Here is a 72,089-nt window from a genome sequence, read left to right on the forward strand (position 1 = left end):
GTCTTCAAATAAAAAACAATTGTTTTAAATTTGGAAAAAAGATAGATCTGAAGTTTCACAATTTATTTAATATTCATAATGACATTGAACATCACAAACATAAATAGATAAATTATATGTGATATTTTCAGAAAGCATATCTGTTATAAAGTTACATGTGTGAGAGGCCGTGATAGATGACAAGGTATTTCACTTGATCCTTCCATTTAATGGAGAAACTTCGAGTCTTCTGATGCTTCATATGAATTCTGATAAGGGCATCTCTTTAAAGAACGATCGCTGCACAGTTTCCTGAAATGTAACAACAATATATTCCGTGAATCGCAAGAATACATGCAGAGACCGGAAAATAGTAATAACAATTTTCTTTTTATAAAAGTCAAAAGTTATGACAGTTAGAATGCAAAGGACATAAGGATAACATAAACACATACATCCAAACACCATAAAACAACAGAAACTGCTAATTGACTTTTCATTTGATCAAACAAGGAATGAATAACATCAACTAGCCAAGAAGGGTAAACCGATACTTCCATACTCGTGTTATGTCCTCAAAGCATTCATGTTTAACATACTAATGAGTAAACCGTTAATTTCTTCAATTATGTTCTTTATATTAGATATTTATCTATAAAACAATTCACCCAAGATATGTATTTATACCAAAGTTTGACGATATCTGGTTTATATACTTTTTTAAAAGCAGAAGTTTATGAACAACTTATCTTTTTACACAATAATTTGTGTTTACGCCAAAATAAGGCTAAATGAACCACGTGTTCATTGTTGTTTATCTTTGTTAGTACGAATTACTTTTCTGCAGAGTAAGAAGTCGGTAGTTTGTGTGATCTGTTGCACGGTCTAACATGTTGGAAATTTCTAGATACCGTTTTATGCATTTATGCATAATTTAAGCCTCATAATTATAAAATGTCATTATTAACCATAATAAACGGATTCACATATTAAAATTAACAACACTATTCAGAAACTTCTCTTATGTAATTACACGATCTATTTCCAACTGTTTCAGCAATTTAAAGACTTTTATTTTTAAAGCAAATCATTCCAAGTTCGTGCATCGGAATACATTATTATTTTTTTCTCAAAAAAAATGTGCCAACGGCTCTGACATTTTGTTAATTGCACGTAACTGAAACTTTTGAACATTTAAAATTATCTCTAAACAATGAACAGTTTAACCGTTTCAAGATTTGAATTATAATTGTTATTCGATCATCATTCCTCTTGACATAAATCTTAATAAACTATTAATAGTTAAGATCAGTCATTGATGAGTCTTTTGTAGACTAAACGCAAATCAAAAATTTCAAACTTGGTATGTATGATGAGTTAATTTATGATACTGTGGATTCATTATTATTCCTTGGATACCAATTTTAGTGAGTTAAGTGAGTACAAGTGAACTACGAATTCAAATATTCAACGAATAACACATTTTCAATAGGTTGTGTATGCAAAATCTCGAAGATACAAGTTCTCGTCAATCCACGACAATTGATACCGACGAAAATAAATGAATCTACAGTAGTGTATTGATAAAAACGGTTCTAAAATATCCCTCGTTGTCCCTGCAAACCTTGTTATTTGATACTTACTCTGTTACAGTGTCCATTTTGACATTAGCTGCATAAAAGATAAAACAGATTACATTATGTATAGACTCAAGGAAATGGAAGGGAAATTTGTATACTCATACATCAATAAAACGTTAGGGGAAAACAAGTTATGTAAGTTTACAAACATTTAAAAGATTGATAGATTACATAAAGCACATGTTGTATTTTTACAAATCTATGTAACAAGTTCAATAACCCTTTGAAATAATTATTTAAACAAATTACATTTGTCAAAACTCAGAACAGATAAATGACAGAAATATAATTTAAAAAAAGACAAAGTAATGCCGCAATTATAGTAATACAAAATCGTAAAATAGTTTCAAGAAAAACAGTTGATATGTCTAAAACTTTAGTTCAAGGCACTATAACAATACATTCGCATTTTACACTATATCATTGATGTCTTTTGGATTAATTAAAGTTTAATGAAAATGCTGATAGCATCTTTTTTCATATTGTATTGGCAATAAGGGATATCACAGGCACAGTTAGCTTTGCTTCATAGCTTGATTTACATCTTGAAATTGACAGTTTATTATAAGTTTATTTTGGACTTTTATTTTCAAAAATATAATATTTTGTCGACTAAAAGATACACATTTTGTCATCTTACTACCGTGTTGTGTTTTTTCGCATTGTACTAAGAAACGCAGACAGTCTAAAATAACTTACACGAGAATAAACACGCATATTGATACATTGATTGGGGGGAACCTTCAATCTGATCAATACAAACTATTTATTATCTGTATTCATCAGGAATTTCATAATAAGCCATGTTACATGTAAAAAGGGTTAAGGTAAGATAGAGAGGATGCTCTTAGTGTAAATCCTCAATTAATTCATTTATAGTTTATTTGGCGAACCTTTCCCAATATGCATTTAATTCCACATATATGAAAACGATTGGTAAGGTATCAAATGATTAAAATGAAAGAAACAAAATAAAATCACCGATATAACTTAAAAGGGAAATAGTTGATATCTTAGAGAAACGACTATAAATGAAAATACCATCGAAAATTAACTACTATTGATTTCCTTAACAAAAAATATTCACATTACCCAAAAAATATTCGTCCCATATCATACACTTTTTAGATTTGTTGTTCATGCGTATGATGACGCTTGTTGGTGATTATAAAAACTGAAATAATAATAATAACAGGAATAATCTTAATCAAACACATTTTTAAAAAGACTGTCTTTATGCAGATCAGCTGAAAAAAACCATAGGCAATACTAATTGCAAACTGTCACATGTGGGAAAGGTTAATCAACCTAAGTCCTCCGGTAAGTAGTTTCTCGAATATTTTACTTTATATCAGTCAAGTAAACTCTCGCGTCCCTCAGATAACTCTTTTAAAATGCAACGAAAGGCATATGATTAGACACCTAAAATTGCATGAAGATTAAAATATTTCAACCGTTTATGTTCAAATATGTTGAAATATTTTTAAATATTTAAATGATTTATACTGTGTATTTCAATAAATACAGAAAAGTAATCTGTGATGTCATTTGAGCGTCATATAATGTAATTATTGAAGAAAGTTGTTTTTATTACTGAAAACGGCAATTTGTGAATGACTTGTATTTCTCTGTCTTCAACTAAACAATGTAACCTTTTCGTAATTCTGGTTATACGGAAGGAAACAATAAAGATATCAATCACGTGTCGAACAATTATTGTTTACAAGAGAGAAAATATTTTTATTAACAGGATGGCTGTTTTGAACAAACAAGGAAACACATGTTGAGCTAATACAACTTATTTAATGAAACTAAAGCAATCTTTCAGTATTCCGTTATTTATATCAACTATCATTACAGCACCTAATTGGAGCAAGAATCGACTTCATCCTTCATAAGTGTCAGCTAAAGATTGAATGGTAATATTAACCAACTTAAGTTTTCTGGAATTTCATTAAAAAAATGAATTGATTAACCATTAATCATCAATGATATAACAACTTCGAAAGTGTCGTGTAGTAACGTGGCATCAAATACAAAGGATTACCTAACATAGCGCTACATTTTAAAGTCTTTGATTGAATTCAAGACAGAAAAAAACTCGGTTTATATTTGATGACTATTTGCTACTAAGATGTACTTTGATATTTGGAATTCTTTATGCAAAAAGATTAAAACATGGTTTCTAAAATGTTTTTTAAATGATTATTTTGTTCAGTATCTGATGACGAATCAATCAATTTCTTAACACATTAACTTAGAATGCAATTTTATTTCTTTTGATATCCAGTTACCATAGAAAAAATGATTTATCCCAGTTTTGTAAAATTTTCATGCATGTTATGATTTCGAATGTGATTTCGTGGCCACTAAAGAACGAAGAACAAAAGAGGGACGAAAGATACAAGAGGGCGAGTAAAACTCATAGATTGAAAATAAACTGACAACGCCATGGCTAAAAATACAAAGATTTTCGTAAACAAGTTTTATAGTGTTCAAGAATTAGTAAAACACATATCGTATAGTAATCTCTGCAATGCCCAACATGACAAAATGATGACTTATTGAATACGAGTATTTGAGAGGTTGAGAAGAAAACAAAACTGATGAAGAGAGTCAAAACCTGCATTATCTTTCGACCGTTCATTATTCTATCTTGTCGTTGTCTCGATGGTTTACAATGTATTTTTCAATATATGGCGTCAATATAACACTAAAATCTACCTGTTAATGTTCCGTGTCTTCTATGTGTCTTTGCTAAGCCACAAAGTTTACAAGCCACACGAAATTCTTTCTTGAACTTTTCTGAAAAAATATTCGACCTTCATAATACTAAAAAGTGACTGTCATATACTAGTATGTCATAATGTTTTTATTTCAAATTGTCTGTATTTGATCTCAAATCAATAGACTGAGTATACTTCCCAGACCTGTTGATTATTTGTTAAGCATCATATTGTAGTACATTTGATCCCAGTTCTTAATTAGTCAACAGTTAAGACTTCAATCAAATAGTTAAATGCGTGGTAGACCTTGTGAATTTGAAATTCTGGTTGTCAGAAATGAAGAGGTATCGTATCACAATGGAGGCAGTGGTAGACTATCTCTATGATCCAGGGTTGTATGCGTACTAAGGGTGTTTTCCGGTTTGTACGGATTTTTAAACCAAAGAAGACTAACTTTTCTTTGTACCTCTTAACTTACATTTGCATTTGTTTTTGTCAGAGGTGGTATAGGTATTAATCAGTTGAACTATATTACTGCAGAGGATTTCTATCTATAAAATGATAGAACAATAACTAGAAAGGGAAGCAATCTTGTGAAAACTGATGTTATTTAGACTATAACATAATAAACATTAGACTTTCATAACGATAAAGTACTATAATGTTTCAATACCAGTATAACAGAAAATCGTTATGAGATTTCGCTCCAAATACGAAAATAATAGATATTGATGCGACTACAACCACATTAAAAAAGAATATTACTCTACATAATAAGCTATAATACAAGCAAATCTTTATTTATAGATTCTGACATTAACTAACAAAAAGCTGCCTTACTTATATAAATCCGTATAACTTTATGCAAAATCGTAACTACTTATATTACATCATAACTTACCACTCATAAAATTATAAATAACAGGATTGATGGCACTATTGAAATAGCAAAGAAGATGAGACGTTAAAGTTGTTAAAGCAAGGACATCTTGATTGGTTGTATTTGTCAAACCAGCATATCTACAATAAAACATTATAGTGTACGTTATAGTTACTACAAGGATATCTTGATTGGTGGTATTTGTTAGACCCGCATATCTACAATAAAACATTATAGTGTACGTTATAGTTAATATAATGACATTTTGATTTGTTTTATTTATCGAACCCGCATATCTACAATAAAACATTATATGGTACGTTATAGTTACTACTAAACCTTTTGATTGGTTGGATTTGTCGTACCTGAATATATACAATAAAACATTATATGGTACGTTATAGTTACTTTAATGACATCGTGATTGGATGAATTTGTTAAACACGCATATCTACAATAAAACATTATATAAAACATTATATAAAACATTAAATGGTACGTTATAGTCACTACAATGACATCGTGATTGGTTGAATTTGTTAAACCTGAATGTCTTCAAAAATATTAATAAGGTACATTGTCGTTACTACCCGGACATTTTGATTGGGTGTACTAGTTTTACCCGCACATATGTTGTTTAGTAAGATAAAAACAAAATGTCAAACACTTAACATAATAGTATGAAAAACGATGTGTAAACAAAACAAACAGACATAATGTCACAAATAGGGGTACATACCATACTATATTAAATGGTATATACATGTCTAATGCATGCCAATCCACAACATGATCAAATGAAATTATTGTTGTACTCTTATCGTCTTTCTGTTTTTTTCCAGAAAATATAGCCCTATAATTATAGCATCTGTTATTTTTCACCTTATACACTATAGTTCTTTTATTGTTCTATGCATAAATTGTTTTATTTTTGAAGGAAATATGATTATATCAAAAGTATGTATATACATATATTTTAAGCCATTACAAGGATTTTAATTACTAACTATCAAACAAAAGGGTGTCGTTAATTTTCAAATGATGAATCCGGATGACGGTGATTGTATAAAAAATGTTAAGAACATCTTTTTTTATCATCACAAATCAAGGAATTTTTGTGAACTATCAACCTATTGCATAAACATACTCGACCTTAACTTTTATTAATGTCGAGAACAAGTGCGTGATATATTTAATAGGGAAGTAAAGACAGCCTGTGCTTATATTGCCATGTTAAGCTTGATACATAGAAAAAAACGTTTTAACACTTTTTAGTGAAATATTGTATATCAAAGTACAATTCAATTAAGACCAAAAATTGAATTAGGCTAGAACTTCGTGCGATGTACTCATATACAAACGTTAGATTCAATAAATCTATTTTGGTAATGTCTGCGACGACAAAATAATTACAGGAAGTACACCACTAATTAATGGTCCCATTGCTTTCTATGTTAAATTCCTCCGTTTCAAGCAGGCACACCTCTTTTATTTTAAGTTCAAATAAAGTGGCAATCATTGCATGTCAAAGCAACACCTTCTGGTGTCCTGTACTGAAAAAATCAACATACCTTACATTGCATATAAGAAAGAACTGGTTCCCAGAACTTCGGATGTACCAAAACAGGTACTTCCGATCTGACAAAAAGGCAAAATGTACCCTCCTTTTTAAATTTCATGCCATTTTTTTATTATTCAAATTTATCAGTCAAAAATTGTTCTACAATGATCACCTGTCATGCAGCTTTCATTTGATACCAAAATTAATAAAATATTCTAAATATTTTGAAAGTTATGTCCATGCGTAGGAACTATTTTGTGTTAAATATGTACTACTTTCTGGTATGTGCTTTCTGGCAGGGCTTGAATTAGTGGTGTTACACCTATAACAGAACCAAACTTGCTATATTGACTTGAGCATTACTTTATTTCATTCTATGATATATTTCAAGCAATAAGAAACACATAAAGCTTTAATCCAAGTACTATCTTATAAATTTTAATCTCAAATTGGACTGGTAGTAACATATGGGTTATTCAAAGAAAACTGCATGTGTATATTACCATTGGCCAATATACTTTTTTTATTTTCAATATCATTGTTTTATATATTAATTTCTATTAGGAAAGCTATGTGTTTACTATTAGTCATACTATTATCAGAGGTGTTTCATTAAATAAAAATATATTAGTCCAATTTTAAGACATAAATGAGAAATTATCCCCCCTTTTTTCTTGAAATTGGAAAAAGGCTTTTGTTTTTGTATGAACCATAATTCTGTGGTAAAACATAGATTAATAAGAGCAATTTATATATCCCTCAGCTAGATAACTTGCTAAACTGGTTCAAAATTGCATGTACAGTGATATTTTAGAATTCTTATATGAGTATATACCATTTGCCTAGATTGTAAAAGGCTACCATAAGAAAAACAAAAAAACTTGTAAATCATAAGATTACATTGACCAAGTGCTATTCTTTTCTATATACAAGTCATAAAATATATGTTTTATTGATTTCAATCAGAAAAAATGCAAAAATAAGAGCTTGGAGTCAAGTCTTAACTGCATGCATGTTGTATGACCATAAAAGGCTAACATACTTGAGTATGCCAATTTAAGAGCCTAAATTTCCCATAAGCCGGACTGTTGACCCCAAAAAAATGATTAGACATGATTACTAACATCATATTTGACTTATTTTCATTGGAATAGGTACAACTTCTAAAAATTGGATTTCTAGTGATTCTCTGTAATAGGAAGTACACCACTAATTCATGGTCCCGTTGCTTTCTATGTTAAATTCTTCCGTTTCAAGCAGGCACACCTCTTTTATTTTAAGTTCAAATAAAGTGGCAATCATTGCATGTCAAAGCAACACCTTCTGGTGTCCTGTACTGAAAAAATCAACATACCTTACATTGCATATAAGAAAGAACTGGTTCCCAGAACTTCGGATGTACCAAAACAGGTACTTCCGATCTGACAAAAAGGCAAAATGTACCCTCCTTTTTAAATTTCATGCCATTTTTTTATTATTCAAATTTATCAGTCAAAAATTGTTCTACAATGATCACCTGTCATGCAGCTTTCATTTGATACCAAAATTAATAAAATATTCTAAATATTTTGAAAGTTATGTCCATGCGTAGGAACTATTTTGTGTTAAATATGTACTACTTTCTGGTATGTACTTTCTGGCCGGGCTTGAATTAGTGGTGTTACACCTACAGTTCCTTTCAGAATTTGCATGATTAGTAATAAACGTCATGTTAACTAAGCGATACTTTATTATAAGCATATGCATTTACATCAATATTTTATGAATAAAGCAATTATGGTCATAATAAATATGTACTTTTAGTACACCAACTTTTAATTTCATATATATTACGACAGCACACAGATGTCAAATACCAGTTCATAATTCCAGGCATAACAATATATAGTAGGGTTCTTTGCAAGTGTACCTTAGATGTATGTTGCAATTAATGCATGTCCCTTTTGATCACACAGCTCTTCATGTGTTACAGTGCTTATCGTCGCAGGGTTTCCAAAATGTATTTACTCCTTTACAAATATTTTATTTCTAAAGCCATTTTACAACGATTTTCAAGTTTTCATACATCATTTTGGAAGCAAACTTTACAAACAACTGACATTGGCAAGTTTGTAATATGTCTTATTTCAAATGTTTTGATTGGTCTTTCTGTATGATTTTTTGTTAAATCAAAGATTTCCTCCCGCCCAGACCATTTGTGTGAAAAACTATTTTATGGCCAAAAAAGTCATATCTAACATTTTGGAAGCCCAGCGACGTTATGGATATTTGGTTTTTTTTTTTGGTTTTGAGCGTTTCTAATAAGGGTTAATCCATAAACGTATTTCAGGAGCATACGTTTTATAAAGTGTTATTTCAATTTTTCTATAGAATTGGGTGGATATTTCTGTTGGTGAACTTGAAGTCCTTGATATTATCACCTCAGTGTTCAGTGATTCGGATTTATTTGTAAATTGTCGGTTGAAAAAATTGAAAAATTCTCATACGTAAGTTCATATGTATCAGAAGTTATAACTTTTTTTAGACTTTGAAAGTGTTTGATGTAGTTAAATTAGGACAGACGCATAACATTTGTAAAATCCTTTCCTAATACACATCTGGATATATCAATGTCGAAATTTATTTCATTTTTTTAACATTTACTGGGCTGTTTTATTTTCATAATTATATAACAGTCTTATATCTTTAATAGTTTAGCGTCACATTTATGTAGTATTTCATTAATAGATATATTCTTGTACCTACATAACTATTATGATCATTATTTTATCTTTTAAATGATCATGGTTTTTATTTTTCTCTATAAAATGTTTTTATTCTTACATTGTCTAATATTCATTTCAGCTTTATGGCTGTTTCAATAAGCTGAATGCTATTATGTTAAAGCAGTATAAATGATACCAATAGCAATTAACGTTTCTGTTAAAAATGTTGGAAATAGATAGTTACATCAAAACGTCTGATTTCATACATTTCTTTTCAGTAATTATTCTTACATTCTTTTGATTTTTTAACCCTGTATGCGTACATTGCCTATGTAAATTTTAAAATTGTTTGTATGCACATTGAACGACAAATTTATGTGACGTATATATTTTTTCTGACGTCAGACACTCAAATCAATCCATGTTTTCGTAGATAGTAGATGTTTTTGTGTCCTGTTAAATTGTTCCTTTTAAAAGTTTTGGATTCTCATAAATTCTATGTATAACTTTTGGACTAGTTTGAATCTCGGTCTATTTCTATAATTTATTCTTACATACTTTTGATTTTTTAACTCTGTATGCGTACATTGCCTATGTAAATTTAAAAATTGTTTGTATGCACATTGAACGACAAATTTATGTGACGTATATAATTTTTCTGACGTCAGACACTCAAATCAATCCATGTGTTCGTAGATAGTAGATGTTTTTGTGTCCTGTTAAATTGTTCCTTTTAAAATTGTTATACGAGGATGACTGATGTACCCATATTTTGACTATTTTATTAATTGTGACTGTTTATTTAACGCATCATGTAAATGTAGCGGAATTTGATGAGACTGTTATTAAAGTGAGAGGGTTAGCGCTATAGAACCAGGTTTAATCCACTATTTTCTACATTTGAAAATGCCTGTACCAAGTCAGGAATATGACAGTTCTTGTCCATTCGTTTTTGATGCGTTTTGTTTTTTGATTTTGCCATGTGATTATGGACTTTCCAAATTGATTTTCCTCTGAGTTCAGTATTTTTGTGATTTTACTTTTTTCAACATAGATCGCCATTTACCCTGAGTTATGTAACATTTACCCAATCAAACGGAACCAAATTACAATGTGTAAGGTATATAATGACATCAAGGCACAAAAGATAACTTTTTCGGTAGACAAAAATATTCAAAAAGTACACATACCAAGCTTCAATAACATCATCAATCATAAAAACAAGATCTTTGATTACCTCCAAGCTCCTAACACGCCTTTCCTTCAAATCTTATCTACTTATTTTTTACATTAAAAGTAATTTTTAAAAAGAGCAAAAAAGTTAGTTAAATAGAATTATTCTGCTTAGCGAGTCGGTGAAGTTCAAAGCTAGTTTCATGTTTATATAAAGACTGTATTAATTATGTGCGTCTGATGTATTTTTCTTGATAAACATTCAAATTGAAGACAATAGCATCCTTCGGAAGCCAACGTTTTGTTAGTGGGTTGAAACCTAAGCTTAAAAAAATGTGTTAATATTTGAACCCAAAACTTGCCACTGGTCGTTTAAAAACATACCAACACCATCAAAAGTTAAACACAATAAATGAATATATAACACCTGTCAAATGCCTGATGTATTCAGGCATTTTCATATGTAGAAATGATAGATTGATTATTGTACAGCTAGCTTAACCTCCTATAGTATGAGAGTCACATACAATTTCATTAACTTGAAAACCATTTGTGAAAAAAATAAACAGGTAAAATTATCACAAAATAGGGGTACTGCAGCCAATATTGTGTTACATATTCTTATTCAATATAAGATCAAACAAAAATGCCAACAAAGAAAAACCAAAATGCCGACAAAGAAAAACCAAAATGCCGACAAAGAAAAACAAAAATGCATATAAACAAAGTAAATGATCAACAACGAAGACAAAAATACAAAGATAATCAAAGGACAATGAATATAACCAAAACTTAACTAAACAGTAAAGGATAATATTAATAAAGAAAGATTAAAGAAGACGAAAAAAACTCTATAAAGATGATTAAGAACGTCAAATCAAGGAATATATACCACAAGACCATCGTGTACTATTTTTTGTAAGACCAAACAGAATATTTATCAACAAAGTCTTAGTATCTCTCAATGAACTTTAAAAAAACAGACGAGACGATCTTTGACATAAACATTGTTCATCTAATTTCTTCTCAGACACTGGTGACGTTACAAAGTCTGAGTAGCAGCTACAAGCTTTTAAATTCCGAATGCTACCTTTACACTTTAAAAACTTAATATGTTCTTCTAGAAAAAATCTCATGAAAGGTAAAATTATATGTTGATACGCCAAACGTACAAACGACTCATCACCGAAACTCGAATCGAAATACTTGTAACGCCAAATCAAAAAGGAAACTGAGGTACATTCAAAAGTACTGCCATTGGAAATTTTCAGCCTTATTTCAATAAATAAAAAATTAATTATATCAATAGTCAGCTAACGAAGTAAAACGATGGTCAGCTACTTTATAAACTGATTGTTTGTTAATTTAGTTCAAGTATCATTAACATAAAAGCAAATACAAAAGCCTATTTCGGAATTGTCATTTTTCGTTCTTCTTATGTTTCTTTTTCAGATTTTTTGGACTTTTTAAAAATAACATAAATGGTACTGGTTTTCTGCATCAAAACTGCATTTCAACCTAAGAATTCAGATGTTTTGTTATTATATTTCATTTCAATATTTTATAATGTTTAGATTAAAGGTTATGCAATTTATTCTAATCATACTTTTAATGTTCCAGGTCATAATATGGTGTGTTTATACCGGTGTGTATACAGAAATCTTATATCGGTATATAAAATTATATGCGTGTTTCGAAAAATTAAATGACTGTTGAAGTCTAACATCGTTTTATTAAAAGATTTGTGTTAGAACGACCTGTCAGAACTGTAAGTAAAATATGCAAACAAACCAAAGTAAGGCAAATAAACCTGACAGCAAGAAGAAAGAAATAAAATAAAAACAAAAACACCTTCTGCTTTCTCGTGGTAGGTAAGCATACAGTTAACTCGACATCATAAACATTTACAACGTCGATCATAGTAATAACTTGATAACAATGATTGACGAATGATTGACAAATTGTTCTAAAAATAAACGTTCATCTACTAAAGGAAAAAGAAATTCGTGAATCAGTGCAATGATTCTAAAATATTTGATGTTTGGTTGAGATTCATACAGAGAAATAGAAATAATGTGTCAATGTTTATGAATTACAATGAATAGCTATTAATTGCATGCAATAATAAAGTGGAAGATTTCTACAGCATCTTAATAATTAGTCAAAAAAGCATTACTTGACTAATGTGTACAATTTATACGCAAAAAATCTCTGGTAACCGTTTTCGCGATCAATATCAAAGTTGGTATTTCAATTGGCCATTTTCTTCTGTTAGTTATGGGCCGATATTACATGTCCAATAGGATTATTTAATGCTTTAAAGAGGGACGAAAGATACCAAAGGAACAGTCAAACTCATAAATCTAAAACAAACTGACAACGCCATGGCTAAAAATGAAAAAAAGACAAACAGAAAAACAAAAGTACACATGACACAACATAAAAAAATAAAGAATAAACAACACGAACCCCACCAAAAGTTAGGGGTGATCTCAGGTGCTCCGGAAGGGTACGCAAATCCCGATCTACATGTGGCATCCGTCGTGTTGCTTATGTGTTTACAAGTTTGGTAAATACTCAAATTCTAATAGTCTTAACATATGTGTTACTGGTGTATATGTGTAATATATATTCTTTTGTTTCTTAGAAATTGTTTTGTATACGAGACCATCAAGTTTATATTACTACCATATGTTGCTGCATATCTCATTTACTAAATAATTTAATCGTTTTATTCATAAATTTGATCAATTTGTACCTTGACCAAATTGAAGATATAACTTAATTGTAAACATGCGTGAAATAAAATAAAGGACTACAATACCTATAGTCATGCTCTATAGAGCAAACACGACGGCTAAAAGCTATAATATTTATTACGATGAAATTCTTTGTGTTTTTGTTTTTAATATATTCTTCTTTTTCTTTGAAATTTGTTTTCATGCGATATTATCAATGTTATATAACCACTATAGTTTTATGTTGCTTTAATTTATATATATAAAAAACAAATTCCTTAACAATAAACTGTTTGAAATTAGCCTGAACATAATTGGCTATTATACCAAAGTCAATCCATATCCTATTATTGTTTTCTGTGAAGATGCCTAACTAAAATTTTGATAACTTTATAAACTTATTTTGTTATCTTCTTTTTATACATATCTAATCATTATTCCAAACAAACTAAAAACATTTGAAATTATCAAAACCGCATTAGAAATACATATCTGTCATCTTAATAGATCCCATTTATAATAATGTCTGTTCTGAATTGAAGTGGAAATATTTGAATACATCATGACTATAAAGTTTAACAAGAGGTATTTGAACTAGAATGAATTTTTTGGTTACCTTCTGCTGTTGTCTGCTCTATGGTCGGGTTTGTTGTTTCTTTGACACCTTCCCCATTTCCATTCTCAATTTTAATATTAATATATCGCTGTTGAATAGTCATAAATTAAGTTAAGCGACCACAAATCTGGAATAAATTATTTGCCACTGTGACAAATCAATCCATTGCTTATAGCTGTTATATTGAAGGAAACCTTTCTATATTACACGCACTTTTATCGTATATATGTTAACGTTAGTGATTGCTTAGTAATGTTTGTCGACAAAAGTTAAAACAAAGTACTAAGTACTATGCGTCGACGACTTCCATTATCGTGATCAATAACGTATATTTACTATTTCTATTCTTTTGATAATTCTTTAAGGAGAACTTGAATGAACTATCATTGATATTTGCTATCTGACTATAATGATTATGATGGCTTTGTTAACAGTTTATAACAAGCAGAACTGTATTCAACACGCATATGATGTCATAATTGATGGGTCGACTGTGGAAAATTTGTCTTCAAGACTACTTCACAAGAACTTTGGGAAATAACTATATACAATCCCCTATTGAAGTTAGCGTAATCGTACAACATAAAAGACAAAACATAACATATAACTATATAATAAGATTTCTATATGGATATAGGAAGATGCATGTTTACATTATTACCCATAACGGTTTTCCGATAGAGTTTGAATTGTTCGGATACAGCCACGAATCAATAAAATCAGTGGTGATCAGATGAGTGAGAAACAAAATATTTAAAATTGAATAATAAAGCCATAATGACTGAATGCTATGTCAAACCTTTGTTCCAAAATCCCTTTAAATTCTATTATTTAATGTATAAAAATTCTTAGAAGTTTTTTCTTTCGTTAAAAAATCATATATAAATTACTGTCGTTGCCTTTAAATTTTCAATTGATGTAGGGAAGCTAAACTGGTCACTGATGAGTTTTTCTGTAGACAAAACGCGCTACTGGAGCAAAAACAAATTTCTATCCTGGTACGTATCAATCAAGTTTAGTAAACATTTTTAAATTAAAAAAAAGAAGCTTTTTTTTATTATTGAAAATGCTACTGCTTTTTTTTAGACGACATAACCAGAGAGGGATTTCAGAAAATTTAGATGATTTCAGGGAAATGTGTTATTTATTGTTGTTAGTCCTGACCATTTTAATATTCTTATTTATACCACATATTAAACACTTCTCCGTTGGTTTAGCAATGCTTTAAGTGAAGTTATCAAGCCAGATAATTAAAACGATACATAAGATGAAACGATACACACTTAAAATCCCTGTAGTATCGGAAAGAGAATGTGCGACACCTCTACATAAATTGTTGTTTAACATGCAATTATAATACATAAAGAATATAATTGCTGTACACAGTTTCAAACAAAATAAATATGCAATAATAATCGAAAAGACGTTTTTGAATCCATACAGAAGCTGTAAGAGCGGGACGCGTATGAATTCTAAAACTTTTTGTTTTACTATCAATTTTCTTTAAGTACCTTTTTCCATCTTCATATTTTCATACTTCAAGATGATTTTTCAACTTTACATATTTAAACATTAAACATTCAATTTCAATATCAAACAAAAACGTGTCTATATGGCATTTTCTGTTTTTTGTTGTTGACACAGTTATTGTTATATTGATTAAGATAATGACAAGATGTTAACTGTAGTACAAAACTTTTTGACATTTTTACTTTACGTTCTGTTTGGTCACACAATGCTGTCAACATAATTGAACTTTTTGTGAATGTAAAAGAAGAAATAGTATTAGATAGCTATAAAACCAGGTTTGATCCACTGTTTTCTACACATGGAAATGTCTGTACCAAATCAGGACTATGATAGTTGTTTTTCTATTAATTTGATGTGTTTTAGTATATTATGATTTTAGCATGTGTTACGATACTTTCTGTTTTGAACTTTCCTTGGAGTTTGGTATGTTTTATTCCAGAGACGGAAAAGCTAATCTAAATCAAATACGTTTTTCTGCGTTACAACATAGGCGGCGTGACGTTATAGAGAGACATTTGTATAACAATTTCCAGTCCCATTCATTAACGACGTGGTAGCTAAGTATCAGCAGTAACGAATACAATTGTTAATGAATTTCCTATTTAACTGACAATTTTGAAAATGTATAGAATTCAATTGTTCACAATGTCGAAATTTAGTTAAACTCGTGTGAAGTTGGTCCGCTTCGCATACGGCAGAATGTTATCTACGTTTTGCATAGAATTTGCACCATGTGACTTTGGCCCATTGGTTCCAATACTTCTCTTTTTTTGTAAAACAATTCTAATGGGACAAAGGCCGTACTGGTCTCTGGTGGAGAGTTATCTCATACAGCGATTATACTACGGTAACGCTTCTGATTTTTAATTAAAAAGGTAAATTGTTTTTATGTGTAAAAGAACAAAGGCACAAAAACATCGACAATCAACCTATATACGAAATTTTCGCCATGTGGGGACAACGGCTAGCAACGTCCAGGTAAATGGGTTAACAACACCCGGGGCTATGTTGTTTTCAAACTGCGTGCTGTTAACCAATCAAAACTTGCATGAATATATCAAGCTAGGATTAAAAGGTTTCTCATATATATATTTTTTTTAAATTTTTTTTATATTATCTTTACAGGCCAATGTAGACTCTTCATGACGGTTCTTTACTGATAGTCTTACCTGAATATATTACTCAAATAAACCGGAATATAGCAAATAAAAAACACAATAACTACAACTATCAACATCCGGGCAGTTCGTCTTCTCGCTCTAGATTGTATTGTTGCTGCTTCCGATCTACTATCTGAAATGACAATAACTTACATTAAAAATTATGTAACTGCTTACAAACACATTATAATGCATTTATGATGTATATAGTTAAGATAAAGAGTAATATGTCATTATTCTCCCAAACAGAACATCATATGTAAGGAAGATTTTATGTTCTTTGATGAATTGCTCTTATAACTGTGCATTATGTAACAAACATGTGAGAAATCTTATTGAGGGATCTCGCTGGTGGCTTTCTCTATCAGTTTATATTTGTCCGTTGAGAATATGGCACTAGTAATTGGTGTTTGATCAGACAACGAGTCTACTGTGTTGGATTCACTCACGTACAGTACAGTACTGGTTTACAGCTGAAAGATGGCGTTTAATTGCAGATGTTCGAAGTTGTTTAAGAGAGTCGAAAATGAAAATAACTTATCCAGCTAAAGTCTCAGAAGCAATAACACAATTATTATTTCTTAATTCATCCTTTCTTAGCTTTGGCAGTTTTCTATTCTATTATTACTTGATTTATCTGACAATGCAGTGAAGTCAACATCAGTGTTAGCATTCGAATCAAGAACAAGACGAATAAAGCCAGATGTATTGTATACTGCACAAAAGACGGCTTTAGAATAGCACACAAAAACAAAAAACATTGTCTATATAACATGTCTTTCGCCAAACCGCCACGATCAAAATTGACCATGTTTTATAACAGATAATACAATGAACCCTTTATATGACATGTATAACAGAGAACTATAAAGCAAAAGTAACAAGAGGACTTGAAAAGACAGACAGTTTTATAACAGATAATACAACGAACCCTTTATATAACAGAAAACTATAAAGCATGAGTGACCAGAGGACTTTAGAACTAAATTCATAACAGTGTGGTCGACGGTAAAACGTTTGTTAGTAATTATACCGAAAAATTCACATATAACTTGTTTGTCGTTGGCGATGATTTTATGCTCACTCAGTCTATCAGAGGCCTTCAAGTGGGGATTTAAATAATTACTTGTCAACACATTTTGATTCATAAAATAAAACTTTCTTTTCACAAATCATTTAAGGAATTTGTTTTAAATATTTTTTTTACCATCACTTACTACAGTTTCACTTTTAAGAATGATAATGATCAGAGCTGATATCAATAATTAATGATAAAAAAAAAGTTTATTCATTTAAAAAAAAAAAAAAAAACTTTTAAGTTATGGGGACCCGCGTTATTTCACAAAATATCTTATTGATTAAGAGAACAAAATCATTTAAGAGTGACCTTCTATTTATTCAATGCTAACCATGTGGGCTTTGTTTGTGAAGAGATCCAGATGACCAAAAAAAATATTTTTGTTGTTGTTGTTTTAAACCATAAATCGATCCGTTCATTCAGATATTTGTCAATTTGCCTTGGCTCTTAAGTCCAACACTTGGTACAGGAGGATCAAATGCGTCCTGTATGATTTTGTAAATAAATGCATCTTTTAAAAATAGTCGAAAACAAAATTGTCTGTCCAATGGAAAGGTCGAGCCAAAAAAAGATGAACGGTGCATTATAGAAACATAGCAGCTGGTTGCAAAAGTTGACGACAAGATCTATTTACAACTTGAGTATGGCCTTATACTAGTAACCTGAAATAAATATTTTTATAGCAATTCCCTTGATACGAATACATGTTGTCTTGGGCTTGTTTTGCTCTTTGGTTGGGTTGTTGTCTCTATGACAATCCAATTCTCATTCTTATCATAGATATAACTGCATGAAAAAAAAGAATGTGTGGTGTGATAAACAATCATACAAATTCTTTCCAGGGACCAACAGGCGTTAGCAAACTATAGGCCCCCGTATGGCCTTCAACCATTAGCAAAATACACACTTTATAGAATGAAAGCTCCAAGAGGTCTTGGCATGTAAAAACAAACACGAAAGTTGAGCGAGAGAAAAACAATAAGGATACCGCATACAAATTGTAAAATGGTCCGCAATATTACTTTGGTCAACTCACTAAGTTAAATTTAGTAAGTTTAAAGTATTTAAAACAAATAATCACTCACAGAAAGACGTCCAATCCATCAACAAAATAAAAAATAAATTAATAGACGACCTATAACGCACATAATATCATGTATGTGTTCGGGCCGTATGAGTATTTGGACCATACGCGTAAGGTCTGGAACATATTTTATTTGCGATCACAAAAAGTCGTCCATTTCTATGTAAATTGGGTTGATTTGAATATTAATAAGATGAATGCGTTTCTGTTGCCAAGTGTTTTTCACAAAGTAGTAGCAGTATAGCAGAACAGTTTTACCAATACAATACCGTAAATGCATGCAAATTTTACAAGGTTTAATCCAAATAGCTTTCTTACTATCCAATAACTTTTAAGTACGAAAAAGACAGGGCAGAAGTATATTGTGTCGATATGTTATGTATTTGCACAACTTTTGAAAGTGGATTATGCATTCGTTCTAAAATAATTTTTTTGACCAGATAAAAAAGTTAAAAGATGACATTATTCGACAATCGCAATTGTTAGATATCTTTGACGTCCGAAAAAGATAATCAGTCAACACATGCATTGCAATTTTTAAAGCCAGTAAGTCATTTTTTTTTTCAAAACACAAATTCCTGATTAGTATTTCGAATTATTTTATTTAGGCGTTGAGAACCTTTGGTTACCCCACAGTTTAAATGTCTATACTAAGGACGTCGTGAGCTATGGGCGTTATAGACGAATGTTCACCTAATCTGTCCCAGTCAATGGGAAATTAAAGTGCACCAATCAATGTCCACAACCACACTGTTACGAATACGATTCTAAAAGACAGACACTTTTATAACAGATAATTCAATGAACCCTTTATATAACAGAGAACTACAAAGCAAAAGTAACCAGAGGACTTTAAAAGACAGACAGAGATAGGAATATTGAACTCTTTATATAATATGGAAATAAAAGCAATATAAACAAGAAAACTCTAAACGACCAAGACAAATACAGATATAAACTAGCTCGAAGGAGAAAGAAATAGCTAGAAAAAAAGATAACATTTCAAGGAAAAGACACCATAAATGAAGTAAATATAGGGCATTAAACGATCAATAGAACCAAAAATTAGAATACAGAGAAATGTAACAATTGTGACACACAACAATATTTATAGGGAAGAAGAATAGTATCACAATGATGGGAGATAACAATGACAAATTGTGATATGTATCTAGAAGATAGTAAATGATCACGAGGCAAAATAAACAAAAAATATATATAGGTGTTATTAAAAGACTGATAGAAAATATAGCATAAAGAGGGCAGTTCACGATCAAGACATTTAATAGTTAAACCAAGAAGACAGTAAACGATTGACGAGTAAAGAATAAGAATCTAGAGGCTATCAAGTAATTGAAACGAATAAAAATTAGAATTTAGAGGATACTTAGCAATCGAGACGAAACAAATAGAATCTAGAGGCTATCAAGTAATCAAGACACAGTAAAAAAAATACTATCTAATGCCCGTTAAACGATCGAGATTTAAGCATAGTATCCAGAGGATAAAAAAACAATCAACACTAAAACAGTTCTAATATTCATTTAACAATGTCTACACACTCACAAAGTTTATGTAGGACAAACAAAGTTTAAACATAAGTGTGACATTTTCTATATTACTAAATAATTGTTATCCATTAGTTTCATGTGTTTTAGCTTTTGATTTGCCGTTTGTTAAGGTACTTTCCGTTAGTTTTTTTTGCCACAAATTTCCGTATTTTTGTGATTTCCCTTTTTGCGAACCAGGAACTATATTCAATTGAAATACATGAATACTGCTATAATGATATGATATGAATGTACATAGTACGTATGATATTTAAACAGAATGAGTCTAGAGGGGTGAATATCGTTCACAAATTAGGAAATTTTGAACATGCTGGTTTCAAATATATTCATTTTGATCTGAGCGTGACTAATGAGTCTAATGTAGACGAAACGCGCGTTCGGCGTATTAAATTATATTATTGGTACCTTTGATAACTATTTACAGCATTGGGTCGATGCCACTGTTGGTCCTTGAGTGTATCACCAGCCCGGTAGTCAACACTTCGGTGTTGACATGAATATTAATTAGTTGGTCAATTTTAAAATTTCCTGTTGCAAAACTTTTCGAAAAACTAAGGATTTTCTTATCCCAGAAAGAGAGTACCTTAGACGTATTTGGCAGAACTTTTTGAAATTTTGGGTCTAAAATGCTCTTCAACTTTGTACTTGTGTTACCTTTTAAATTATAATCCTGGTACCTTTGATAATTAATAATATTGTAACTCGGATTTGTTTTCTCTCAATCGATTTATGACTTTATGACAGTGATATACTAATGTTGCCTTTATTTTATACCAACATCTTTTTTTCGGTATCCACTACATGTTTTACAGACATAATGTCCAAAAAAAACCAATTTCGACGTAGTATATGATTAATCTAAATGATTATTTTTATTTAAGTCAATAAGGAACATAAAAGTAAGAAATAAAGGAATGTGTACAAGAGACAACAACCCGATCAAAAGGTATAAACTTGATGTTGTTTGATATACAAATTATGTTGGCCTATGGCATAACAATACTCGCGTATAAATAAAAAAAACCGATATGATATAGTGCAAATAAATGTATTTATACTCTTTTTTTTGGTGAAGACTGTGTGACTTAATAACTTTACAAACATTATCCAGCATTGTAAAAATTTAATAATTTACCCATACCCATGTTTCATTATTATGTTATTGTTGTTTTGGAGAGGAGTTTTCCTTCTATTAAACCTTTTGGAAAATAAAACTGTTAGCAAATGTATTATTTGTACGATTTTACACACTACAATTATCATTTGTAACGTTGTTTTTAGCAAACTGTTTGAGATTTAAAAGTTATGAATGGAAGAATTCTAATCTTATTCCATTATAATCACAACTTATATTTCACTTTATCACAAAAGGGAATAATACAAACAATCAATCTCCATCAGTTGGAGAATTTTCAAATCTGTTTGGAATTATGCAACATCGAATATTTGAAGTTAATTGACTTTAAACTTCTGAAATTGGACAAAAACTGATTTCTATTATTTGATAATTTCATTTACCATCAAAAAACCTTTATGGTATCAAATTTATAATTGAAAGATTTCTCTTGATAGCTATTAAATTCTATGGGATATTTTAGAAATATTTATCTGTAGCTAGCTGTAACAGAATGGGTGCCTTCGTGGAATTGATAATTAAATTGTATTGTAGTGTACTGCTTAAAAACACTCGCTACTTAAGATAGGAAACGTTTACGTTGATTTTTTAACTACATTATCAAAACATTGTTCAAATATAAAGTTGGTGTAAGGAATGGTCTGAGAATGATTATGAAACCTTATTTTGTAATTTTACTACATACAAAATTGAAAACGGAAATAGGGAATGTGTCAAAGAGACAGCATCCCCCGACCATAGTTTTGCAAAAGAACGACTTCTTAAACCTGTTAAATACAATCTAAGTTCGTCGTCTTGATATATCGTATAATTACGTTCTCCACACTTAATACTTTACACGAATATTCCATATTTCAATCTTTAAGACAGGTTAGAATTGGGTTTTATTAAATGAAATAATGTCAAACCATGGTACTGAAGCTAAAAAAAGTAGGAACGACAAACACCATGGTTCTAGCCAAATTGTGAAGGCAATAAACCCAATCAAAATCGGGTCGCGTTGGACCAGTGGTCTAAGCAGTCGAACTGTCCTATCAATAACATGTCAATAAACAATCATAATCAAACTGGTTGTCTTTTTATTGCAATAGGTACAATCCCGCCTTTTTCTCGTTTATCACAGATAACTTATACCATTTGTCTTGCATCGTAATTATTTCCGCTATGCTAGCCAATTTGAGGGTGGTGTCTAAAAAATGATTCTTACAATCAAACGGTGCTGTTATAGTTGCTTTTATTTTGATGGCGGAGACATTTGCAATATATAGTCAAGCAATAAAGAATCTACACTCTTCGATAAAACATATGCCTAAAGAGTGTATCAGAAGATTGTTACAAAGTATAATGTCAAATAATGTATAAAGATCAGTTTGCAATTAGCTAGCTAGAATGTGACTACCTCATTAATAACATTAACGGTACCAATTTTCCTGCACCAGATGCGCACTTCAACAGTACATGTCTCTTCAGTGATGCTCGTGGCCAAAATACTTGAAATACAAAGCTTATATAAAAGATGAAGAGCTATAATCCAAAAGGTCCAAAAAGAATAGCCAAATCCGCGAAAGGAATCAGAGCTTTGCATGAGGGATATACATTCCTTCATTTATAATGATTTATCACACTTTGTAACAGGAAATTTTAATAACACAAAACATCCGTATTTTTCATGCCAGTACCGAAGTACCAGATGCGCATTTCGACAATACATGTCTCTTCATTGATGCTCGTGGCCAAAATACTTGAAATCAAAAGCTTATACTAAAGATGAAAGCTATAATCCAAAAGGTCCAAAAAGAATAGCCAAATTCAGAAAGGAATCAGAGCTTTGCATGAGGGAGATACATTCTTTCATTTATTATAATTTCTCACATTTTATGCTACTGGCTACTGGGCTGGTGATACCCTTGTGGACAAACAGTAAAGTATCTTTATTTATGACGCATTCAAACATAAAAATGAAGATAGATAGTTTTACTATTCCTTATTAATCTTTTGAAACGCTAATCGTAAACATAAGGATAGAAAGATAACACTTTCAGTTAGAGTAACTAAACATACAAAACTCAAAGGAAATTGCAAAACGTCCCAATCAAAAGCTGTAACAAATCAAACAAATAGAAAACAACTGTCATATTCCAGACTTAGTACCGGTCTGTTTAGATAAAAATGTTCTGAGACTTAAATTATTTTTCTAGTGATAAACTAATAAATGAGGTACAATATATGCTTCCATTCAAGTTAAATCAAAGACTTTAGTAAGATCAATGAAATGTAAGCGTATGGTAAGATTCCAAAAACACCTCACGTCACTATCATCTATAAATTGATTCGCTTAAATACAGCTTTTTTAGTAGTTGTCAAAGGTACCAGGCTTATAATCTGATACATCAGACACGCGTTTCGCAAATACCAAATTTAAATCTGGGTATCTATGATGAGTTAATTTGTCTACATAAGACTCGTTGGTGACGCTCAGATAAAAAAAAATAGAAAGCCAAACAAGTATAAAGTTAAAGAGCATTTAGGATCACAAATTCCCAAAGTTGTGCCAAATATGACTTGTTCGAATGGTTTTTCTGTTTTGACAACGTTTAACTAACGTCATCTTTGTCGTACATTATGACGTGTGGCTTCCTATGTATAGCTAATACTCACTCGCTGTAATTATTAACTTGTGTTTTATTTTCAGATTCTGTTATTTTTCATAAATATGTTTCTCAGTACAGTTTGTATACTTACCTAAAGCAACCGAACCTGATGTACTGCTTCTCCATAAACACAAAGCGATCCGAATGTATGTATATGTCATTATGAGGAATGGAATCAGGAAAAATATTACCATCAAAAATATCTGGAATATGTATTCTTGGTTGAAATCGGATGATACACAACTTGTTAGCAATACAATAGATTCAGGAACTAAATCATCATGAATTGATGTCATAAACACTAGATATGGACATGACGCCACTAGAGAAAGTATCCATATTATCAGCACAGCAAGCGCTGTTCGGAACCTGGAGCCTCGGAATGACAATGGTCGGCAGATAGCTAAGTATCGTTCAACTGATATAGCGGTCAAGGTCACCACAGATACTAACACACTGACACACTGAAAAATAACAAAAAGGTATTATTATATATTTGAAGTATACTCCATTTTGCACCTTTAACACAAGCGAACTGCCACACTGAACAATAACAACAAGAAGGTATAATTACATATTTGTACTATTATTTATCCTGCAAAGCAGATAAACATGTATTACATCAAGTACAAGATACAAGTATTAAGTACAATAAAACAATAAAAAAAAGATAGTATTTGATATTTACACACAGGGAGATACGAAATTCACCCTGTACAAAAAGCAAATGCATAATCATTAAACCTTTAAATATGAAATTAAGAAGATGTGGTATAATTTCTTATCAGACAACTCTTCACAAGTGACACAGAAATCAAAAACAATAGCTCATCGTATGGCCTTAAACAACGAGAAAAACACATAATGCATAGTCAGCTATAATGAGTTGTCAAAGGTACCAGGATTATAATTTACTGACGTTTCGTCAACATAAGACTCATTAGTAACGCTTATATCAAAATATTTATAACGCCAAACAATTTAAAAGTTGTAGAGCATTGAGGGTCGAAAATTTCCCAAAAGTTGTGCCAAATACAGCTAAGGTAATTTATGGCTGGGATTAGAAAATCCTTAGATTTCGAAAAACAATTTGTAAACAGGAAATTTGTAAAAAGACAACATTATAAAAGGCACCAAAAGGACAAATGTCAAACAAGTCAGAAAACTAACGGCCCGATTACATACAAGAAAATGAACGAGAAACAAATATTATATCAGCAGCAAACAATAAATAAAGGCAACAGTAGTATACCGCTGTTCAAAACTCATAAATCCATAGACAAAAAACAAAATCGGGGCAACAAACCAAAACCGAGGGAAACGCATCAAACATAAGAGGAGAACAACGACACAACACCGAAACGCACCACACACAGAGCCGGACCAAGCAACAGACAAAACATCACGAGAATAACAAACATAACATCAAAACCAAATACATGAATTTGGGATAGACAAGTACCGTGCCACGTCTTATCTCAATAATAAGAGAAAACACAAACGACTCAACGTTAAAATAACCACTGAATAAGTACGGTCACGTTATATTTATTTAGTTTGAAAGCACCAAACCTCCTCATACATATAATAGTAAAGACACAATACAACAAAAGAACAAACTAGAAAAATCAGTAGAAAATGATTTGATTCAGCAAAGGAAATACCAGAAATGCACTTTACAAAAATACAGGGTGGGCGTGGCTGTAGTTATACATCCCCACCACAAAAAGACGCTTAGTAAAGAGAGTACTCACAGTTACTGACAGCTCATTCAAAAACCAATAACAACTAATACAAACTCCTCTAAGACTAAGACAATAACATTCAAAACCAAGGAGTAAACAAAGACTCCCAAACCAAAGGACATGTACATCAACAATTAATAATAAATAACAAATAAGAAACAACATGAACTGCACTAAAAGCCGGGAGTGAAATCAGGTGCTTTGGAAGGGTGAACATTTTCTGCACCGCATACGACACCCGTCGTGTTATTTCTTTGTACAGTTGGATATGGTGGAAGGTTATTAAGACTGATGAAGAATATCAGATATGATTTCTGACACACTTCTGTCATAATAGCCAATCAGGTCTTGAAGGCGACCGTAAAATTTCTTGAGTGATCACCTTAATTTGATTGATGCATAGCCCTGTCTAAGTAACTTTTAAGAAAGCAGTATTCCTCGTTCAACAAAATAAACGTACTTTGAGATAGCTCTAGCTTAACGTATCAAATTACTAAATTATAATCTTGGTACCTTTGATAACTATTGAGATACATACACTCAATATGCATGTGCCGCTGGGTGTTGCTACACAGAAATGTAAAGTTGACTATAGGACAATTAAAATCATCGCGTTTGTCATAAACCTTCCATCAGTAGTCATTTCGAGAAAAAGGTCTTGATATGAAGCAGATTTGTCTATGTCGTTATTATCTCTTAAATCGTCTTTATGTATTTATGCACATTTGAAGGGCAGAAACGGACTTAAATTTCAGAAAGTTATTTTTCCAAATACATCTAAGGTAAACTTTTCCTGAATTGAACACACTGAATGTCCTCATTTAAAAAATATAATTTCAAAAAGATTGTTGAAATTTTTACTAATTTGTAATGTTTCTAATACATCCGTTTGAAAAAAAAATCTTCAGTCACAAAATCTGCACAAAAGTTTAATATGTCATCAATCATTATTTTAAGGATTCGGTAATTAAAATCACAAAAAGATTTATAAAATCTATAAAATAAGAATGTCAGTGATGTTGGCTTTTAAAAACAACTTAAATCGTGTTTCTTTACAAAGTAAAATCACAAAAATACTGAACACCGAGAAAAATTCAATCGGAAAGTCCTTAATCACATGGCAAAATCAAATGAAAAAACACATCAAACGAATGGACACCATCTTCCATAATCCTAAATTGATACAGGCATTTTAAAATTTAGAAAATGGTGGATTGAACCTGGTTTTATAGCACTAAACCTCTCACTTTTTCGATAGTCTCATCCAATTCCGTTATACTTACAACGATGCGTGAACAAAACCGACATAATTAATAAAATAGTCAAAATATGGATACATTAGTAATCACTGTGTGTGAAACAACCTCAAAACAAACAGTCATTTACAAAAAAGCAGCTATAACGCAAAAGAAAAATGGTAGCATAAGGACTCATCTATTTTCAATAGTAAATTTAGATACATCAATGGGTTCATTTTATCCGAGATCACTTTAGTGACCGATGCTGGATTAAGAGAACCAATGTATTTATTTTACATGGAAATAAAACATATAAAAAATAAAATCACAAAAAAAAAAATGAACTCCGGGGAAATTCAATCAAAAAGACTTTAATCAAATGGCAAAATCAAGTGATAAAACACATTAACCGAATGGACAACAACTGTCATATTCCTGACTAGGTACAGGCTTTTTTAAATGTTAAAAATGGTGGATTGAACCTGGTTTTATAATGCTTAACCTCTCTCATGTATGACAGTTGCATTGATTTCCGTTAAATTTACAACGATGCGTGAAAAACAGATATAATAAGTAAAATAGTCAAAAATTTTGGTACAGTAGTAATCACTGTGTCACAATCTCAACAAGACAAACAAATATTCAACAAAAAAGCACCACAAGCATCTATCAAATTTAAAAACCATATTCATTGCTTCACTTGTTTGACGTCACAAACTGTAAATTTTCCATAGGAAGAAATATAAAATACTTTTGTCGTTTAAAGTAATTTCAAAACATTTATAATTCCACATGGGGAATGGTGGTAAACAGGGTTAAAAAAATATTTGTTAGAACCAAAAGTGTAAAATTCCACACACCCTACCAGGGACGTTTAAGCGTAAGAACACAATCAACCAGGCGTAAAAAATCTGGTACGAATGGAATTATACATTTGGTTAATTGAACGAATCGTACCTGAGTTAACCATTTTGACAAGCTTTTTTTAAGAATAATCATTGTGATTAATTGAATATTATAAGTTACTAAAGGGACTCCTGTTCTAAATCTCTGAAATGAAAATGTCTTTAAGTAATGTTTGGTAACGAAATCACCGACTTGCTGATCGAGAAAAAAACGTACTTTATTCCGATTTTATCACTATTTACTGTATAAAAGAATGAACGTTTTTAGGATAACATCTTTTACGTGGTGTAATTACAAAAACTTTCTACTTTTATTGCTTTCAATCTGATGAATAGCGATGCAGTTTAGTTTACAAATGGACCAAAGTAGTTGAGTTGGTCAGATAACACATTAAATATCATTCTTCGTGAAGGGTGAATGATTATGTCGAGGATTAAACCAAAATCATTTAATTTAGGTAGTGTATGGATAAAATAATATGTTATACGACAATTTGACTGAAACAAAATCTCCAATTCAGAGACATGAACTAGCATTGATATGCAAATGATTTAACGTCTGTTGTATTCTACACATTAATGTAATTCGTATGAATAAATTCAGTGCTGGTGGTGTCATTATTCAACATATCTATTGAGGAAACACTTTTTAAAAAAAGATTCCAAGTTAATAATAAATAATAAATTCAGATCCCTACAATTATATGATTATCTATGAAGGCAACAACTGATAAAGTTTGTGCGGCGTTTTTCAACAAGTGGCGTAGTTTACGTGTGTGTAATGATACCCTGTAACGCGAATGCGTGATTTTACCGCTGTTTGGCAGTGTGCGTACTAAGTGCAATATGACAGTTTACGCACTTATCACAATATGAATTTGTGCGTACTTAGCGTAATAAGGCAGTGTGCGTATCTCACGCTGTAAGGCCAATATTAATTTTACACGCAGTAGGGTAAGTGCACGCATTTAACAATATTGTGTGTGTGTCGTGTATATACCAGGAGGACAAATGATGGATGATGAGAAATAGTAAAGTAACTACTGTTTACCTATTGGAATTGTAGCGTGTATGTATAAGAAGATGAGGTATGAGTGCCAATGAGACAATTCTCAAACAAAGTCACAATTTGTTTAATTAATCCTTTATAGGTCAAAGTACGGACGTCAACACGTAGATTTGGCTCATGCCGAACAGAAAACTATAAAAGGCCCCCAAAATTACATTAAATACAATAGGTAGGTCTTGTCACAAGAGAGGCCATATTGGATAGGGACAGAAATTTTGATTTGCAACAGGCCACCTACGGACCCCTCAAAAATACTTGTTGCCAGGGTTTTTAACGTGCAAAGACTGTGGCTCTCTCTTTTAGACGAGGCATCGGATTTTACGTCCCCATTCTGACAGGACGTGACTGCGAACTTGATACATTCCGAACAGCCGAACTGACGCCCCACTTCAGCGAGCGTTTTACTGCCGGTCGGGTGGAGACCAAGTGACCCCGATGGGGTTATAAAAAACGAGCAACTAGAAACAGTTATGAACCACATCAACAAACGAGAACTACTGAAAATAATATTTCTGACTTATGACAGTTGCAAATAATTGCAACAGGTGTAAACTTTTAAAAAGGTACCAACCTTCACCTTTATCTAAAACAATAATGTAACATCACAACATAGAAATACCTACTATAAAATATCAATTGAAATGGCGTAACTCAATCAAAAGACATATTACACTGAACGAATAAATACAATGCAAAACAAAATCATTAAAATGACAGAATACATAAAGGCAACAGTAGTATTCGGCTGTGATATGTTCAAATTCAAAAAAACAAAAATAATCATTTTATACACAATGATTTTTTTTTATTGTAAGGTATACAGTTTTATCGTAATATGTTACAAAATAAATAATTTTGTTGTTCAAAGTATGAAGAAGTGAACATTTATAGTAATACCAAAAACTTATCAAAACTGATATATAGACCAATATAGCCCTGGGTAAACTTATCTACTGGTTTTCATTTCTATTTCTCGAAGATTCAATTTTGAAGAGAATTGAATGCATACAGAATTTTAAATAAAACCAAAAAAAAAACTATTGTGTGGTGTGTACTGGTGCTTATAGTACGAACCGTTTAACATTTTCATCATTTTTTCAATGTTTCTATCTATAAATTGTGCTTGTGTGTATACATGGATAACAAGAGATATTGGTTATGTTTTATATAAACTCTTACCACATCTTCCTATATCTATCTTAAGGCAAATATTGGGTATAAACCAAATATAACACAAACATTTTGTACCAAGTCAGGAGTCTGACAGGTGTTGTCAATTCGTTTGATGCGTTTTGTCATTTGATTTTGCCATTTGATTAAAGATTTTCCGATTGTGTTTTTGTGATTTTACTTTTTAATAAATTACCAAATTATAACGCTATATGTCACTATTTCCAAATGAAAAATAAAAATTGTACGATTTTAGGTCCAGATTATTTTTAATGCATCAATGATTATGAAAAGTTAACACATTTTCTAAGAATTCGCTGTAAAACGAATAATGATGACTTATGTGTCAAAAGAGGAAGATTAATGACAAAATAGGACACGATAGCTTTTACAAAATGAAAATTTAAATAATTCTTTTGGGTTATTATTACTATTATACAAAATGGAACATTTTATTGTTTACTGATTTACTAACTTAGAATATCGGAAATACCATTTCTACTATATAGCTACCTGTTATGCATATATTGTAAACACGTCTACGAAAATCTGAAAGTTTTCAAATAGTTTTCATTTCGACCCTAAATTTTCGTTTTGAGCTATGATTAAGTAAGTATCATCTTGTTGGAAATACTGCTTCATGTTTTACAACCTAAAAGTCCTTATGTACAGTTATGATATCGTAGAAAAAAAGATCAAAAGACATGCATAGGAATTTTTCTGCCCTTTAACATCAAGATAATGACAAATTGGTAAGACTTCGCTAATATTGTCTGGTAAACGTGTTTCTTTTGATCACAAGTAATTGGAAAACAGCAAGTTTTTAATAAATATATATGTCTCTTTTTCATATTTTATTTATCTTTAATAATGTTCGTGTGATCTGCAGATTTTTTTCTTCGTTGTATATGAAACAGTAATAATGAAATAACTTAAGGTACTTGTGAAATAACGTGCACACTTAAATCAATTAGACCGTATGTCTGGTATCAAATATGGCGGCCAAATTGAACAGTTGCTGTCAATGTATCATTATTTTTCTCAGACTTTGTCTATTTATTTTCTTTCACTTTTGAACTTTATTAGACCAAATGACAGACTATAGCTGTTTGAAATTAACTTGTAATACAAATGGTAGGAATGTACTTTGAGTGGCGTGTAATGAACCTGAGAGTATTTTCTAGTTAATTGTTTCCTAGTATAAGCAGAGGTATACAACAATCAGCACTAAGGATTTGTCAACATTTTATTGTATTAAAGCTGTATTCAGCATTAACTGATTGATTAACACTTGAGTTAAAGCAGATATCTTCCTCGTATCGATCTTGCAATTGGATGTTTTAGAACAAAATACTCTCATCGCTGTCTTTGAATCTGAATTTGAATTTGTTTTTAAACTTGATGAACATAATTTTCAAAAATTTTCAAGTTTCGAAGAAATCCTGTTATATGACAATATAAAAAAGAAGATGTGGTATGATTGCCAATGAGACAACTATCCACAAAAGACCAAAATGACACAAACATTAACAACTATAGGTCACCGTACGGTCTTTAACAATGAGCAAAGTCCATACCGCAAAGTCAGCTATAAAAGGCCCCGATAAGACAAGAATGTTAACAATTTACAAACTTTGTAATTACGTTTAAAATAGTTAAATAATTCTCCGTGAAGTTTATTCTACCAGCTAGCAAAAATCTGATAAGCCGGGTTTGGATTATAGCTAAGTTAAATCACCTTTTGCAATAAAAAGTATGCATAGTATGTTAGGGGCTTTCAGTTCATTTTTCTAATTATTTTATTGTCATAACGGAACCTTAAAAACAAGTGCCTTGGTTCCGATCCAAACTTCAAACTGAACCAAGCAGAACGATTATTAGGGGACAGAGAAAATGGTTGATTAATATAAAAAAGAAGATATGGTATGATTGCCACGAGACAACTATCCACAAAAGACCAAAATGACACAAACATTAACAATTATAGGTCACCGTACGGCTTTAAACAATGCGCAAAGCCCATACCGCATTTAGTCAGCTATAAAAGGCCCCGATAAGACAATGTAAAACAATTCAAGCGAGAAAACAAACGGCCTTATTTATATAAAAAAATGAAAGAAAAACAAATATGTAACACATAAACAAACGACAACCACTGAATTACAGGCTCCTGACTTGAGACAGGCACATACAAAAATAATGTGGCGGGGTTAAACATGTTAGCGGGATCCCAACCCTCCCCCTAACCTGGGACAGTGGTATAACAGTACAACATAAGAACGAACTATAAAAATCAGTTGAAAAAGGCATAACTCATCAGGACAAAAAAATAAAAGTGGACGTGGCCGGGTACTTATACATCCCGACACAAAAAGACACAATGAACAGATCTGAGAGTACTGGCAGTTATCTGAGAGCCAGTTCAAAGCCATTAACAACTAATAAAAAATCATGCCGCTAAGACTAAGCCTGTTTTAAAAGCTAGCCCAACCTCTCGATTGCACCTCTTGAAAGTGATTAGAGGGCAATTTAGACATAATCTTTCCAGTAAATCCATGAAAGTTATTAAACAGAACAAAAGATGATGAGGGTATCCCGATATCCTGATAGCATCTTCTCCGCTTTCAGTTCAGTACAAAAATATAATTACATTTGATTATACAGGCCAAAGAGAAGGAGACATGAATCTCTAAAAAGACACATTATATTTCTACATTTGTAATGTCCGTACCATGTCAGGAATATGCCAGTAGTTGTCCAATCGTTTGATGTGTTTTGTCATTTGATTAGGAACTTTTCGTTTTGAATTTTCCTCGGAGTTTAGTTTTTTGTGATTTAACTTTTTATGAAGTATTTGTAGTTTTCAAGGATATAATGTTATCAAAACGTTTATCATGCTGAGACAGACAACAATGGATGACATTAACAAGCGGTGCAAGTAACAAGACAATGTTGTTAAATAATTATCATTGTGGTTAGAATCAGATGCGTTCTAATTCCCTTTGGAATCAATATTTCAAATGGCATTTAATGTAGTTATACCTTAATTGTTCAATTGATCTGGTTATCTCTACATGACCTGGAAGTCTTACTTCTTAATGAAGATAATTCAAAGTTTTCATCACTGCAAGCTGAAGGCAATGTGAAATGGACTTTTATCAAACATTCTTTTGACAAGAATCTTGAAACCTAATAGCAAAACTTTGGAATTAAGACTTTTCAAAATTTCCAATTGCTTCGCAGACATCAAATCACAAGTTAAATCAACTTTTGTCTGAATTCATAGATAGACGTATTTCAGGAGAAAAACCACTACATATCTATAAAAGTATTCTACTGAACGCTGTAACCAAGCTAAAACGCACTTTAAAAGTGTAGGACGTAGACTAAATAAAACAAATAGAGTAAAAAACACGTGAAATAAACGTATAATACTTCGATTACCAACTGAATGTGTGACCACTCAACCATATATAAATGGTCATTGTTTTCGCCGAAGAAAAAATTATGTGGCCATCATGACTGGTCATTACATTGATTATAAATAATGCATGACATTCAAACAGTTGTAATTGTTTTCGAAACTTTAAAAACATTCAAACATAATTAAATGCGATTTTTATATGGTATCTAAATCTCTTTCGTTTATTGACGAATACAGTTATTCAGTCGATGCGATTATCAATTGGCTTTACATATTTAACACAGTAATTCATTCGATGCGACAATTAATTTGCTTCACATAACAAACACAGCATTTTTATTGTGTGTAAGTGTTGGAATGTTACACAATTTATGATTAAACTGAGTAGCTGTAATTATTTCAAAAATCAAAGGAAAATATCAAATCATGCAATATCAATTTCTTCCTGAAAAAAAAATAAAACATTTGTGGTAGAAAATCATGCATTAATGAAAAATTTCATATAAATAATCTTATTACAACAGAAAACATACACGTTTGTAAGTAACTGCGTGTTGAAGGCCGTACTTTAACCTATAATGGTTTAATTTTTAAATTGTTATTTGGATGGAGAGTTGTCTCATTGGCACTCACACCACATCTTCCTTTATCTATTATCCCTTCAATGGGTTATAGAATAAAACAAAAATTGCACACATTGTTTTACCGGACATTTGTTTTTTTTAAAAAATAAAACTGATTTGGTTCAGAAGCTTTCTGAAAAGACTTGCGTTTCTTTAAAAATGTGTCGAAGAAAAATTGTCTACTGTTATGAATTATAAGCATGTCAGTGTATATGCACATATTTCTCAGTAAATGGATACTCATAGTATTGTTATACCTAGAAATTTAAATAAGGTAAGGTCAAATGAACAAAATCTAATTTCATTGTGAAGCATATCTTTTTCAAGGAAGTTTTTTTTCCTTTTTTGTTGCGTCATGGGAAAATGATACATATATAACTTTAAAGAATAGATAAAGTCGGCAGTGAATACATTTAAAAATATGTTAAGTTATGTAACCTGTACCCATATGGCGACTTGTCAGTTATCATATCTTTGCCATATAGATGTCCTATTGGCAATATTATGAGATGCCCTATTTTATATAAAATACCAAAATATAAAGTGAAAATGACCTGGAAGGAAGAGATGGTCTTTTGTAAATTCTTATAAAACTTGTTTCAATTCCAAATCTCTAAATTCATTCTATTTTCGTATACAACGGAGAAGCCGGCTTCACTGATAGTAAACTATTTATAACATCGTGCCAGCAGCCAATGATTGTTTATTTTATAAGACAGCCATTAACGTGGAACCCTTGAAAGAAAACGTGACAGTACTTAACAAGTCTTTAAAGTTCTTATTAGAAATGTGCCAAAATGCGTATTATATACACGTGGTAAAAAAGTTAAATTTGCGTTTCCAAATATACTTGTAACAGTCAAACTAATTCAGCTTCCAAAATGTGTGTGTAACAGTACAACCGATATAAATTTCCCCTCTGTATATTTAAGCAAAAATAAAACATTCTAAATAGATTCTTACAAAATTTGATATCATAAAGGAATTGTGTAACAGTTGAACCAATTCGACTTAATCAAATATGTGTGTAAACAGTTGAACCAATTTAAACTTTTCATAATATACGAATCACTGTTGAACTTATTCATCAAAATATCATGGTCATAAAAGTAAATAAATCAGATAGGTAAACGGAAATTCATGGGTCATTTGCAAGAAAAGACTCGCTTGGGATTAAATTCGAATGTGTTTTGTGAACCTAATACTAGTTTATGTCTTTATACACTATATAAGAATTTGTATAATATGCAAATATTTGCTCCTCATAACGATCGTTTCTATTCCTACAATAAGATTTGTACAACTTATCATTGTTGTAAAAATATAGTCCATTACTAAAGAAATATATACAAATATATAGATAAAAATCATATCCGTAATAAAGACAAGTTGTGAATGGAAATTTATTTACTCTTTTGTGTTGACGTCTGTTGTAAAAAAAATCTGTAAAGTTAAATCTATACATTAAGAACGAAAAGCAGACATTTTTAAATTGAAACGGTAGTAGTAAAGTAATATTTATTCAGTTAATGGTGTTTCCCCAATGCTATGTCCCTCTTTTTTCTTACGCAGAAAGCGATTACTTGTTTTAACACAAAAGTACTTACCCTTACAGGTTAATATGTAAGGAGAGAGAGAGAGAGAGAGAGAGAGAGAGAGAGAGAGAGAGAGAGAGAGAGAGAGAGAGAGAGAGATAACAAGTCTTACCTGTAAATATGTTATGATTTTACACATAATATCTCCAAGGAACCATGTCTGGGCAATATCATGTATAACGGTTGGTGGCAAGCATACAAGTAATACCAAGAAATCGGCTATGGACAAATTAACCAAGAAAAAGTTTGTTGTATTCCGTAGATGAACATTACTCCATACAGCGCAAAATACTAAAATGTTACCAATTAAACCAAAGATAAAAACTATACTAAATAATGCAATATAAATCCATTCATAAAAATTCGGAAAAATATATTTCATAAGAATGGTGTATGCCTGATCCGTTTTATTATGTCTGTCCAAACATAGAAGATCAAAGTGATGACATTCCGTGGTATCATTCGTGGCGTTCATTCTGAATTATGTAACGTATTGATTAAACTTCCTTCTTTAAGTACCCCCACACTAATCGTCATATATATCAATCAACCAAACATATTTCACAGGAATTTAATTAACAAATTACATCTGTTCCGAATAATATTAAAACATGCATGTTCATCAACTGAGTAAATAAGATGTTTTTGTAAATTACAGTAAAATGTTATAGCCGAGTATCCTCCCAGAACTCTACGATTATTGATACTTCACTTAAAGAAGTATTCAAACTGTCACGCATATTGACTTATTAATACAAGGAGTCGAGATTATGTAAATCGAGGATGCTTCTGACATTAGATATGAAATATGCTCAATTAATACTCTGTAAAATAAATTACTTTAGAAACACAAAACCGTTTAATTGCTATAAAAGCTTGAATAGTAACCCAATATGATAACATTTTTAATCAAACGAGCCCAGCATGAAATGATGAGAATAATCTTACAAAAAATAATATCTTAAACATATTATAAAATTGTTTTTTTCTTTTGTTCATGTTGCTTTTAAAATTACTATAATTGCATATGTCAATGTTCAATTACATTAAAGACTAAGTAATGCGTATTATTTACGTACTTTTTTTTTTATCGAATGTATGTAATTAGCATTCAGTCAAAGGCATCTAATATCGAACTTTTTCAATAGCTTTTACAACTTAATAAAACAAAAATTTATTATACACTAATAAAAATAGTTAAAAATTGTCTCACAAACAAATCTCATCAAATACCATAACATAGACAGTGCAGATAAAAATAATGTTCTTCTTGTTCAGTACCGCAGCTTGAAGATAAGTATCCCCGTGTCAGTACCACTGCTAGTAGACATGCATGAGCCTGGACCGCTGCTAGAAGATGTTTATCCCCGAAATTGTACCGCTGCTAGTAAATAGTTATCCCCAAGTCAGTACCGCTGTTAATTGATAATTATCCTTGAATCAGTACCAATGTTAGTAGATAATTATTCTAAAGTCAGTACCGCTGCAAGTAGATGATTATCCCCGAGTCAGTACCGATGCTAGTACAAAATTATCACCGAGTCAGTACCGCTGCTAGTACAAAATTATCCTTGAGTCAGTACCGCTGTTTGTATATAAATATACCCGAGTCAGTACCGCTGCTAGTAGATGAATATTCCCGAGTCAGTACCGCTGTTAGTAGATGATTATCCCCGAGTCAGTACCGCTGCTAGTGGATATTTATCCCTGAGTCAGTACCGCTGCTTGTAGATAGTTATATCCGACTTACAATCAAACCCCAAGTCAGTACCACGGCTGGTGAACGCTCAATCTACGATTCAATACACCAACGGATGGTCAATCAAAAACCGAGTCAGTATCGATGATGATTAATAATCAATCCCTGAGACAGTACAGTAACTAATGGACAATCACAACCCGAATCAGTACCGCTGCTGGTGAATGCGCTATCTACGTGTTAGTAAAGCAACGAATGGACAATCAAAACTCAAAGCATTACCGTTACTGGTAGAAATCAGTCTCTGAACAGTGTGAGAACTGATAGACAATCAAAACCTGAGTCAGTACCTCTGATGTTGGGTATCTCTGATGTTAAAATGAGTCATTGATACGGCATTGATGAGTCACTGATGAGTCTTATGTAGACGACGCGTCTGGCGTACTAAATAATAATCCTGGTACCTTTGATAACTATCATTACAGCTGCTTGTGAACGATCAATCCAGCTGAAGGACGCCTCCGGGTGCGGGAGTTTCTCCCTGTCTTAAAGACCTATATGTGACCTTCTGTTGTTATCTGTTCATTGGTCGGATTGTTGTCTCTTTGACACATTCCAAATTTCCTTTCTCAATTTCATGTCAATACCACAACTAATGGACACTCAAACCACTGGTCAATACTGCGCTACTGGTAGATATCATTACTCGAGGCGTTATCACTGCAGATGTAACAAATGGACAAACCCGAGTCAGTACCGTTGATGGTAAACCATTAATACCCTGAGTCTGTATTGCAACCGATGGACAATCAAAACTCAATTCTGCACTGCTGATAATGAATAGTCAGTCCAAGTGTCAATTCTGCACTGTTGGTGGAAATAAATTCCCAGTCAGTACTGCAAAAGAGAGACAAAAGATAACAGAAGGACAGTCAAACTCATAAATCGAACATAAACTGACAACGCCTGGCTAAAAATGAAAGAAAACAAACATACAAAAAATGGAACACATGCCACAACATAGAAAACTTTAGAATAAGCAACACAAACGCCACCAAAAACTAGGGGTTATCTCAGGTGCTCCGGAAGGGTAAGCAGATCCTGTTCCACCTGTGACACCTTATGTGCAATTAAGTCCGGAGGCAGTTGTGCTCCTGGAGAACGCCCAATCTAATAGTCAATACTGATTTTATCATGGACAGCAATCCACAAATCAGTATTACAACTAGTGTACAATCAATTCCTGAGTCAGAACATTAAAATTAACTGCCAATACATATAAGACAAACTTTAATCTTGTAAAACGGAAGTAGCAATTTCACGCTTTATAAACCACTCAGTGTGAGGCAAAATACCTTTAAACCAGAATGCAGCAAACCGTACATGAAAGTTTAGGACTATATATTAATGTGTGAAGATGTCCATCAAATGGATGATGTGTTACTTTACCAAGGAAATTCCTATGACCGACGAATCATTACTCTTAATCCGCGCTCTGGATTAAACAAATATCAGGCTTGTTTCTTTAACAAACATTATTAATTAAGTCATCATAGATACCAGGATGGAAGATTTAAAAATGATCCAGCTATTAGTATATACGCATGTTTCAACACTTAAGCGTCAACAATTGAATAAAAATAACTAAAAAATATCTTTAAGCATCTTTAAGCATGGCAGCATCTATGAATTCCTTACGTACGTACAACACGTGTTTTTGGAGTAGACTTAAAATGAATCTCAATAGGCTCAATATCAAAATAAATAAAGGGGCATTTTATTTGGCTCAATTAATAAGAATTCCTCCGTGGTCATGAATACGACACATACATATGCCACACCGGATGTATTTTACAAGAACATCAAGTTGTTTGTAACAAATTTCGAAGGGATTACGAATACAATAAAATCAACGGCACCAATTTTGTTGCACCAGATGCGCATTTCGACAAAACATGTCTCTTTAGTGATGCTCGTGGCCAAAAAATTTGAAATCCAAAACTTACCACTTGGAACACTAGATAAAATAATTTTCTTGCTAGCACAATCATATACATGCATACAAGTAGACATAAAAAGAAATGCAAGAGTTCAAGTTACATGTTTTTATTTTAATTTATTTATGTTTAAATTTCCTTGTTTCGTATTTTAACCTTTTTTGTATTTACATGTATATGATAGTTTCTTTTGTGATCACATGATTTACAGTGTCGAAATATGAGGTACGTTTCTGAAGTCATCATAGATACCAGGATGGAAGATTTTAAAATGATCCAGCTATTAGTATATAAGCATGTTTCAGCACTTTGACGTCAACAATTGCAAATAACTAAAAAATAATTTATTTGTACGATTTATTTAAATGAAAAAAGATGAAACCGGTTGATTGGTTTACAAAACTGAAGTGCCACACCTTGTAACTAATGTAAAAAAACGCTTCTTTTAAAAAATATTGGGAGAGGATCCAAATAGTCACATCATCATTTCAAAGTGAATTAGAAGCCATTAAAAGCAAGGAAGCAATTATGGACGCTTCCTTCAGCACTGCTGTTTTAAGTAGGCAATTATCATGTTCTTCATTTCATCAATCTTTATTTTCTTATTTAAGATACTGATAATACTTGCTAAATATATTTGTAAAACATTTAAAAAAAAAAAGATGTTATTAATTCTTATTAATATAAAAAAAAGGCATGGTAATGATCTCCGTAAACACAGTAACATGTGCAAACAAATCCAGAAATAGAAATAAACTATAAGATGAGTGTTTGAAAGGGGTACATCGCGGGATCTATTTCTTATATTCATTCACATCTTTTATAAACAAATGACGATTTAGAGCTTGACATATTGTAAAGACATATGTATACTGTGGTAAATAAAATAAAAAGAGAAGATGTGGTTTGATTGCCAATGAGACAACTCTCCACAAATGACCAAATGCCAACTATATGTCATATTACAGCATTCAAAAACGGGAAAAGCTATTACCACATAGTCAGCTATAAAAAGATTCCGAAGCAACGATTGTATTCCATTTCAAACGAGAAAACAAACGGCCTCATGTATGTACAAAAAATGAACAAAAAACAAATATATAACACACCAACAAACGGGAACTTTACGTTGTATGTCTATTCAAAATGACAAACACTATGTGGTGTACACTTTTGATATGTGTTCAGTGTGAATTCATTTTTGTCGAAATTCTTTATAGACAAAAACAATATCACATTCACTCGTTTAATACATACAGTCTTTTTAAAGATATTATCAAACTGATCCCTCTCTCGCATATTACCAGTTCTTATAGAATCGGGAAAAACGAGTCGTTTGAGCATTACTTTAGATGGTTGTCTCATTGATAGAAGTTAAGCATGTATAAACACACATTCTTAAGGTTTTCATTTACGGATAACTTATAAATACCTAATCAAGTTAGATGAATCAGAGTATTCCATATAAAATTATCCAGAAAAAACGTCTCTTAGATTTATGATTTCTATTGACGAGAATGTTATCATTTCTGTTTGAATTATTCATCCTCATATGGTAAAAATTATATACTTTTTTATTCGAGTTATCTTAGCGTTTATCCTTCATAACTTGTTGGTGTGGGGTTCTATGCATATTATATTTATTTTATTGTAGCACTGAATAGGGTAAAGAGCTCGCCTTTACAAAATTTATATGTTCTCACTAATATTTAAGTTTTAATTAATATCTCTCCTTTGTTGTCATCAACATCGTAGAATTGTTGTATAGGTGATGACGACGAAAATTTATAGATTTTTTATCACAATTTAATCGTATCATGAACTCAATTTCAATATCACAACTCAATAAGCTTAATCTAAATTTATCTCTTTAAAAAAAAACCTGTTAATTGACCTAATCTTTTAATTTCTAAGATATTTAACATGACGTGTTGACTAACCTAGAAATTTCAGTTTAAATAATGTATGATAAATGCATCCGTTTTCATTCTTTCAAATTTTCTTAATTTTATTGAGAAACAAATGTCAAAATCCAACGATAATTCATAAAGGAAAAATCTTTCACAAATGGCAAAATCAAACGCCAAAAGACATCTAACGAGAGAAAGCTATTGTCATATTCCCATATTCCTGACTGGTTACAATACATATCCTTATTGAGAAAATGTTGAAATAAACCTGCTTCTTAATCAAACAGACATAATAGGTAAAAATGTCATAACGAGTTGGAGTTTTAAGTAAACATTAAAGTTTTGAGCATTTAGGCCCGAGGTTAACCTTTAAAAGAAAAAAATAAGAAAGACCAACATAAACTAGTGCACAAATCAGAGTTCAAAAACAGCACTTGCTCCTCTCCAAAATCATATTACGAATATTATCTGTATTACAACCGCTAGCATTATATTATGCACACTCATCAAAGTTCATTATATACGTATTTGTTTAAGTATACCTATTGATTGAACGCTCCGTGCGTATTCTTTGGACTATCTTCATCAAGTTGAATAAGTTCGGAGTAACAGAGGACGCTACTGTAATGCAGACCTTTGTTTTTTTCACAAGTCATGAGATGATGTTAACACACGTCTAGCAACTATATTGTTACACGTAAATTTCAGCATGTTTAAAGTGGGTTTTCTCAGTTCAATATAAAGACTGAGTTTCAGCATTTTCTAGCAGGTGTTCTAAGTGTCTAAATCTGAGCAACTCATATATTATAGTGGTATTAACTGACTGTTTCTGTATCTGCCCTATTATAGATTCGAGTTTAGGTGTATTGGATAGACTCGAAGAGTTTAGGTGTATTGGATAGACTCGAAGAGTTAAGGGTCAATACAGCTGATCGAGAATCTATAACAGGCCCAATACATAAACAACCAGTTTATTTCACTAAAGGAGTATAATTCTTTTTAATAGAATAAACCAAGAAACTCAATATTATACTTTTACAATTCATTTTATCTAGCACATTTAAAGTAGCTAGAAAGATTAAATCAGTCAGTTCAATCATTCTGACTCTTGGAAAGTCTGTATTCTGATGATCTATCAACGGAAACGAAAGTGTCAATAATCGAAAGTCGTACTAAAAAAGGCTGCGAAATATTTCATTTAAACTTTTTATCTTATTATATCTTAAGTTAAAAAATACTAACCCTCGAGACCTCGGGCATTTAGAGCGTGGTTGAAAGTATGTTAACTGTTGTAGGATGATTTTTGTCTATTTACTATCAAAACGCAGTTTACTATCCAAGGCGGTCATTAATATATCATATAGAGACTTTATGTCATCAGTGATCATCAGTGACCTTCGTGGTAAGTAAACTTGGAAAAGATAGTAAATGGCACATACACTTTATACATAGTACTTAGTGTATGTATGATGATAGTAAAGAGAAAAACGCGAAAATCATTGTCCTGTTCCAAAATATTTATCATATGGTAACAATAAGTTGAATCATATGAAATTGTAAAACAGTCCTAAATAAAAGTCTTGTATGTGACTAAAAGTCCGTCCAGTTATGGAAACAATGTTCGATAGCCTTTATTATCGTTTTCCTACCATAATAACCTAACTGAATAATCATAAGTGAGGATGACACATGCAGCTATGCATGATACCAATAAGAAACAAAGTCATGAAATTAATTAATTGTGGAAGGAAGAGAAGAGACACACAAAGTGAGGTCTTCTCTTTTAAAAGTATAGATACGACACATGTTTGTATGCATAACTTTCCATAACCATACTTTCAAAGTTAATCAAGGTGTAAGAAAATTGAAACCGGAACCATGGACAAATGCGGCTTTCAAGCCTTGTTATTCCGTATTTGCCGTTCCCAAAAAGCAATATTAACATTTTGTTGTTAATCGAAGCGTTTACAACACATACTTGATATATGTACAAGATATTCAAATAAATGGCGGTTTCAGTTCAACGGAAAGAAATGATGTGTTATTCAATTTTCAAAATCTTCAACAAAAACAGACTATGACTGGCAACTTAACAAAGAATCTGTACCTGTTGTAGACAACCATATTCATCTAAGCATTGAACAAAACGAACAATTGAATGCGCTTGCACGAACTACAAAAGCTTGTAGGAAGGGTAGAAACACATAGTTTGCAATTTCAAACTTTAGAAGCGACAATACAAATCCATTAGTTCTAGTGAAACTGTACAAATCAGTCGTAATTCCTACATTTGTTTATGGTTGTGAAGTTTGGTTTGATCTGAAAAAGCAAGATATCACATTATTGAATAGACTTCATAATTTTGTTGTAAAGCACGTACAAAAGTTTAAGACGTCAACAAGATCCGATATGTGTGAAAGTATGGTTGGACTACGAAATATAACCTTTGATATCGAAAAACGTAAATTGTATTTCTTTGGAAAACTTTGTAAAACAAAAAAATCTTGTCTTGCAAAACAAATTTTTCTACTAACTTTTTTTCGTTAGACGGACGAAATCATATAGGATTCATTCCAGACATATTGGACATTCTAAGTAAATACAATGAGTATAAATTTCTTATTACCTACATTAGGGATGGCACCTTTCTGAAAAACTACAATGGAAACGTATTGTTGTAAATGCAGTTGAATCAAAGCATGATAATGACTGGCTAATTCGCATGAATACGGACAATGACTTCAAGAGATTCAAATATATACATGAATCCATAACTGTAGCTCATGTATGAAAATTCCCGACGAACAGCTTCGAAATTCGCACTGCACTGTTTATCGGAAAACTAATATCTACCGCTCCAAACCCAATTCCAAATCTTGTGAAATTTGCGACCGTCTATTCACTGACGTTTTTGTACAATCATGCTTTGGCTGTACGTTCACATCAAATATGTACAGTACCTGGATAGACGTACTAGTAGAAAACTTTTCTCTCGATCTCTATGTTGAACTCAGGGAATGCAGTGATGAATCTTTATTTATAATTTGCTGAGGAATAGTTATCAAAGGTACCAGGATTATAATTTAGTACGCCAGACGCGCGTTTCGTCTACATAAGACTCATCAGTGACGCTCATATCAAAATATTTATAAAGCCAAACAAGTACGAAGTAGGAAAAGACCCTTTCACTGCGCCAAGTGACTCCGACTTAGATTCATTTAAGCGACTTTGCTGTCCATGTCTTAAAATCTGCATCCGAATACAATCGCCAATTGAACTATATAGTATAGTGTTAGCACATGTAATATCGACGGCTCGCAACATAAATTCATTTACAGCTTGCAATATATATTAACATTTTCATTCATATGTAAATACTACGCATAACTTTACTATTTTATTTTCTATTATTAATGTAATAATTTATTGTTCCTGATAATATAATTCATGTAATCTCTATAAAGAGGAAATAAAGATATGAATGAATGAATGTTACACGTGATCTGTGTATTACATTTGTAGGTTTTCTTATATTGAACATTTCGTATCGGGATTTTATCAGTTTCTGAATCTGAGCATGTCTTATATATTTTGTTCCGAAGTGTTTGGAAACCGAGAGTTTCTTTCGTAGATTTGTCAAGTGAAGGAACTGAAATTTTCTCATTATCTGAATCTGAGAAGTACTGAAGAAGTTGTTGCCAGTGATATTAAATGATCATCTTCATATTCGAATTATATTAGTGTTAACTCTTCATAACCTGTGGAAATTGAGTTCTATTCATATTTTGTTAAGTCGTTGGAGCCCTGTATACGGTAGGGAGCTGGCCTTTCCAACGTAAATTAATAGTATCGCTTCTTTGTCGTGATCAACAATGACAATTTGTTGTAGCGCTGATGACGACGGAAATTTATAGAATACTTATCACAATTTTATCTTAATATGACGTGTCTTGAAATCGTTTCATTATCCCAACATGAGTTTAACTTTTAAAGAAACATGACCGTAAATTGACCTACCTTATTATTTCTCCGGGAAAAAGTAAAACTGTATCACTCAGAATAAATTACGGGTCACTGTTCATGAACACATCGACACCAAAGCTACAAAGTTTATAATATTCATCTGTCGATTTTACAAATATCAATATTGTAATGTACAAACATTCATACGGCTTGCTTCTTCATATGTTTAAGAACTATAATGTCATTTGATAAATATTTAGTAGACGCAAGGTGATGATGAACTGAAGAGTTTATGTTGAGAGTAACACGTATAGACATAGTTAAAATATCCATTTCGGTTCTTTTTTTTTCTTTGTTTGCGTATTGTTTTTCTAAATGTTGAATTATATTTATTATAACTAAAAGACTAGCACAACATGTATAAACAAAGGTATACAGAATGGCATTTTCACACAAAGGATGTATTGTATAATAGAATAACAATTGAAAACATAATGGTGCAACACTAGATGACTGAACATAAATAATCATCTAATAACAATGGAATCTACCAAAATTCATTTTTTACTCTATAGTAGGGAGCCTAGGGATTCCAGTATTTGTTATATTACTCTACTGAAAGGTTTTTAAATGAACTATTTTGTTTTAGGTTCAAGTGTTCCTTTAAATAATTTCTGCAAGTGTTTCAATTTGACAATACTTCTTGTAATTTTGTTCGGTAAATATAATATTTTGTAAGCAGAATTATCTTATTTTTTACAAAATTCAATTTAACAATTTCGAAGTTTCACAGGCAAATTTCACTCGCATCATTTTTACGTGAATTTATATTCATGTGAATCTCACGCAAAATTCATGTGAATTTCAACTCAAACTCCAGTGAAACTCCAGTGAATCTTTTAATGAGAATCACAATTACGAAATTTAGAATTTTTTGAAATACTAATGCTTTTCTACCTCAGGCATAGCTGACCTTAGCTGTATTTGGCGCCACTTTTATGAATTTTGGTCCTCAAAACTCTTCAACTTTATACTTCATTTGGCCTTTTTAACATTTTTGGATTGAAGCGTCACTGATGAGTCTTTTGTAGACGAAACGTGCGTCGGCGTTTATACAAATTTTAGTCCAGGTATCTATGATGAGTTTATTCACATGATTTTTTAATGTGAAATTTACGTGAATTTTAAAATAAAGTTATTCAAATAACATATTTTCAAATTCAATTATAATCATTAAAAATACCAATAATTCACGTGAAATGTTTCGCATGAGATTCAGACAAATCTAAATTCACGTGAAATTCTCATGATTGTTTTCTATGTAAGTTTCATTTTTAAGCTCATTTGATGTGAATCTGACGTGAAATTCTTAACGTGAATTTCATGCGAGATTCATGTGAAATTCACGTAAGAAAAATTTGCCTGTGTATCAAATACAATAATCATGATATTCAAAGGAAGCTCCATATTCATAAATTCAAAAATCCATTTGTGTAGTGCCAGAATCAATGTTCTATGGTCTCTGGTTTAACATGTTACATATGTTGCTACTATTTTTTTCATCTTGTGAAGTGATGAATTAGTTCATAAAATTCTATGAATAATTCTTTATTCTTTATAGTTTATTTGGTAAACGAAGTGTGTATTTTTTACAGTTAATACCACTCATATTAATATGAATTTTAAACGTGTTGCCTTTTGTTAGCTATCATTCGTGTGTTTCTTTGTCAATTGTGTTCTCCTATTTATTTATGTGGCCATAAAGATGGAGGTTTGGTGTGCCACAAAACCAGGTTCAACCCACCATTTTTTCCTTTAAAAATGTCCTGTACCAAGTCAGGAATATGGCCATTGTTATATTATAGATTGTTTTTGTGTGTGTTACATTTTAACGTTTTGTTTCCGTATGTCGTTTGTTTTCTCTAATTTTTGAGTGTGAATTCACATTACTATAAGACGTGTCACGGTATTTATCTATCCCAAACTCATGTTTATGGTTTTGATGTTATATGTGTTATTCTAATAGGATTTTGTCTAATGCTTAGTCTATTTCTGTGTGTGTGTTACATTTTAATGTTGTGTCGTTGTTCTTCTCTTATATTTTTAATGCGTTTCCCTTAGTTTTAGTTTGTTACCCCGACTTTGTTTTTTGTCCATGGAATTATGAGTTTTGAACAGCGGTTTACTACTGTAGCCTTTATGTAGTACATTTTCCTTTGCAGGAAAAGTAATATATGTCTCATTCAATACGTTGTACATGTCATTTGAACCTTTTTGGATTCAAAAATAATACCTTTATTAAAAGGGTAGTATTACTTGAATTTTCTTTTATTGCTTTTTTATGTATTGTCACTGACATTTTAGCAACAAGAAATAATCAGTAGTCGTTGTTATTTGATTAGTGTCGACCATTTCATGTAATGCAAAAGTTAATTTTGCCTTGTTAAGATCTGTTATGCATATGCAAATTATATCCATTTGACTGCAAATAATGACATTTGCGTAAAATAGGAAAAGCGTTAATCGAAAAGTTGTTATTCAATATTTATCTTTCGGTATGTTTTGCACTCATTCCACCTCTTCCTATATATTGAAAAAAAATAAACGTATAACAATTCTGTTATGCTTTTATCTTAGTCAATATATATAGGAAGATGTGGAATGAGTGCCAATAACAGTAAGACAACTCTCCATCCAAGTAACAGTTTATAAAAGTCAACTAATTTATGTCAAAGTTTGGCATGCAACATGGAGCATAGGCTCACACCGAACAGCAAGCTATAAAGGGACCAAAATATTACTAGTGAAAAACATGCAAACGGAGAAACCAACGGTCTAATCTATATAAAAACTAGAAACGAAAAACAAGTATGAACTACATAAACAGACGACGTATTAAATGGTTATTTAATTTTACAAATGAAAGAGCATAATTGATAAACTTTGAAGGAACTATAATTGGCAAATACAATTGTTAAATTTAAGATTTTCCAAGATAAACGGTATGATTGGCTTTCTTTTAATCCAAATTCTTTCCGAGATTGTGTCCGTCGTAACCTTTCATTCAAATCTTATACAAGAGTTATATATTTTGTTTTAATCACAAACGATTGATTACAAATACGTCCAACGTGTAGTACACCGTGAAGATGGATCTGATATAATTATTTTTATTTTTACCGTCAGCCAAAATATCTCGTCTCCTTTTTTCTCTCTCTGACGAGTTTGTTATTTTTAAATGATTTAGATACAAAATAAATCATATATAGTCATGATAGTTGCCCGGTGGAAGCTCGTGCTGTAGATTATGTCTGCTGCCTTCTTCGGGTATATTTGTTTTCGTTATTTAAAGGAATATATTGCGACATTTTTTATTTTTCTAATTAAAAAAAGAAGATATGGTATTGTTTTGACAAGAAAGCCTTTAAGATATTAGTCAACGTTTATTTACTTCTCTTGAAGATAAAGGTAATGTTTATATTTTATAGTTTGATAACTCTAATCACTACTTTTTTGAGTAAATAAAGTCCACATTAATTGGAGTTGTCGAGGGACTGAATACGGATGAAGTAATTACTAAGTAACTTGAACTAATCAAATATGTACTCAAATCGTAAAACTATAATATCATCTCTTTTTGTTTGTAACCTTAGATGAACAATTCAGTTTTACAGCCCAGACATTTCATTTAAACAGAACTTAATAGTTCATATCCCCATATTAGTACTTAGGGTGGAAAAAAAGCTTCAATTTACAAAAGAACACTACAAATTGACATTTAAATGCTGATTTACTAAATTCAAACCAAGCAAGATAACTTTTAACAATAAATAATAGATACATATTAGCATTAATATATATATGGCAGTAAATGAGTTATGTTTTTTTTCTCATATTTAAACTGTTATTTTAATAGTTTATTATCAATAGTATATGAATAGTATATCATAGTTTATATGAATCTATAACCCTCATAATAACTGATAGATGCCAGACGGAGCATCATCAGTGTTAATAATTTGTTCATTTAATATTTTATATTATATGATTTTAGAGCATTCATCTTAGTAATGAATTCAAAAGTCTGCCTTACTCAAATTCAAAGACTGGTTTTGACATAACCTGGTACAATAACTTAACTTAATATCTATCATGTTTTTATTCCTATCTTTTTTTCTATTTCGAGGGGGAAACATATGTCACATAAATGAATTGTTGGTCATGCTATTTTCTGTCTTTCTTACGCAATATTGTTTTTCTCCCTTTAGAGTTTTGGACACAATCCTTTACCAAATACAACATACGTAAATCTTGATATTCTATGGGGATAGATAGGAAATGTCATATTTAATAATCTTCATTTCATTCTAACCACACGACGATTGAATGGTTAAAAATTCATTTGAGTAACCTCTTTGAATTTTGAGAGCTTTTATGAGTTGATTATCAAAGTTTGCAAATTAATAGGCTCTTGATTTGTCTTTGACTTATATTTAGTTTACGTTTTTATGATAGATTGAACATTTTACAATATTCTTTCAAACATGTCTATGAAATATATGTTTATTGGAGCTGGTCAATCGCTGTTTACGCAAAATAACTGTCTTCCTCGGAGACACACTTTAAAAACATTAATTTAACAATGTTTAAACGGTGCTTGTTAGTATTTTGAAAATATAAGCAAGAAAATAGTAAGGCATTACCAAATTGACTTTTATGTAAAATAAGTGTTTATAAATAATTACGAATTGTTCAGATGTTACGTAAGTTGGTCGTATAACATTAACTACGAAAGTCACGAGAGACAATTTTCATAAAGTCAGGTATTCAGGCCTGTTGAAAAGGAGTTTGTCATACAATAGCAATAACGTACATCTACAGATAAATAGTATTATGTAATTTATAGGCTTTTCTATCCACTAACTGTCAAGAGAGAATAAAAATATGTTATACTACTTGAGACTTTACAGGTTGCACTTTGTAAATACAGCTGTTTCTGAAAACACGCCTCTTTTGGGGACTTTTGAATATTCATAGACAATTAATATTGTTTACAAACTGGTTCCCAGTTATGCTCTCTCTGTTTCATCTCACAGAGACATAAGGCTGTGGTAACCTTTCATTCGAGGTAGGAGTTGTTAAGGAAATTTGTGTTAGTTTAGGGCATATAAACGTTGAAAACATGCCGCACAGCCCTATATTTTGACCTTCGAAAGAACTTGTGGTGCATATAATCTTTCAGTTCTAGGATAAGATTTTTTTCAAAACTTCATAGTGGGAGTGGTTCAGTTTTAGCCGTAAAAGGTGTTGATATGGGTAATTGCATTGTCAATATTTACAGAAATGCAACCTGTAAAACAGTAGGACATTTTGTGGTTAACTTTCGCTTTCGACATATGCCAGACTCAGTATGTATATATAAACAAGACGTAAACATATTACTCTGTAAAAAATCTGTAATTAAGATATAAAACTCTCTTTTTTCCTTTTATTAATTTCTAATATACATTTGTCGGGGTTTAATTTCTACAATCAAGATTGATTATTATTTCTGCTCTCGTTTTTGATACATGATAAATACACACGGACGAGATCTTTGTTTTGGACAAGACATTATGGCTTTTAAAAGACGTAATTCCGATGCTTACAACTATCCATATCTTCATGTCATGCATGAGTTATTCAATTTACTATTCAATGCTTTACATAATTAACAAGAATTTCTTTAATTGTTGTATGATGTTCATTTAAGTTCTCTTTCATTATTTCTATATCAAACCCGCAATACTTAATGCAAAAATTGTATTTTCAGTTAATTGCAATTGTTTTGTATTCTTGTCTGGTATATTTTTTTTTCTAAACCAAAATAGTGACATTTCACTATAGGGAAAACGGTATATTATATTTTCCGAGCATTTGGTGTCAAATGACGGTAGGCATGGATAACCAGCTCCGTTGGAAATTGGATACTATTTGGCTTCAATTTTTAAATTTATAATAATAAAGTACTAACACAACACATAACTCAGGTTTTTATAAAAAAAATAGTTGTAAATTTAGAAAAGTTAGTATTGTCGCCAATAGCAGAATAAATAGTACCGTTTTCTCAATAAACTTGCCCGACCTTTATAAATACACAGACAATATACTTCTTCGTTCTTAGTTGGCGTAAGAGATGTGACTAGACAACATGAACGACAAAACTATGATTATTCTTAAAGTCACGTGTTATTTTATCGCCAATAATTGCATGTTTGCGCAGGACACTTCATAATGAGGTTATAACCCCTTTTAAAGTGAAAAGCGACATAATTCAAACACATTTATTAACTTCGTTTTGATTAAAGGTAGTTTAAGTGGTCGTAGAAGATATTATTGATAGTTATTAAAAGTTTGTTTTTGATAGAAGAGCATTTTGCCAAGGAAAATGTACTACCAATCCTATACCATGGGATATTTATATTTCAATGAGTCATTACTAAATTATAACATGAATGGTATTATTTCCCTTTGATTTTCGAGTAAGTGTAGTTCTGTTATTTTTAGAGAAGTTAATAAGCTTAATTATTTTTGTACTTCCCAATCCCGTCGTTGCCCTAGTATATTACGAGTCAAACTAGCTAACTGAATCCTTAATTTGGAAATGATTCCATGAACGTGAAATAAATCATTGTCCGCAGAGATGTACAAAAAAAATAATGTGCTTTATAAACACTTTTCAAAGATATATCTGTGAAATAGGCATCTTTGATGCTTAAGATATTTGTCACTGGACCTGACACAAAAACAATCCATCAATAATCGATCTTTATCCTGATATTGGAAAAGGAAAAATACCGCCACAATGAATTAACATAACGTTCCCTTTTTATTACAATTTTGAACGCTTCTCAAACTACACGTCGTATGTATTTAGAAAGCAGCCAACATGGTATACATCGAACAAGGTTTTGTCGTATTGGTTTTAAAATCAGGCAGCAGTGTATGATTCGATCAAGTTTGTGTACTAGTGTTTGTTAAAGCAGGGTTGCGTTCAATTTCGTAGCGGCTACGTAGTGCTACGTAGATTTTTTGTCTTCTGAACGAGTAGCTAGCCTAGCTGTTATCAATATCTATGTAGCAGCTAGGCTAGCTACATGTTCAATAGTCCTAAATCTACGTAGCCATATGGAACCGCTACGATATTGAATACAACCCAGTAAACATGGTATACCTCGACCATGCAACAGGAATACATTGAATAAGGTTTGGCATTCATTCCCTTAAGAATATTTTGGTAAAACACTTCATTAAAGCATAAATCGCTTTAAATCGCTTTGATGAAAATCTCACGGCAAAAATTTATTTACTTGTGAATAAAATGTATCATCTAATCAAATCCTACTTAAACATCTCATGCATGCGTTCATTTTGTCATAGACACTTTTAAATGTGTTTTTGCCCATTAATGCTGCAAATTATATATAACCACGCGTTTAGTTTAATATATTTTATCTACTCAAAGCTATTCTTTTCGGCAATTGAATACGTTTATTCGTGAAATCGGTGCTCTATCTTTAACATACGTGTATGTAATATAGTAGGTTCCTTCTTGTGAAGTTGCGAGTTACAATTTTTGGTTTGTAAGTGAATAATGGTTGGTTACATTTTGTTTGTTCAAGTTACCGAGCTATCTACACGTCATTGTAATTGTTGGCCTGGTAATTTAGTATTAGGTAATTGCATACATTATAAAAGAGTGGCGCAAGATATCAGAGGGACATTCAAACTCATAGATCGAAAACAAACTGACAACGCCATGTCTAAAACTTAAAAAGATTAAGAGACAAACATTAGTACACAAGACACAACATAAAAAACTTAAGATTAAATAAAGGCTACAGTAGTATACCGCTGTTCAAAACTCGTAAATCTATGGACAAAAAACAAAATCGGGGTAACAAACTAAAACTGAGGGAAACGCATTAAATATAAGAGGAGAACAACGACACAGCATTAAAATGTAACACACACAAAAACGGACTAAGCATTAGACAAAAACCAAATACATGAATTTGGGATAGAAAAGTACCGTGACATGTCTTATAGTAATGTGAATTCACACTCAAATATAAGAGAAAACAAACGACACAACGGAAACACAACGTTAAAATGTTACACACACAGAAACGAAATATAATATAACAATGGCCATTTCCTGACTTGGTACAGAATATTTTTAAAGAAAAAAATGGTGAGTTGAACCTGGTTTTGTGGCATGCCAAACGTCGCACTTTAATGACAATGTTAAATATAACATTAAAATGACAAAATAATATTACAGGACTACAATACAAATAAATAGGAGAACGTATTAGACAAAGAAACACATGAATAATAGATAACAAATGGCATCAAGTTTAAAATTCAATACGCCAAAAACGCGCATCGTCCACACAAGACCCACCAGTGACGCCCAGATATAAAAGTTCGAAAGTAAAAAAAAGTACAAAGTTGTACAGCACTGAGGATCAAAAGTTGAAAAAGGTTGTGCCACATATTATTTAGAACAATTTATGCTATTGCAAACAGTCAATTTTATCAAATGAATATAAAAGATATACATGATAAAACTGAAGTATTAACTAATTACGGATACATAGTACAAAGACCAACACAATAAATAGACACACCCGACTTAGTCCAGGCCTCAACGCAAAAAGTCATAAAAATTACGTCTCATACGAAGTGATGAAAAGGCACAAAAATTACGTCACATTTGAATATCTGAAACAGCACAAAAATGACGTCACATTTGAAAAAATATATCTAAAAAATAAGATAGAATTAGGATTGATTTAAGATTATAATTGAACTAAATACTGATATTACATTTAAACATAATGCACATTGCAATACTTATTAATAGCAATAAATTATATTATATATATGTCCGGTTTGTTTTGAATCTAACTTCAAACGTAAAACATCGTACAGATTACGTTGAACAAAATCAAATCTAATAAATGAAGGCGGTGATTAATTTTCTTTACCATAACACATGAATATAATAGAAAATACGTCAACAAATTTGACAAAATTCGATGAGAATTACGAATATAACATCAAACTAAATACATGAATTTGGGATAGATAAGTACTAAGCAACACGAACCCACCAAAAACTGGGATGATCTCAGGTGCTCCGGAAGGTAAGGGTAAGTAGATTCTGCTCAACATGTGGCACCCGTCGAGTTGCTTATGTTATTACAAATCCGGTAAATAGTCTAATTCTGAAGGTCACATTGGTGAAAAGGGAATGTATTGTAGTTACGACATTAGGAACATATCCGATATCATCTGTGAAACGGTTATTCCGTTACGGTCAACTAACTCGTGATGGCGTAAAATTAAAGGATATTGCTTACTTCTTATTTTTCATCCTAAGAATTTCCTGCTCCACATGTGGCATTCATCGTGTTCCTCATGTTATTACAAACCCGGTAAATAGTCTGATAAATTCAAGTTAAAATGTTTGAATAATATAAATTGAATCATTACAATATTATTTATATATATTTTGTAATTTGTAACTTCTGATACGGTTCTACCACACGCTATCTAACAGTTATATAAAGTTGTTTTCAAACAGATTACAAATGGAATATGACAATTTATGATTTTTAGAAACGAAAATATGTAAACCGCATTTATTCATCGTTTACACAATTTTTGTAGACAACTAATAAGAAAAGAGGAAAATCATAGACTATGAGGAGTCATCCAATGATTTAAATTTTGATGAAAATGTCATGTACATAAAGAAACAAGTATTATAGACACTCAGATTCAGTAGTTTAAATTATTGTTTATGAACTAGCTCACTGATAAAATACCATTATGATAATGCTAATGAGATTTACCAGAACTGATTTAAAATAAATCACGACAGTATCATAGTTTTTTGTATCAACATCGTTAGTCTTAAGACGGGTAATTGTTGTAATGTTGACAGCAGATATTTCTCTGTGTATTAAATGACACTATGAATAAGATTCTCATGTAAACATAGATCTGTTTGACATGCTATCCTTCAGATATGATATCATACTCGGAGATTCCAGCAAAATTGCTTTACAGTTGGTCAAGTGTTGAAACAAATAGTTCTCAAATATTGCGGGCAGCACACCGACAAATAAAATAGCGTTTTCTATGGAATAAATATCGTTTCAAAGACACATTTCGGAAGTACAAAACAATATATTTATACATTGGTACAGGCAACTTTTTAATGCAAAAAATGGTGGATTGAACTTGGTTTTATAGCTAGCTAAAACAATCAATGTCAGTGAGAGATCTAATGAATACTACAGGTCAATTAAATAAAGACAAACGAGGGTAAAACCAGCATAAGTTTCAATTTAAAGTATTTGTTATATAACATTTTTAAATGTAACTAAACAACTATCACTTCAGGTTCGGATGAAGGTTGGTACCTTTAAAAATGTTTAAACCCACTGCATTTGTTTTTGTCCAAAGGCTTAAACCTGTTAGGTCAGCGGTTATTGTTTGTTTATGTGGTTCATAAGTGTTTTCGATTCTCTTTATATATATAGATTAGTCCGTTGGTTTTTTCTGTCAGACTTTTTATAAAAGTCATTGATTGGGGCCCTTTATACAACAGACTGTTGGCATTCCAATGGGAAGCAATTGTGCCCCTCTTCTTGTCTACTTGTTTCTTTATTGATATGTGGGTGACTTCATTCATGAATTTCTTAGGAAGAAAGATAAGCAGTTAGCAATATCCTTGAACTTTTCTTTCTGCTATATAGATGATGTTCTCTCACTAAATAATTCAAAATTTCGTGACGATGTTGAACGTATCTATCCTATCGAACTAGAGATAAATGATACAACAGATACAGTTAAGTCGACCTCATATCTTCACTTACATCTATAAATTGACAATGAGGGTAGGTTGAAATCTAAACTTTACGACAAAAGAGATGAGTTCAGCTTCCCAATTGTGAACGTTCCAGTTCTAAGTAGCAACAATCCAGCAACGCCTGCATACGGAGTATATATCTCCCAATTGATACGATATTTCCGTGCTCGTATTTCCTATCATGATTTCCTTGATAGACGATTGCTGATCACAAGGAAGCTATTAAACCAAGAGTTCCAAATGGTGAAGTTGAAATCATCCATTCGTAAATTTTACGGAAACCAGCACGAGTTTGTTGACCGTTATTAAATAAATGTTTCACAGATGATATCGGATATGTTCCTAGTCGTAACTACAATCCCCTTCCCATTTCATGAATGTGACCTACCGAATGAAACTATTTACCGGGTTTGTAATAACATGAGCAACACGACGGGTGCCACATTTGGAACAGGATCTGCATCCCCTTCCGGAGCACCTGAGATCACCCCTAGTTTTTGGTGGGGTTCGTGTTGCTCAGTCTTTAGTTTTGTATGTTGTGTGATGTGTACTATTTTTTGTCTGTTTGTCTTTTTCATTTTTAGCCATGAAGACGTTGTCAGTTTATTTTCGATCTATGAGTTTGACTGTCCCTCTAGTATCTTTTGCCCCTCTTTTATAGATTGCTGTTTAGTAATAGCTAAGGTTCCGTGTTGAAGGCCGTACTTTGAACTATAATAGTTTACTTTTTACTAATGATATGAGTTTGGAAGTCGCAAACTAAATATATCAACCTTACCCAACTCTGATGAATTGTTTTTGTCTATTGAAATGCTAGTATATTTACATTATCATTCGCCACAATATAAAGTAATATCTAGTATATCATAGGGGCTAATATATTCAGGTTTTAGTTTGAAATTAAGTACATAAACAAAGATAATGCATTTATGGGGTTCAATATAGTTACAAGGTTCCTGACCAACCTTTCAGGTGGAGAGGACATATCATCCAATGTATTGTTGTTTATTTTGTCTAGGAATTAATGGAACATCTAATTTACCATGATAACTTGCCTTTGTGTGTTAGATAATAGTGTTGTGACATCCATTAATTTGTAACACCGAACAGCAAACAATTTATACAATGGGCAAATGTTATGCATCCTATTTTCAATTACTTATTTCCATGTAGACCAAAAGAGGCAACACAAAAAAAAAAACGCAGAAGGAATATTGATGAAACATTATAATTTTTTGGAATTTTATCTCCGGGATGATAAAGATAGATATGTCTGTTACTTGTTGTAGTACACAGTGTTATATCGATAATCTAGAAATAATGAATGTATAGAAATATTTGTTTATATCAAAATAGCAACCAGATGTAATAGTGACAAATTATATAGCCAAGCCTTACAATATAATAATTTATCATCGTCATATCGTATATTTTCTCCCTGATATAATAACCAATCATTTTGAACGTAGTAACATAAAAAATGATTTTGGAATTTATATGTGTAGAAGATATTGCTTCCAAAATTGAATTTTGGGGACATTTGTCGGTACATGTTCAGCTGTAGGTCATTCATACATATAATGTTGGTGATAGATCTAAAATTCCTCTAGCATTTTTTGAAGCTTGTGTAGCAAATAAATAAATCTACACTAATATATTTATTGTTTTAAAAATATAGAATATTTATAATGTTATATGGTTTTTGTTACAGCCATTGATTTAAAACAGTCCAAATGTTAGTAATGTTACAAGTAACGTCAGTTATATAGTGTGAATATTGCTGAAGTTTGCTTGTGTGCCTTTCGAAAGCGTTTGACTATTTTGTACCATTTTACTGGCGTTTCGTGAAAGAAATACTTGGGTTATGTGAACTTGTTTTCTATTATTCTTTTTCTAACTTATTTTGTTGTGCTATCTCTAATACCGTTATTACTGGGTTGAGTACTTTTACAGTTTTGATTTTTACTTATGTTCCTCTATGAACCAACTTATTCAAGTTTTTAGATAATGTAGTCCTATGATATATATAAGTCCTAAGGTATGTGTTAATAGTGTCTCTAGGATAAATTCAGTAAGAACATACAAATTTCTGTCTTAAGATGGTATCAGAATAATAATACAATTGTTTTACTTTTACTATTATATGATACAACAACTATTTACTTACAGTTTAAATGTATTATTAAAGTAGACAGGTTAATGAATAGAAGACTTTTAGTTGTGTCAAATACAACGTATTTACTAAGTAGAGTACCTTTAATGAATTGTTATCCTAATTGGAAACTTCAACATTTGAAGAAAAAAATTAATGCGAGTAAAATATGAATAATTCTATATGTGAAAAGGTTACATGGTAACTTAATTACGCTGCGTATAAGTACATGTGCTGTGTGCAAAATTAGTCCTTTGATTTTTGGAAATCCAGACATACTCAATTTTGTTTTGACAAAAAACTGCTTCCTGTATAAAAAAACTTGAAGCATTATATGATTATGTTGAAATTAACAACATGATGCCGTTACATATAATTAGACTTCCTGTATCTGTCATGTTTTGTCAAATTGCTGATGGACGACCTCCTCCAAGTAAGGATAAAGTATATTAAAGATAAACATATTTTTTTCATGATAAGGAAAGAAACAATGCGTTGGTATTTAAAATATCTTATAATAATTCATTGAGGAAATCTTAACACAGTTTTGATTTTGCAGTCTAAGACGCATCCTAGCTCTATGATACCAGTTATACAAGGTCTGTATAGAAGGATACTTTCGGCAACCTAGACGCACTACAGCTTATACATAATATTCGGATATTTATTTTCTTTGAAAAATATAAAGTTTGATAATTTATCATATATATATATATTGTAATGGATGGTGACACTTTAATACATAAATCTTATCTTATCTAAGCTTAACATATTTTTTGTAAAAAAAAAACTTGGTTTGCTAAAATGCCTGTAAAGTTTAAGGAAATTAAATCGGTAGCTTTTTAAGTTTAATTTCTATATATATGATAAAGCAATAATTTTTCGATCACTTTTCATCAGCTTTTATTACCCAGAAATACAATTATAACACTGATTTGCAATTCAAAATCTATTCATTGCGAAATACAATACTTAATTGGTGAAAACACACTTTTCAGGGACAAAGAAGATTGCAAGATTTCTTTACATATATATAAGAAGATGTGGCGTGAGTGCCAATGAGACCACTCCTCATCCAAATAATAATTTATAAAAGTAAACCATTATAGGTCAATGTACGGCCTTCAACACGGAGCCTTGGCTCACACCGAACAACAAGCTATAAAGGGCCCCAAAATTACCAGTGTAAAACCATTCAAACAGGAAAACCAAACATGACCATTTGATTTCCAACAAAACTTGTCTTATTCCTCTTGACAATTGAAGAGTTGATCAGTGCAGCTATGACATGCTGTCTGGAATACGTAATCCTTTACATGTCATTGAAATTAGTGTCGACAATGTGGTTATATTTTGATTATTAAAACACGGATAAGGGAAAGACCATGTCTATGCTGCAACAAAACAATTTACGCCTAAATAATAAAAATACAGTGATACACGATCATTTCAAAATCAATTTCCTTGTCAAACTCTTCGTATACTTTATTGGTTGGCACAGTCAGACGGAAATGATGTGATAAATTGTACTAGAAACTTCAATTACTCTTTTATATATTACATATTTTAACCGTATAAAGTACAGAGAATATCAGACATAGGTGTGAACTAATGATGACAAGATACTGAACCAAATCATAAGCAAGACAGACATCTTTTTTCTCTCTCCTTCTATAACAGCCAACTTAATTGTTATATAAGGAATGAAAGTAATATTAAAGTAGTATAAAAGGTCTTGAAAACGACTTGCATCCAGATTTCTAGTTCTCAAGTGGAACAAGATTGTAGTATAGTTCAAGGCAAACAGTCATAAAAGACAAAAAGTACATTTGTACATATCAAAGCAAGAAAGGACATATCAAAAGTGCATCAGCTTGTCATCGTTAGACATATTAAACAGCATATCACCATCAATGTGGAAACAAGACAAAGATGAGCGAAAGACACCAGAGGGACAATCAAACTCATAGAACGAAAATAAACTGACAACACCATGGCTAAAGAATAAAAAGACAAACAGACAAATATTAGTACACAAGACACAACATAGAAAACTAAAGACTAAGCAACACAAACCCCACCCAAAACCGGAATAGTCGCAGGTGGTCCGTAAGTGTAAGCAGCTCCTGCTCCACGCGTGACACCCGTCGTGTTACTTATGTTCTAACAAATCCGGTAAATAGTCTAATTCTAGTAGTCTAACAACTATCGTGTCACCAATGAAAGGAAAAAGAAGGGAATTTAACAAGGACAGTTGGAACACATCCAAGGTCATTAGTGGTCATCTGTACCAAATATTCTATTAGTGGTCATCTGTATCAAATGTTCTCAACAACAGTCAATCGAATTATGATGGCCCCGGTTAAACATATATTAGGTGGTGACTTCACACTTGCCTTTATGAACCCTTTTAGATTTGTTTGAGCAATAATTCCAATTAGGAACATCTAAAAAAGGAACACACACCCTGGTATAAAAATACAACTATGACAGATATCCACAAAGGCTAATCTGTTGAGGTTGAAATTAAGAACATTTCTTTAGTCATAAAGTTTAGTTTAAAGTCAAAAGTACCTGACAAAAAAAGTAAATCACTGATTTTCAAAGAAAATTCAAAACGTAAAAATACGAATAACTACGAGAAAACAATTAACATTCTACAAAAAAAAAGGATAGAGATTAAAGACTGAACAATACATTAGTACATTTCCTTCTAAAACCAAGATGGACAATAGATGATCCAAAGAAATAACATATTCTGCTCCACATGTCTCCCTCGTCATATTGCTCATGGTAAGTACAAACTCAATGTTAAGTCTCGGTCGGTGATTTAACAATCGAGGACAAGAGGACGGGAGAGGTCCAGATATTGTCCTTACCAAGAACTAGTTAAACATAATACAATTGTTTAAGAACTCTTATTGACAAAAAACGTGGATAACAACACTAAATGTATGATGAATCCGTCCCATTATGAGTCGAAATTTTGCGTGGAAATGAATGAGAGGTACTTGCTTATAGTGTGGCTTCTCAGCCACACGGTCATTCATCAATCTGGTATCACATAATTATGATAATTGTTGTGTCATATAATATGTAATACTTACGTCATATTTATTGCCGTCTTTACCAAAACATAGCAAATACGTTTTCCCGTGTATTGGAATGATTCATTCATGCATTCTTATCTTTAATTCCTCATAAATGAGATTCAATGAACATACAATTAATGAATATAAGCAGACGTTACAACATAATTACAAACAAATTATTAGTATATCAAAGAGCAAAGTATACGGTAAATACACAAAAGATGATATGTAAATAGTCCACAAAAAAAATATTTAAAGTACAAATGCAGTGACACATCATGTATTGACACATCTAATAACACTGTCTAAGAGATCGACTATATTCTGCTACACACTGGATAACATGTGCATGACAAAGCTTGAGAAATTGAACCGATTCATCTATACTTGAAAAAATTGTCAGTGGTTTTCGACCGAGTAACACTTGAAACAGGATGTCGTCGTCATACATGCTTAATTCAAAGTAAAGCTGCACTGGAAAATTGTCACTTTAAATGTCCCACCAAACTTCGCGCCGTGCATTAGTACTTGGACAATTGCAACAAGCGTGTACATAAACATCTTCAAATTCCTTGTACATATATCACATGGATTACTTGTTATATTTGGTATTTCAGTTATTAATTTAGTGATTAAAAAGTATTTTTTAATCTCATTAAAGGAATTTGAATGTTTCCAAAATTCCGTAATTGTCACTGACGTGTGAATAATCCTGAAACGTGTGAAGCTGTCATCAGAAATAACACGGTTTAACCAATTGATTAACTGTACACTATAAACTGCGCTATAAACGATAGACTTCCAAATTTGTTTTGATGGAAATGTTCCATCTTCTATATAGTCAAGAAGGTAACTCATATGTCCATACTGTTTTAAAATGTCAATGATATCAGGGATAAATCCGTAGTGTTTCCTTTGAGAGTCTATAAAGAAGGTAAACAATCTGGTGAGAAATATTCTCTTAGAAAGAGAGGAAATGTCTAAGGTACACAGTTGTTGTAGGAATATAAGTTTTCTTTTGTCAATATATCCTGTTATTGGATGAATACCAAGAATACTTTCGCAAATAGCAGATCGAGTCGACGTTTTCAAGTTGAGAATATGCTTCAATATAAAATGTTGAAACCGGTTTAAAGTAGCTTTTTCATAAGATTTCATGTTATTCCACATCTCACACCCATATAACACACTGGGTAGTATCACAGTTTTATATAGTTTGAGTAATACACACGGATTCGTTGCATTTGTCTTTATACCATTCAACGCAAAGTATGCGTTTCTGCCTTTTCTGCATGAACTTTCAGTTCTTTGATTTAATTTAAATCGATAGTTTAGTTCTATACCTAAGTGTAGATAGCTATTTGCTATCGGGATACGTTCATTACCAATAAACCATGGAAAATTGACATTGATCTCTCTCGTATTCACAGAAAATTGAATGATACACGACTTATTTGCATTGAAACGAAAACGCCATTTCTTTGAATATTGGTTACACACATTAAGCATACGTTGTAAGGATGCTGGGGATGTGGCAATACATGATATGTCATCTGCAAGAGCAGGGGCACAACATTTGATATTGAAAATACCTGTATTTGGATTAAATTTTTCAAGATCACAAATTAAATCATTTAGAAATACAATAAACCTGAGAGCACACCTCCTTGTCGTACACCTTCTAATACAGGGAAAAAATCTAATTGACATTGATTGACAATAACTGCACCTTTCGTATTATAATGACAGTCATTAATTATTAACAATAGCTTATCATTTACACCAAGTTTAAACAGTTTGTACATTAAATCTATCCTCCATACTGTATCAAATGCTTTCCTGCTATCCAGGAATGCAACAAAAATTTTACTAAATAATTCAATATTATGAAATATAGTTTCATGTAAATTAAAGGATGCAGTAAGACATCCGAGATAGTTCTGAAAACCTTGCTGCTGAGGGTTCGGAATGACACTTCCATCAAAGATAGAAAAAGGGAGAAGGTCTGGGCCCATTAAAACGTTTAATCCCGCTGCAAATGTTTGCACCTGTCCTAAGTCAGGAATCTGATGTACAGTAGTTGTCGTTTGTTTATGTAATATATACGTGTTTCTCGTTTCTCGTTTTGTTTATATAGATTAGACCGTTGGTTTTCCCGTTTGAATGGTTTTACACTAGTAATTTTGGGGCCCTTTATAGCTTGTTGTTCGGTGTGAGCCAAGGCTCCGTGTTGAAGGCCGTACTTTAACCTATAATGGTTTAATTTTTAAATTGTTATTTGGATGGAGAGTTGTCTCATTGGCACTCACACCACATTTTCCTATATCTATATAACAACAATCTTGACTTAATAACATGCTCAAACACTTTGAGAACACATGGAAGTAGAGTGATTGGTCGGTAACTGTCCGGTGAAGTCTTCGGTTTATTGTTGCCTTTAAATAATGGAACAAGAATACCTAGTTTCCATCCATTAAGGATACGGCCTTTACTCACAACTAGATTGAATAACGATGTTAAGCATCGGACTAAAGTATTTCCGCCATATAACAGATGTTCATGTTGAATTTTGTCGTGGCCACTAGCTTTTCTACGCTTCAAGAGTTTAATTATACCATTAACTTCATTTTCTTTTATAATACCACCTGGTAAATACACGTTTTGTTTATAACAAGATTTTAATATATTATTGTAATCAAGTTCAATCTGTTGTCTCGTGTCATTATCATACATTTCATCACTGTCCGGCTGGTAGAGTTTTGAAAAGTAGTCCATAAATGCATTAACGATACTTTCGGGAGTGTTGCATACATTATCATCTTGGATTATTTCAGGATAAATTTTGGACGAGACAGTTTTATTACGTTTAATAAGTTTCCGAAAAAGACGGATATCGCATTCAGCTGCCTTATTAATGTCATCGTTAGTTTGTTGTATATATTGTTCATATGCAGCCTGTTGCATATTTCGGAATTCATGTTTTGCTCTCTTATATAACTTATATGAATCGTGATGCATACCTCTAGGGCGACCATCAATAACCGAGGCTTTTCGTAATGTTCGTTCCTTCTCGTGGGCAATCTTAACACCAGATGTCCAATACGGTTAAGTAAAAGGATTTAAACCACACTTCTGGACTGTTTTATCCGCTGCAGCATGTAAAATAGTCACCATATCGTTGTATAAAGTATCACTATCTGCATTATCCGAGTCCATTTTCTTTGTCAGAATTCGTAACGGTTCGTGTACAAATTGTTTATACAGTTCGATTTGATCGTCAGTTATTTTATGCCATGCTGGTAGCTTACTAAATGAATTCAATATTTGATGAGGACTATGTTGTAACACTATTTCGGCTAAATTGGTAAATGATCAGATGTACTACTAACCGAACCCTCGCTAAGTATTTCATAAGACTTAAGCTGCCTATCTATACTATCATTCATAAGAATATAATCAATCATTGATGTCTTATTAATAAATGTATAATCTGGTTCTTTATGTTTAATTTTTCCACCTGAAAACAGTAATTGATATGTTATAATCGCAGGGGATTTAAATGCCAGTTGTAACAAATTTTATAAGCTCCGCAGATTTGTACCTGTTTGAACATAATTTATCTTTCTCAAGACAACTGTCATTTAAATTCCCTGCGATTATAACATTGCCATAATTACTATAATGAGTATATAATGCATCTAATATATTAAGTTCAGTTCTATAATTATCTACAGATTCGAATTCGTCAGATGGTGAATATGCACCAAAAATAAATAATGACCCTTTAGATGGGGTTTTGATCTCAAGCCCAACAATTCTTTCAGAGTTCGTATCATGAATTTCATCAATAGAACATTGAAGTGTGCTCTTATACAGGATGGCAATACCACCTTTACCATGATATGCGTTATAAAAATTAGGCAAGGAATCAGCTTTACATACACAATATTATCATATCCTTGTTCAATACTTGACAAATAATTTAAGGATCTGGTTTTAAGTTTATGTTCAGAGATAATACAAACATCACAATCAGTACTTCTTAGCAAATTACTCAAACATACAGCAGAAGACATAATACCTCTTACATTCCATGCTAAAAGTTTTAGACTAGACATTATAAGAAACAAGGTAACCAAGGTAACAAGGGAAAATAATATTTGACACGGCATTTTGATTGTTTATTATGAGTCTGGTTCATGATGAGCATCATCCGTAAAGCGTTGATTCCATTCATGGTTGCTTAACCATTTTCTACAAGACACGCCTTTCGGCCAAAAGTTTTCTGTTTCGACAATTTCTGCACAGTTTTCTGCGATGTTCAGCTTTGCAGATATCCGACGATCATTGTTTCTTGTGCTAAACAAACGTAAGTATGTTACATGTACACCTTTAGTTTCTAAGTAACTTAACATTCCAGCTCGCGTAGATTTTGAGTCAATTTCTGACAAGTAATACCTAGCCGTTCTATTCTTTGTAATTCGTCGTGTGGTTAAAATGTATCAAAGATTATTAAATGTGATATTTCCAATCAATCGCCATAGAATATCATGATTTACGTATGTTGTATTTGGTAAGAGACTGTTTTACAGAAAACAAACTACAAACCAAAACAGACATCAAAAAATCATGGGGGTAACTCTGGACCGGATTGTTGTTTATCTTGTTACGCATTACAGTCGAAAATCCAATTATACGTTCGATGGTGTCACAAATGAAAGGAAAAAGAAGGGAATTTAACAAGGACAGTTGGAACACATCCAAGGTCATTAGTGGTCATCTGTACCAAATATTCTATTAGTGGTCATCTGTATCAAATGTTCTCAACAACAGTCAATCGAATTATGATGGCCCCGGTTAAACATATATTAGGTGGTGACTTCACACTTGCCTTTATGAACCCTTTTAGATTTGTTTGAGCAATAATTCCAATTAGGAACATCTAAAAAAGGAACACACACCCTGGTATAAAAATACAACTATGACAGATATATACAAAGGCTAATCTGTTGAGGTTGAAATTAAGAACATTTCTATAGTCATAAAGTTTAGTTTAAAGTCAAAAGTACCTGACAAAAAAAAGTAAATCACTGATTTTCAAGGAAAATTAAAAACGTAAAAATACGAATAACTACGAGATAACAATCAACAGTCTACAAAAATAAAAGGATAGAGATTAAAGACTGAACAGTACATTAGTACATTTCCTTCTAAAACCAAGATGGACAATAGATGATCCAAAGAAATAACATATTCTGCTCCACATGTCTCCCCCGTCATATTGCTCATGGTAAGTACAAGCTCAATGTTAAGTCTCGGTCGGTGATTTAACAATCGAGGACAAGAGGACGGGAGAGGTCCAGATATTGTCCTTACCAAGAACTAGTTAAACATAATACAATTGTTTAAGAACTCTTATTGACAAAAAACGGGGATAACAACACTAAATGTATGATGAATCCGTCCCATTATGAGTCGAAATTTTGCGTGGAAATGAATGAGAGGTACTTGCTTATAGTTTGGCTTCACAGCCACACGGTCATTAATCAATCTGATATCACATTAGTAAGATAATTGTTGTGTCATATAATATGTAATACTTACGTTATATTCATTGCCACGTTTACCAAAACATAGCAATTACGTTTTCCCGTGTATTGGAATGATGCAAGTTGTTTATCAAATTAAAGGAAGCGAAAGGTTGTTAAGCAATTCCAGAAGGTCAACCATAACTTTGAACAAAATGCCGCCAAATGAAAAAATGTACATAGGTAAATGAAAATCATTTTGTTGTAAAGTATACAGTGTGAATGGAGAACGGAAATGTTTTTTTAATCAAAATAAATAGATTTATTGTTCATAGTTAGAGAAGAGAAGTAAAAATTATAGTACTTTCAAACATTTATCAAAGCTAGAATATATTACAAATAGAGAGACGATATATAATCCTAAATAAGTAAACATTAGATAACAAAAAGGTCATTACAAAGTGTATCAATAGGTCAAATTAACAGGAAAGTACGAGTCGTGATTACTCGCAGTTACTGAAATCTAGTTTAATGCCCAAAACAATTAATAATAAAAAAAAGCATGTATCAGAGACTAAAATCCACTTCACACGTCCCAGGAAATTTAGTATTTTAACGGTATGACATTGATAGACATTGATAGAATAACCTTTACTTATAATTTTGTTAAGAGGTTCGAGGAGTTTACACGGAGTGATTTCCTCGCTTTTAGTGCAATATTACCACATCTGCTTGTTTTATCTGAACATAATAAACTAGTACGTACATGATATTGTTTGAATGAAATATACTTACAAAAGATGTCGATGTAGTGACCACGCACAATACGCACAAGTTTTATGCTGATACTTTTATGTAAGAAATTCGGCAACATGTTTGTCTAATGAATAATTTCTTAAAGAGATTTGGATATATATACTTCACAAAAAATGCATGTTGAAAGACATTAACAGTCAAAACCAAGGAGTAAATAAAGGCAACAGTAGTATACCGCTGTTCAAAACTCATAAATCCATGGACAAAAAACAAAAACGGGGTAACAAACTAAAACCGAGGGAAACGCATTAAATATAAGAGGAGAACAACGACATAACACTAAAATGTAACACACATAGACTAAATCCCACGAGAATAACAAATATAACATATATATAACATCAAAACCAAACACATGAATTTGGGATAGACAAGTACCGTGACACGTCTTATCGCAATGTGAATTTACACTAAAAAATAAGAGAAAACAAACGACACAACGTTATAATGTAATACACACAGAAACGAACTATAATATAACAATGGCCATATTCCTGACTTGGTACAAGGCATTTTTAAAGGAAAAAATGGTGGGTTGAACCTGGTTTTGTGGCATGCCAAACCTCGCACTTTTATGGCCATGTGAAATATAACATCAAAATGACAACACAGGACTACAATATAAATAAATTGGAGAACACAATTAACAAAGAATCACACGAACAACAGCCAACAAAAGGCAACAAGTTCAAAATTTTAATACGCCAGAAGTGCATTTTGTCCATATAAGACCTACGTGTGACGCCCAGATACAAAAGTTTGAAAGCCGAAACGAGTACAAAGTTGAACAGCATCGAGGACCAAAAGATAAAACAAGTTGTGCCAAAAACGAGGGTAAACAAAGACTCACAAAACCAAAGAACATTCACATCAACAGTTATGAATAATATATAAGAAACAACACGAACTCCACCAAAAACCAGGAGTGAAATCAGGTGCTCCGGAAGGGTTAGCATTTCCTGCACCGTATACGGCATCTATCGTGTTATTTCTTTGTTCAGTTCGGTAATGATGGAAGGTTATTATGAAATAGTATTATGAAAGCAACGATTTTCAAAGGAACTCATTGTAGGTTTTCTATAAAACATAAAAGTTTATGAAATGAAAGCACTGTCTGTGTTTATGTGACATATGTTTCCCCCTCGAAATAGATAAAGGATAGGAATAAAAACATGATAGATATAAAGTTCAGTTATTGTAATGGGTCATGTCAAATCCAGTCTTTAAAGTGGAGTCAGGTGGACTTTTGAATTCATTACTAAGATGAATGATCTAAAACCATATAATATAAAATATTAAATGAACAAATTATTGACACTGATGATGCTCCGGCTGGTATCTATCAGTTATTATGGAGATATAGATTTGGCAAATCTATATTTCATGATTCATATACTATGGTATTGATAATAAACTATTAATATAACAGTTTAAATATGAAAAAAACATAACTCATTTACTGTCTTATATATTAATGCTATAATGTTTCTATTTTTTATTGTTAAAAATGATCTTGCTTGGTTTGAATTAAGTAAGCTAGCATTCAAATGTCAATTTGTAGTGTTCTTTTGTATAAGTGAAGATTTTTTTCTAACCTAAGTACAGATATGGGGATATGAACTATTAATGGTAGTTTTGTTTAAATGAAACGCCTGGGCTAGTTACCAACAAAAAGAGTTGATATTAGAGTTTTACGATTTGAGTACATATTTGATTAGTTCCAGTTACTTAGTAATTACTTCATTCGTATTCAGTACCACGACAACTCCAATTAATGTTCATTTTATTCTCTCAATAAAATAGTTGTAATTAGAGTTATTAAACTATAAAATATAAACATTATCTTTAACTAATCAATAATCTTCCAGAGAAGTAAATAAACTTTGGCTGATAACTTAAAGGCTTTCTTGTCATAAAAAATACTATATCTTCTTTTTTTAATTAAAAAAATCAAAAATTTCGCAATATATTCTTTTAAATAACGACAAAAAATATACCCGAAGAAGGAAGCAGACATAATCTACAGCACAAGCTTCCACCGAGCAACTATATATGATTTAATTTTCATCTAAATCATTTAAAATAACAAAGTCCTCTGAGAGAGAAAAAAAAGGAGACGATATATTTTGGCTGACGGCGGTTGAAATAAAAATTATTATATCAGATCCATCTTCAACGGTACTCTACGTTGTACGTATTTGTTATCAATCATTTGTGTTCATAAAAATCTTTTGAGGAAAAAACTCTTAAGTTTTGTTTTGCAAAATTATTAAAACAAAATATATAACTCTTTTATAAGATTAGAATAAAAGGTTACGGAGGACACGATTTCTGAAAGAACAGGGATTTTTTTCTTTTTATTGATGGGGATCATTTGGTTAAAAAACAATGAAACCAATCCTGCTGTTTATTTTGGAATATCTTTGCTATAATAATGGTATTCAGACAGTATCTGAAACTACATTGCATAAATAAATAAATAAATGAATTCACAAAGCAAAAACAAGACATTCCATTGTGAATATCGTGGAGTTGTATGAGACATGAATATCAATAATGTGGTCATTTTTATAAATTTCCTGTTTACCAAACTTTGAATTTTTTGAAAAACTAAGGATTTTCTTATTCCAGGCATAGATTACCTAAGTCGTATTTGGCACAACTTTTTGGAATTTTGGATCCTCAATGCTCTTCAACTTTGTACTTGTTTGCCTTTATAAATATTTTGATATGAGCGTCACTGATGAGTCTTATGTAGACGAAACGCGCGTCTGGCGTACTAAATTATAATCCTGGTACCTTTGATAACTATTTACACCACTGGGTCGATGCCACTGCTGGTGGACGTGTCGTCCCCGAGGGTATCACCAGCCCAGTAGTCAACACTTCGGTGTTGACATGAATATCAATAATGTGGTCATTTTTATAAATTTGCTGTTCACCAAACTTTGAAATTTTTGAAAAACTAAGGATTTTCTTATTCCAGGCATAGATTACCTTAGCCGTATTTGGCACAACTTTTTGGAATTTTGGATCCTCAATGCTTTTCAACTTTGTACTTGTTTGGCTTTATAAATATTTTGATATGAGCGTCACTGATGAGTCTTATGTAGACGAAACGCGCGTCTGGCGTACTAAATTATAATTCTGGTACCTTTGATAACTATTTACACCACTGGGTCGATGCCACTGCTGGTGGACGTTTCGTCCCCGAGGGTATCACCAGCCCAGTAGTCAACACTTCGGTGTTGACATGAATATCAATAATGTGGTCATTTTTATAAATTTCCTGTTAACCAAACTTTGAAATTTTTGAAAAATTAAGGATTTTCTTATTCCAGGCATAGATTACCTTAGCCGTATTTGGCACAACTTTTTGGAATTTTGGATCCTCAATGCTCTTCAACTTTGTACTTGTTTGGCTTTATAAATATTTTGATATGAGCGTCACTGATGAGTCTTATGTAGACGAAACGCGCGTCTGGCGTACTAAATTATAATCCTGGTACCTTTGATAACTATTTACACCACTGGGTCGATGCCACTGCTGGTGGACGTTTCGTCCCCGAGGGTATCACCAGCCCAGTAGTCAACACTTTGGTGTTGACATGAATATCAATAATGTGGTCATTTTTATAAATTTCCTGTTTACCAAACTTTGAAATTTTTGAAAAACTAAGGATTTTCTTATTCCAGGCATAGATTACCTTAGCCGTATTTTGAACAACTTTTTGGAATTTTGGATCCTCAATGCTCTTCAACTTTGTACTTGTTTGGCTTTATAAATATTTTGATATGAGCGTCACTGATGAGTCTTATGTAGACGAAACGCGCGTCTGGCGTACTAAATTATTATCCTGGTACCTTTGATAACTAATTATACAGGTAAGAGGTTTAGCTCACTATAAAACCAGGCTTTATCGACCATTTCTACCAAATGTACATACCAAGTCGGGTATATAGCAGTTGTCATCCATTTGTTTGATGTGTTTAAGATTTTTATTTTACTATT

At 31.7% G+C, this 72,089-nt stretch overlaps 1 protein-coding gene across 2 annotated transcripts; it reads right to left on the minus strand.

Annotated features, from left to right (window-relative positions):
• Positions 1-1,566: 1,566 nt before the first annotated feature.
• LOC134711685 (orexin receptor type 2-like) lies at positions 1,567-36,723 on the minus strand. Of its 2 annotated transcripts, XM_063572454.1 has the most exons (6): positions 36,109-36,717; positions 24,319-24,691; positions 16,718-16,841; positions 5,247-5,365; positions 4,344-4,424; positions 1,567-1,650 (listed from the first exon to the last, which is right to left on the minus strand). In XM_063572454.1, the coding sequence occupies exons 1-6, from the start codon at positions 36,469-36,471 to the stop codon at positions 1,619-1,621; spliced, it is 1,092 nt and encodes a 363-aa protein (XP_063428524.1). In that variant the 5' UTR covers positions 36,472-36,717; the 3' UTR covers positions 1,567-1,618. The 2 variants fall into 2 exon arrangements, with proteins under 2 accessions (XP_063428524.1, XP_063428534.1); XM_063572464.1 differs by lacking the exons at positions 1,567-1,650; positions 4,344-4,424 and adding an exon at positions 5,965-6,078 and having other exon boundaries at positions 5,279-5,365; positions 36,109-36,723.
• Positions 36,724-72,089: the final 35,366 nt, after the last annotated feature.

The sequence above is a fragment of the Mytilus trossulus genome, chromosome 1 (assembly GCF_036588685.1).
Source record: "Mytilus trossulus isolate FHL-02 chromosome 1, PNRI_Mtr1.1.1.hap1, whole genome shotgun sequence".
Classification (NCBI taxonomy): Eukaryota; Metazoa; Mollusca; class Bivalvia; order Mytilida; family Mytilidae; genus Mytilus; species Mytilus trossulus.

Coding starts and splice junctions, on each gene's coding strand:
- LOC134711685 (XM_063572454.1), bottom strand. CDS start 36,471: ATGAACGCCACGAATGATACCACGGAATGTCATCACTTTGATCTTCTA. Junction 16,842..24,318: donor ATCAGGTTCGGTTGCTTTAG/GTAAGTATACAA, acceptor TTGTCATTTCAG/ATAGTAGATCGGAAGCAGCA. Junction 1,651..4,343: donor AAGACACGGAACATTAACAG/GTAGATTTTAGT, acceptor TCTTTTATGCAG/CTAATGTCAAAATGGACACT.